Below are 70441 nucleotides of genomic sequence, written 5' to 3' on the forward strand. Positions count from 1 at the left end.
GACACTGCTACAAGTGGTGCCTGCTGGGCTGCAGCACCCAAATCCACACTCACCTCTCAGGAGTGAGGTCCAGAGCTGTGTAAGAGGAGCTGGCTGTTCCTTTGAAATAAAACAGGAGCCCAGAGAGACTTGAACAAACCCTGCCCTGTCTTGTCCCCGTGGCATCTGTGTGGACTTTGCAGGGTGAGTCACTGTCCCTTATCTGCCTTGTACCAGGGGACACCCTGCTCTCTGGAAAGTCTTGCTCCCTGACTGTGCTTTGTTTTGCTCTGGGAGTTCCCTGGAAAAGACAAGAAATCCCATCAGAATTGGGAAGCTTGCCTCTATTTCAGACTGGGTTTTTTTCAGGGAGCTGAATCCCTGAATGATTTTCTTGGGTATGACCAAATGAGCTGCTCTGGAGCAGAAGGCAATGGGACATGTCCTCCAGGGCTCCTTCCCAAACTCTGGGAGAGGTAACTGAGGGTCACAGAACAATTTAGGATGCTAAAACCCTTTTAAGGTCTAAAAGAGTCCAGCTGTTCACCCAGCACTGCCAAGTCCCCACTGCACCATGGTCCCCAAATGTCCACACATCATTTAAATCCCTTCAGGGACTGTGACTCAACTTGGTGGGGTTTCTTCTCCTTCCTGCCCTGCTTTTCCACTCTGCAGTGTCCAGTAGTAGCTGTGTAGGAGGGTGAGGACTCAGAGTTTGCCTGAGCTGTCTTGCAGTGCCACTGAGTCTGTCTCACTGTGATAAGAGTTAAGATTTTTATCTTATCTGTCTTGTTAAGGAGTTGGGAAGCTGTGCTTGGTTAAGTCCAGGACAAGAAACCAGAGTCCACATCAGTGCAGAGCCAGCCAAGGATGAAGCTAAACTTGGCACATCCCAGCTGGGTGTGGGGATAGGAGTGAGCCCCAGCTCCCAGGATTTCTTGGACAGGGTGACCAAGGGTCCAGCCTGCAACAGAACTCCAGGGACTGCACTTGAGCCATCAAACAATGAGCAAAGAAATTACTTTTTGTGAGGAAAGAGCAGGTTTTTTTCATGTGGGGTTCCCTGTTTTTCCAGGGTGCCAGGTGCCACCTGTTTCCCCTGAGAGGAATGCAAGACTGGGAAGATTGGGACTCCTGGTTTGGGAATTATGGGATGGAGTCAGTTTTATGTTCACACTCCAGAGTGGGCAGAACTGAAATCTTGTGGCTTCTCCTGGAGAAAGGGAACCCCTGTGAACCAGCCCAGCTTTGCCTCTCCTAAATATTTAGTAATTACATTGATATCTGTTGTCTCAGTGTTTCTGGAACCCTGTGTGTTTTAACTCGAGGAATGAGCACAGCTGCTGACAAACATTGCTTGTTTTCTGAGGTAAAAAAGTCACTTCCCAATCAAATATTTCCTTTCTGTTTCGTTGGCTCTTTTTCAGCCACACAGGCAAATTTAATTATTCTGAGTAGTCTTTTGTTCTGCAGACACACAGGACGTTATTACCTAACTTTGAACCCGGCTTATCCCATCGGATATCTTTTTTTGAAAGCAAGGAAGAGGGGAGTACTAAATCACACTGTGGAGAGGGGTCCATCTGCTTGTTTTGGCAAGAAAGGAGCTTTTTTAGGATGCATCTCCAGCTAGAAATCAGCTCCCTTTGGGTTTTTCATGTCTTGGCTGTTGCTCTCCTGCAGGAAGGCATTTCAAGGATTTAACTGTAGGCACCCTGTGTCTGTCTGTGCATCTCTCATCCCAAAAGTGCCCTGGGACAGGAGGCACTGTTTGCTCTCCCCAGGCAGGAGTTACAGCACTTTTTGGGACTTTGAGGGGCTTCCCAGGTGTGTGTGGGATGTGTGTGGCTCTGCCCTGCCCTGGCCTCTCCAAACCCGAGCTATTTGCATGTTCTGGAGTCGTGCTCGGCGCTTCCTCCCGCTCAGACGCCGCGATCCCAATCAGCTCCCCGGGACAGGATGTCAGAGGCAGAGTTCATTAATCCTCTCAGGGTGCAATTACTTGTTGGCTCTTGGGAGTGAGAGGTTTTTGTGTGTCCCAAGAACTCATATCCTGAAGAGAGGATAATCAAGGCAGCTCCCTTTGGCAGTGTTTCCAAAATGGCTTCTAGCTCGGGTTACAGTTGATAGGGGTTTTAATTTATGGGATTATCTGATCTCTTGCTTTAGAAACAAGATGGTGGAGATAGATGCATTTATTGTCCATATTCCTTGGCATTTTCTTGTTTCATTTGATTGTGTGATGATACAATATAAGGACACGAGGAACTTTATTACATAAAGCCTTCTCATCTCCCTCCTAAATACTTCCTTTCTCATAGCCACTCTTACTCCCATTTCACCTGGAATACCTCGTTTCCAGTGGTAGCTCTCTGCTTAAAACCTCTAAAGTGGCTTCCTTCACTCCCAGTTTAAGGGATGTTCACTGTCATTTTCACATTAAGGGAGACAATTAGGATTTGCTGCAGCCTAAGTGTGATTTAATTGGCTTTGAGGAAAGCAGTGGCTGCCTCACTGCAAAAACTAAACAAAGAAAGTTTTCTTAGAACAGGTTGATATTCACCTGAAAAATTCTAAAGCCTCAAATAGATTCAAATAATGTTATATTTTGTCTTAAAGGCTTTGTAATTTCCTTGAATATTCTCAATGCCCATTTTAACAGAGCAAACATAAATCATGGACGTTCTGGCTCTTGTTTTTCCTGGTGGGCTTCTTGCCTGACCTTTCAGTGCACAGAGAGTACATCCTGTATGTTAACTTCCTCGAGATATTTTTTGCTGTGTTTTGAGAGATAACCAGCATGACCAGGCCCTGTTTAATCCATCACTCATAGGTGAGGCCTCTCTGTGGCTGCTTTCCTGCAGTGCCTCTGTGCTGTGATGCTGTTTTCCCCCCAGGTTACCTGATCATGACCGACGACTGGTTCTCCGAGTACGTCTACGAGGTGGTGGTGGACAAGAAGCACGTGCCCGAGGAGATCCTGGCCGTGATGCAGCAGGAGCCCGTCGTGCTGCCAGCCTGGGACCCCATGGGGGCTTTGGCCAAGTGAAGCACGGAGCATTTGCCTCCCCGTGGCCATCAGAAGTAGCTGCAATAGAGAATTCCAGCAGTTGGAAGCCATAGCCAAACGAGACCGAGCCCTCGGCCTGGTCCCTATTCCTGAAATGTAAGTTAAGGATCCTTGGGAAATAGCGCTTCACTGGTGCCAGCTCTCAGACAGGCTGCTCCAAAACTCAAAAGGGAAAAGGAAAAAAACCTCAAAATGAAAGCAGATGATAAGTGCTGTCAATGGCAGTTTGATTTTACCTTAAATTTTTAATGCGAATCAGCGTAGTAATGTAGTAAAATTATCTTGACTGATGTTTTCCCTAGAAAAAATGGGCATTGAAGGCCCTTTAGAATTAACAGTTAGGTGATTGTTAGAGCAAACATACTGAGATAATTAACCAATTATGGTCTGGCTTGTTCTATAAAAGAACTTCCCCCAAAAAAATTTATATATTTACAGTTTTGGTTTTGCTCAAGTTTTGGAGGGGATGTATGAATTGAAACTGCTAAAAATGACCTTTAGAAAATTTTCTCTTCCAGCAGAATTGGGGAAGGGGAATGGTTTCCTTGAGGTATCCAGTTCCACTTGGTTTTATTCTTCCATTATTGAGCTGGGGCTGGATAGCCCCCCCAGGGGCCAGTGCTATGTCTGTGTGCACAGGAGCGCTATTTTTCAGTTATTTTAGCAAGAACAACCATAAATATGTTCACAGGTGGAGTTAGTGTCATGCTCAACAGAAAAACCAACGTTTTAATTGCTGCATTTTATTTGGTTGTTTTAAAAAACAAGATGGTGCTATGAAGCTTTTGAATAAACACTTTGTAAAGTGACTGGGACAGTTCTGGTTTCTTTTTTTAAAGAGGTGCTTGGAGCTGATGGAATGGGAAGATGCTGGTGAGCTGCAGTGAGGGTGTGGTGCCTCCATCACAGACCTGGTGCAGAAATGGGTACAGAAATGTCAGAAATGGCACTGGTGGAGCTGATCCTCCTTTGGGCAGGGGGATGGAGCAGATGATCCTCCAGGGACCCGTTTGGGATCTCATGCAGTCTCCACTTTGTGCTGTCACTTGAGTGAAGGCAAGCAAAGAGTTCTTGTACTCCCTGGTGGCTCTGACACAGAGCCAGATCTCTTGCAAAGCTGTGCTATGCACAATATTTTCATTATGACTAATGCATGGGTTGTTTTGGGGGCTTTTTCCTCCCCCAAAAGGTCAGCAATTTTAGTCCTTCGAGTTCTTTCTACTTATGACTTTAACACCAGTTCTTCTGTTTCCTCTCTGCCATCTATGAGTATGATATCAACCAAGGAGAATTAACTTTTTCTCCAGAGTTTAACTGACATTTTTGTTGCTGGTGGTAGCACTGATGAGGATTGAGGCTGGTAAACTCAAAACTGATTCCAAGCCAGTTTTTGTTGGTTTCAGTATTTTAAAGTATTGTCCAGCCTGTGCTTATCTCCCCAGTTCTTGCCCAGATATTTCCCTGTACACTTTATACAATAGTACTGTGGGTTTTTTTCCTTTCCTTCAAACAAGCACAGAAAATCCACATGGCTGAAACACGTTATGGGGAACGAAGCCAATCTGGCAGCAGCACTGCTGCCTTCATGCCCTGCAATTTTCTAAGTTCTTTCCATGGTGGAATTGGGAAGGGGAGGGGGAAATGCAGATGCCAAGGTGAGAGCTGTGGTTTTTCCTCTGGGGGCAGTTGCACAAGGTATTTTGAGGTTTGTGCTTGTGCCAACAAGTCAAGGATATTCCTTTGCCTGGGAGGACAGCCATGGAAACATTGGTAAGGATTGGTGCCTGCAGGCTGCTTTTATCCATAGACACCTCACAGGTGGCTGCTTTTAACCTGTGGTTTGAAATGTGGGTAAAATCTGTGGGTGAAATGATTCCCCATGAACTGATTCCCTGCTGATGAGACTCACAGGGTCACTGCCCTTTTGCCCTGGCTCTCTGGTGAGATCAGCAGCCCTGAGATAAGCTGGAGACAGCTGAGTGATGATGGAGCTGCCTGTGCTCCCTCCTGAGCCTGAGGAATTCCCAGGGTCCTGCACAGCACGAGGCACAGCTGGATCCAAGCACAGCCTCACTCTCCCAGGTGTGTGGGAGAGACTTCACAGCCAGGGATTTTTCCCGAGGAATTGTTCATTCTCCTGAGGGTGTGCTGGAGGAACAAGCCACTTAACCCCTGTCAGTTCACAGCAGATGGTTCAGAGATGATAAAAAATTAAACTTTCCAAGGGATGGAATGGAGGTAATGTGGGAATAAGCCTGGCTTGCTGCTTTGTTGTCACCCAGCAAAGAAAGCTCTGTGAACTGTAAATCCAGACTTTGAAAAAGTTAACATACAACTGCTAAAAAGATGCTTTGGTCAGAATAAAAACAATTGGTTAGGAAAAGAACAATTAGTGCCCACTGTATTTCAATGCTGATTTCTCCCTTAGTTTATACATATATATATCCTTTGCAAAGCTTGATCCTTGGATTGCTGACAAACCAGCTGACTTGATACTTTTCTTTTCCAGTTTGTCAACAAAACCATGCAGTTTTCGTGTGAGAATTCAAGGACAGTTCCCCTGACAGGTGGCAAATATTGACAGATGATATTATGAAAGTCAACTCTCAGATTTAATCGAGTGGCAGAAAATAACAGCAATTCCTGATGAAGGAACTGAGGAGAGGTTATGTGTGGTGGTGGTTTGTGGGTTCTAGGAATCAGATTTCCCCATTGGAATGTGCTCTTAAAACAGCTGTAGTGGAAATAACAAAACCTCTCCAAAACTCATCCAACTGCCAGATGTGCATCCCAGCAGTGTGGAAAATAGCAGGGAAGGGCAATCAGAATTCCTTTTATCCCAAAGCCAATTGTAATATCTTCTAAATGCAGTCTGATTGCTAACTAAGGAAAGATGGGAACAAACAAATATTTCAGGATTTGCTTGGTTTGTGTTATTTGGAAAATTGTCCAACCTTTTATTGGCAGTGAGTCAGAGCCATTGCTGATCTCACAGTACAGTTGGTACTACTTTTATGAGGTCATTTGGGTGATGATTCCCATCCTTGTGCTGGAATCTGCAGCTGCTTTATCTGTGTCTTGTGTAAAGTCCATTTTCTTTGCAGGATTTGTTTGGTTTGTGTTATTTGGAAAATTGTTGCAACCTTTTATTGGCAGTGAATCAGAGCCATTGCTGATCTCACAGTACAGTTGGTACTACTTTTATGAGGTCATTTGGGTGATGATTCCCATCCTTGTGCTGGAATCTGCAGCTGCTTTATCTGTGTCTTGTGTAAAGTCCATTTTCTTTCTCTTTTTTTCATACTTTCCCTAAATCATCAGAATTTCACCCAGCAATGCCCAGATTTCATGAGATTCTGGAGCTGGCTCAGTTACAGCCCCTGAAAGTTTTTCACTTATGAGATAAATAAGGTGTTGCAAGGTTAAGGGATTTTGCCTGAAATCTCCAGTCTGTTATTTCCATTATGTCCCAAAGGCTCCAGACTGTTTGGCAAGAAATTCAAAATGAAAAAACCCAGCACAACAAAACCAAACCAAATAACTGCTGCAGAAGATGATGAAAAAAACACCTGAACCAAAAGGCCTGGATAAGGCATAAAAGAACCTACTCAAAGCAGAGACTGAGATGGACAAAAACCTCAGACAAAGGTCACGATCCCTCTAAAATTTTTTAAAACCCAAGGTATAATTATGTAATGAGCAGAAGGGCTTTCAGTAGAGAGAATTTATTTCTTGTAAGAAGATAGAAAAAGTGAGTTTGGAAAACCCCTTCCAGTCTCCCAGCAGTAAGTAAAGGTGCAGGTTCCTTGTGCCACCCATCCTCCCAAGAAACAAAAATGCTGCTCTGCAGAGCCTGGGGTCTGGCCCACCGCTGGATATTTGGACATTAAACACTGCTGTGGCCTCCAGGAGGGTTTGGTGGGTGAGGCATGGCAGGATCTGCCTGGACTAGGACAAAGCAGAGGGAAGGTCGTGGAGGAATATCACAGGCAAGGACACGAACTGGGGGGGAATCCTGCCTGCAGCCAAGGGAGGTGAGCACCAATCCTGATTCTTTTGGAAAGCAGGGCACAGCAGGGAAATCCAGCCCAGCAGAGGAGGTGAGGATTGCTGTCTGCACGAACAGATCAATGAATTTCTACAGCAAGTGAAGGGAAAAAGCTCAATTTGACGAAACGGCCCCAAGATAATGGGAAACAAAGCCGATTTCAGTGCGTCCCTCGTGTGTGGAGCTGCAGTGCCCGAGCTCTCCTTGAGATGGTGCAGGAGCCTCGCCCGGGGACCAGGGACAGCACAGGAAAGTGCAAATTGCAGCTCTTCAGTTTCCACTTTATTTTCTTTACAATTGTTTGGAAGAAGTCTCTGAAAACTCTTACAGCACAGCTGCTGCTGCTCCAGCAATCAGCTACTCTTACTTGCCCCTATTCTGCTTTTCCACCTTTTTTTTTTGTTCCTAAATTTGCCCCCTAAACTATGGCATTGACCTGTGATTTATGATCTTTCATAAACAAGCTGTGGAGTGCAGGGATGAAGAAATCCTGGATGAAAAACACTGGAGAAAAGAAAAAAACGTGTTAGAAGTGGAGAAAGGTATTTGGAGCAGTGGTAGGAAGAAAGGAAATTACTTGTTGAGTTTATTGAGGCAGCAAAACACTTGTAAAGAATTTGTGCTTCCAGCTTTAAAACCAAACTAAACCTTATTTCTTTATTAAAATAATGCAACTATTCAGAATTATTGAAAAGAAATTATTATTTTCAAGCCCTTTTATTGTGCTAATATCCCCTTCCTATGCTCCTGTAATCTACAGAAATTTCTAATTCACTGCCTCCCTCAAAACTTGGTGTCCATCCTCACCCCCATCCTGTTATTTATATTTATAACAACACCCAGCAAAGCTGTCCCTTCCCAGGAAAGCTCCCCTTCCTTCTGCCTCTGCCTTCATTGGATCCTGCTGAACAGATCAGAGCAGGCAAATGTAGCCACCCACCTCTAGGAGGAAAACTGAGCCGCAGCCCTGGTGAAACATAAAGTTTATTCGACTAAAGTGACGCAAAAAATTCTTAAAGAGCTCTTTGGCAGCAGATTATCTGGAAATCAGACCATGTGAGGGGGACTGGGGTACAAAAAGCTCCCCAGGATGCTGAGCTGGCCACAGGCTGAGGTAAATGTGGCTGAAGGGGACTCGAGCAAGGGCAGCGCTCCGGACCGACCCCGCACACAGGTACTTCATCATTTTGTCTTTGCTCAGCCGTGGCTGAAGCACTTTTATGAAATTGAGGCAGGCACAGAGACAGCTGCTCCTCAGAGCTGCCCCCCTGCAGCAGCAGAGCTGCACTTTCATTAACTTTCCCTCCTCGTTGCGTTTCAGTTATAAAATCTGAAACACGAGCGACAGGCTGAAATCTCTGCTCTAGGTTTTGTTTGTTTTAAAATCTGCTTTAAGGTCTTTGACAATTTCTAAAACATTTTTTCATCTAACAAAGCTTCGGGGGCAAAAAAAAAAAAAAAAGATACATTGATTTTAGTTTTAGTTTTCCTTGAGTTTTTAAAACTTTTAGTGCCTTTTATTTCTTTCCTGCTGTTCCATGCTCTGCTCTGTCATTTTCAGGCACTTGTCCAGCAGTTATGAATGTTGGGAGTCAAATGCCTGTAGGAGAACAAGTTCTGACAATCTAAACTTAAGAGTTTTGGCAGTCCACATAACTGCATTACAGATGTAAAGTTATTTAAGGCTTATAAAAAAAGCATTAAACTGTAAGGAAAAATGAAGGAAAGCAGCAGAATCTGAAGGAAAAAGAAGAAAATATAGGCAATTTAAGCTGTTATTTATTTTGAAAGGGTGAAGTGAGCTTTATTAACTGTATTAAGTTATATTTTAAAAGGTAAATGGTTCCAGCACAGTAAATTATTGAACTCAATGGGACAGATTTATTGCAAGTAATAAATCTGAAGAGCATGTCCTATACATTTATAGTCAATCATGTTTACTGAAACCAACTGGCTTGCTGGGTTAGTTCAGTAAGAAATATGGAGTTTAATTAAGGAATGCAATGCAACTGAATATATAAATAGGCAAGGAAAACATGTTTTGATATGTTAAGAAAGCCTGGGGGAAAAGGGATCAGGCATTTAATGGATTTGGATTCTTGAAAATGTTGTGGCATTTTTTTTAATGTGGGTTGTCAGACATTTACCAGGGAAGGGCTCAAACACTTGGGCTGCATCTTCTGGTGATTTTGATGGTGAATTAACCATAATTTCCTTGGAGAATACTTTGCAAACTTCTCATATAGCAAGTGACTGTTGTGACCATTTTCTAATTGGACAGGGTATGATGAATTTCAGAAAAACTACCCCAAAACTAGAATTTAATAACAACACAAAATTATTCCCACACATGGAAACGTGCAGTGCATTTAAGTTCTTTCCTGCTTTCCTCCATGGAAATATAATTTGCTGAGTTTTTATTAGTAACAGCCTAAAGAAATATTAATTCTGTGTCTTGTTCTCCTTCCTGATGCTCGTGTTTGAACTCTTTTCCCAGCCTGTGTGTTTGCAGCTCTGTGTCTGGCAGAACTGACAGAACACAGTGAGCCCTGCCTGTGGGATAAATGTTTCATACAGAACTCGAGTGGAACTTGGAGCCTGAATTCAGGGCTGTAATTTGGAGATAGCCATTAACAAATCCCCTTCAGAGGAACATCATCTGTTACCAAGGGATGGTGCTCCATTTATTCAGGGATGTGTTAGGACCCTTCCTTCAAGTGTGTATAAATAATTGAAGGAAGAATACAAAAGCAATATCATCCCCCCAAGCTTATCTGTTTCCTTGCACTCCACACAGACACTCTCAAGCCAAAAAAATGCATTTCCCCTCCTTTAAATGACTGACACCAGTCTGGCAGCATTCCCACTACAGCGCAGTGCCTTTCTTTACAGAATTTTAAAGGTAAGAATCTCTCTTTCCTGATGACTTTTTAATTTCAGACTGGGACAGGGACACGATTGTGATGTGGAACTCCCAGTGCAGGTTTCTATTTCCAAGTGCTGCTTTCAGAGGAGCCCTTTTCCCACTCCCCCTGTGCAGCCCTCCCTGGGAGCACAGGAGTTCACCTCTCCTGGTGCCACTCCTTGGGAAGCAGCCTTTGAGGGCTTTGAGGGCCATTGTCTCACCAGCAGGACTTGCTGAGCTCACTCTGCTTTAGCAGGAACGTGAGGGAGCCCTTGGAACGCTCAAATATCCATACAAAGGATATTTTGTCCATTTTGCCACCTGCATGCTCAAAGATTCCACTCAAAATACTCCACAGTGCTGTGCCAAAGCACCCAACTTTTGTAACATTTAAAATCATTGGCACTGGGATCAAACCTGTTACAATTCACTGGACCATTAATTTCAGTGGGGTTTGATCACTCTTTATTTTGATTCTCTTCAACTAGAAAAGAATTTCTAAAAAAAAATCCCCTGAACAAATCAATTTTCAGTTGTGGAGGGATGGTCTAGATATCAGCTTAGATCTGCTTTACACCTAATGCCCCAGTTCTGTGGCTCCCAAGTAGTTTTGATTATCAGGTTTTGAAATCTGAAATAGAGACTGTCACACTTGCTAATGAGCTAACAGGAAAGGACATTCTGGGTACTCATTTTTTAAAGAAATCAGTAAAAGCGAACACATTCAACATCAAAAGGCACCAATTCTTTTTAGCATTATGAACCTAAATATGACTTGTGTATGACACACAGCAGGCAAAATTCACCATAATTGAGAGCAATGCAATTTAATTGGCTGAAATTTTAAATTTTTTAACAAGCCCTCACAGTATGGGGAAATATATTCCACGATACTTTGATTTAAGGGTTGCTCCTGACCTCTGCAAACTCAGAGGAAAATCATGAAACCTCTCTGGCTCATTTGTGGCTGAGAGGTGAGAACAGGTCCAGGCAAACAGCACAGCCCTCTCCTGCCTGGGGTGAGTGATTCTATCTTCTCACACAAACTTCTTGCTTGATATTTGAGATGAAAGTAACGTCCTTGGACTGTTTCCATTTCTGCACAACTGCCTGGGTGAGCTGCAAGGTGTCGTGTGAGTCAGGAGCTGGAACTTCAACCAGCTCCAATTCTCTGCGATAAATGTGAGATTTAGGTCAAGTTAACAGGAACCATCCCGGCCTTTGATTCTGTTTGCCAACACCCTGGGCTGGCTCTTCTCGAGTTCCAAAGGGATTCAGCTCCCTGCTTGGGAAGGGCTGGAGGCAGGAGGATGGAGAGCAGAGGAGGGAAGCTGGGGCTGAGTTTTGTGCAGCCCAGCGAGCGCTGCTTCCCCACGTCCATGGAACCAGCAGGTGAAAAGGGAACATCGTTTGTGTGAAGCGATATTCATACAAACCTACACATTTTGCAGCCGTGAGGGCTGGAATGGGGGGCACAGGGGGTGGGTGAGGGCTGGGGAGGCTCTGCAGCCCCAGCTCAAACCCGGCAGCTCCCGGGACCCCGGATTCGCCTCCCTGGCAGCATCTGCTCCTTGCTGCACCTCAGCCCCATCGCTTCGCTCCCCCTGACACACGAAAAGCCAAATCCTCCTCTAAAAAGCGCCGAGAGCAGGAAAATCCCGTTGTTGTGGTGCTGGGAAGAGTTGTTTACTCTGAAAGGCGAGGGATTCCCGCACTGCCAGGAGAGGTCACTGCGAGCCTCCAGAATAAACGGGAGATGCTCCAGCGCCTGAGCAGCAGGAACCGGGCTCCAGGCCAGGGATGCTCCTGGAGGATTGCTCTGGTACAGGCACAGGAGCCGGATGTGTGCATCAAGGAATATGCAGGGATTTTACTTCTGCAGTGTCGGTTCAAGTTCGTCTCCGTGTGGGAGATAAATAAATATAATTTAATTAATGTTTGACTGATGTGAAGTGCGTTGGTGGCTGCAGCACCACGTGTGCAAACACAAGCCTTCAGTTATCCACCCAAATGTTTTCAACAAAGCTGGGAGAGCCGTGGAGGACTCCGGGGTCACTCCTCCTTAGTCACTCTTTGCCAAGGGAGGGGGACATTCCCAGGGCTGGCTCCTGGAGGGAGCTGCCCTGCAGAACAACCCCAGCTCGGGGCACCAGGCTTCCCAGAGGAACAAAGTCACGTCTGCCAAGCACAGATCAAAGGGGAAGGAAAGCACACAGCTCTGTCTTCTTCCCCTTTTTATCTCCTTTTTCTCCTGCTGCTAATTAGGGCTGATAAGGAGCCACGGTGCAGTTATGTAACAGCAACCTTTGGGACAGCTCAGATTGAAAACAGGTAATAAATGATATTTCTGAGATCACTGCTGTCATCGTTCACCAGACTGGGGATCTGTGCAGAGCAGAAGTGGAGGCTGAGGTGGGCAAAATCCTTCACTTTTGGGCTCATTTTCTCCTGGGTATCTTCCCTGGTGTCCGAGCACATTTCCCACCCCAAGAGCTCTCTCTGAAGCTCTTTACACTCTTTGTAGTGCTCACAGTGCCTTCATTTTTTTTTTCTTGATTTGTAGCAAAGCAAACAAAAATATCCATTCTCCCACAATTTTTTATGTTGTAATGAAATAATCTGAAACTGTTCTGCTTCATGTGCCAACTATGCCCCTGTGAACTCCACTGTGTAGCCACGGACTTCATCACTCCAGAGATTTCCTAGTTGACAAACTGTAATTCCTTTTTCAGAAAGAAATAGTTCTGATCTCAGCTGGAGCCCCTGAAAATTCACATCTAATTTTGCATATTTGAGGCTCAAACTACTGAAAATTCAACCAAAGTATTTCAAATAATAATTTTTTTTTTTCCTGTGGTGTGCAGAAGAACAGGAGAAGGAGTTTAGGTCTGGACAGAAAACAATCCTGGGTGTCACAAATCCTGAATATCAACAATACACTCCTTGACCTCCCCTTAGTAAAGAAAGCACTAAAAATGTGCAGAAATAAAGAGTTTTACAAACACACTGAGAGTTTAAGCCTCAGGTATGGAAAAATCAGCCCCATGAGATAATGCAGTTGAATCAACATCCTTTACTGTGCTCCCATTTATGGGTGAGAGGTGTAAAGTCCAGAAGGGCTCAGGTTACTTTTCCATATTCCCACCTGGTATTTGCCATGCTCTGTACAAGGGGAGGATTGGCTGTGGCCTTCCCCTGGATTTCTGTGTGGCCACCAGGGCTGTTTCCATCTCCAGAACCTCTTTTGGGACATTTAGAAGGTTATGGACTCCAAAGACATTCAGGTTTTATAGTCCTGCAGGTAAAAGAGAATGTCCTGTCCTTTGCCCTGGTGTTTTTCTCTGAATCTGAAGATGTTTCAGTCTTTGTGGATGGTTTTAATTAATGGCAGCAAAGCACTTGCTCTTGTAAGAATTCACATTAATGATGCACTGCTTGCTGTATGACAAAAAAGAGACTGTTTGGGTAGAGACAGAATGTAAGCCTGAAGAACTAAAAATTTCTGAAAGCTGTAAGAAATATTTTCAAGTGAATTTTACCTCAAAACCATCCTCCTGTTTGCTCTGCAGCTCAATGACTTTCCTTCTCTTTCTGCTTGCACTGAGAAATGTTTATAAAAGGTTCAACAAGCTGTCTTTGCAAAAGGTGGAAAGCTGGGAAAAACTTGAGTTTTAATAGCTCTGATAATCAGCAAATTCTAGAAATAAGCAAATCATATCCCTTCTCTGTTTTAGTTTTTTCCTGCAGTTATAAGTGAAATAATGCTTATTTTTTCTGCTAGGATGTGACAATGACATTTACTACCACGATAAAATGTTTTGAAAGGGAAAAATTAGATGTAATTGTAATAATTTAATCTTGGCATGGTGTAGATTGTGTGACTCTTTGCTGGCAATAAAGCAGGGTTACTGCCCTGGGGAATTTACAGCACAGGGGATCAGCTCCTGTTCCAAGGTTTTCTTGGGTAAAGGCAGCTGGGTGTTTACCTGAACAAATCAGCAGAAAACAAAACTTGACCTGCTCACAGCATCACAACTCCTCTGTTATCTTTGTTCTGCAGGAAAAGTTGATTGTGTGACTTTATTTCAGGATGGTTTATTTCCCTTGGATTCTGTTTTTAGCACATCAGAAGAGGGCAGAGAAGCCAGGGATCCTCCCAATGCCTGGTTTTTTTTTTGCTGGCAGTGGCCAGGAGCAGTGCCCACCACCCTTCCCAGGGCTGGCACCACCGTGTCAGCAGACCCAAACTGAAGGAAAGATGCTTTATTTGCCCAGGGAGTCAGATAAAACCAGGGACAAGTTTTGTCCTTTAGACTCATGTTAGTTCTTAATGAGAAGAATCAAATTGAAGTTTCTGACCTCTTCTTGTTATTGGTGTTCACTGAGCCTCAAAAGTTAGTTGATGCAAAACCACTGATATTTAAATATTTTCTAAAGTTTCATTTAAGCCTTCCACATCTGCTGCTAAACAGAGCAGACACTGTGGGATTTCTGAAGAAAGGTGGTCATGAAATGTAATTTTTATATCGTGGTTATCTCATATTTGTTTCATGAACTCTTTTCCCTTCATACCGGGTGAATCTAGAAATTGCCACAAGATGAGTGGATGAGTTGCAGGATGAACTTGTGAAAATGAAAATAAAAGTCCCACTAAGCTCTGCCCTCAGTTTGCAAACTGGGAGCCCAGCAGTGTTCAGAGGAGAAGGTGATACCAGAAGACAGCAGGACTGTGACTGGGTGTGAGGTGTCCAGCAATGCACAAAGTCCAGCAGATCCTCCTGAGAGGGTGTGATCCAGGTACACCAGGTTCTGCTGTCAAAGAGATGATTTCTTCTTGCCTTTCTCTGGACAAAATCCCAGATTATCTGCTCTGTGATTCACACTGCATGCTGTGATGGTTAATTACCTCTGTATTTTAATCACAGAATCTGCTGGCTGTACCTTGAAAATTACCAGCACCAGTAAAGCTTGTCATGGATTTTCAACTTTTTTTCATTTCTTAGATGGTGCTTGTGCCTTCAATCTGATGGATTTAAGTATGGAAGAGGAATTCTAAAAGTGCTGGGAATAAAGGTGTGGGAAGACAAACCCCGAAGGGACCCTGTGGTGCTGCCTGTCTGCAAGTGACCAGAACCAATCTCAGCAAAAATGGAAAAAAAGGCCACGAGCAATGAGACAGAGCCCCTGACTTCCAAGAAAGATGCCTCAGACTGCAGCAAAGGAGAAGACTGCAAAGAGAACGGACTTCTGGTCAGGAACCCTAAACCTGCCCTGCGGCTGGTGGAGGACGGCAACAAAGTCCAGCCGAGCCAGGGGGACAAAGGGGAGGCAGCTCAGATCTCCAATGGTTTTTCGGGGGTTCAAAGCTCAGCTCCCTGCCATGCAGAGGGGGAGGATGCCCAGGGCACGGCCCCAGCAGCCACCACCACCACCACGTCCACCACCTGCGGGGCCGAGGCTCAGCAGCAGCTGATGGAGCTGGAGGACAGGGAGACCTGGAGCAAAAAAATTGACTTTCTCCTCTCTGTCATTGGATACGCAGTGGATCTGGGAAATGTGTGGAGGTTTCCTTACATCTGCTATCAGAATGGAGGAGGTCAGTGCCCACTCATGCTCATTGCTCCTTAGTGCTGAATTTCTTGGTTGATAAATGGATGGTTTAGTGGCTTTTAAAATATCATGTGTAACAAATGATCAAGGAGAAATTATTCACTGAAGAACCTAAATATTGAGATAGGATAATCACAGAACAGCTGTTTAGCACAGCACAACTAGAAGCTGAGAACCACATAGGTGCAGACCCACACTCCAACACCTCAATCCCTTTCCCAAGGAGCATTTTAAAATCTGATAAACCAACATGCTTAAACCAACCCATGAGGAAGGCTGGGTTTCTGACTCACTGACATAAGAGACAAAATACAAATCTAAAATCTAATCAAGGAGATCTTAGAAAGGACTTTCGTCTCTCTGATGTAACAAAGGCATTTTATTGGAGAAATTAATAATTTTATCTGTAGCCCATCTCACAGCTGTGAGAGTCAGTGGAGTCTTGGTGAATCCTGTGTTGCAGAAATGTGAGAAGTTTGCTTCTTGTTCACACTGCTGAGTGTGAACTCTTATGAGGAATCCCACAGTAATTCAGAGGTGTGCTGGCTAGGGAGGGGATATGCATTTTCCTGTGGGATAAAAGGAACTCCTGTTTATGGAGTGCTGGTAGTGTTGGAAGAGAAGTCTGTGAAGAGTTACAATCATCTGCTTTCTCTCTTGCAGGGGCATTCCTCATTCCTTACACAATCATGGCTCTCTTTGGAGGGATTCCTCTCTTCTATATGGAATTAGCACTAGGACAGTACCACAGGAATGGCTGTATTTCCATTTGGAGGAAAATATGTCCTATATTCAAAGGTAACAAAGGGAAACAGAACTTTCTGAATAACTGGAAAATCTTCCTATAAAGGTGGCATTTCAGGGGGCAAAAAGAAAATCTCATAAAGCCAAGTAAGACTTGTCCTACACAAGATTTTGGCTTTACAAAGAAAGCTTTCCTAAAACTCCTGGTACACCTGTACATGTGTGTGTACTCTTGCATACTTGTACAGTATGCAACTCAAATTGATTAGAGTGAGGCTGACCAAGCCTAAAATTCTAAAGAATAAAAGGAACTGTTCAAAATCCTCTTTTACTCTTGTTCCCAGTGCTGTAGCTCTGATCTTTTTCTATTTACTGAGACTGCAAGATGCCTATTTCTAAATTGCAGAAATTTAGGAACACATAGAAAATATCTCTTTATAAAAATGTTCTGTCTTGATTAAGGATGCTTTGCTGGAATCAGAGTGTTTCTGAAGTCACAAGAAATGCCAGTGTTGTAAAAACTTGGGAGGATGTGTGTTCCTCCTGCAGAGCTGCCTTAGACAAATGGTTGTTGATGTGAAAACCAATTTTTTTTTTTTTTGCCTAAAACTTACACTGACTGAGTGCAATTATCTCCTGCCCCTCCAGGAATTGGCTTTGCCATCTGTATCATAGATCTTTACGTAGCCTCCTACTACAACACCATCATGGCTTGGGCTTTTTACTACCTCATCTCCTCCTTCACGGCGGAGCTGCCCTGGACCAGCTGCACAAACCCCTGGAACACAGGAAACTGCACCAACTACTTCAGCAAGGACAATGTCAGCTGGTCCCTGCACTCCATCTCTCCTGCAGAAGAATTTTATACGTAAGTGCATGTAAGTGAGGATGGTGGTGGTAGCCAGACTGCTGGAACACCAGCGAGGTTTTCCTCAGAGGGCAGCAGGGCTGACTGTTGATGGCATCCCCTTCAAATCCCTAGATTTTTGTAGGGGGGTGTAACCTTAGGGTGCATGGGGGATGCTCTGTGTTTTAGGATTTTCCCAGTTGCTGTCTGCTGTCACTTATCATCACTGGTGTGCTGTTAATATCAAACTTTTAAGTAAAATAAAATGAATCCCAAATGTCGTGACTTTGAAGGCTGCTTATCAAGATCTCAGGATCCCTTATAATGCTCAGACCACAGAGTGGGACTGTTAAATGCACATTTAATGTAAGCATTTGTTTAAAAAGTATCTCTGCTGTGTTTTTCTTTCCTCTTGCAGCCGCCAGGTGCTGCAGGTGCACAGGTCCAATGGGCTGGATGACCTGGGGGGCATTAGCTGGCAGCTGACCCTCTGCTTGCTGCTGATCTTCACCATTGTGTACTTCAGCATCTGGAAAGGGGTCAAAACATCTGGCAAGGTGAATGCAAAAGCAAGACACATCAGCTTGTCTTGAGGCAGTTCTACCTGAGCCAATTGACTGCCAGGGGATCAGCTCAGGTTGTTTTCACGACAGGGATTATGGGCTGGTGTATTTGGGGAGCACTCGCTGTACGGTGACTGCTAATCTTATCCAAGCAATAGAGAACAAAAATAAATGACACCACTGTTCTCTGGGCAGAACCAAGCTTGCCAGGGAAAGGGCTCAGATGTGCAAACTGCCTGTTCACAGACCTGCAGAGAGGCTCATGTGAAGATGCTATAAATGCTAAGACATATAACATGATTAATTAATTATTATCCCTGCTAACTTTCCCCCCATGGCAAACGCTCTCACCATGTTCCCTCACAGGTGGTTTGGGTGACTGCCACGTTCCCTTACATCATCCTCTTCATCCTGCTCGTGAGAGGTGCAACTTTGCCTGGGGCTTGGAGGGGTGTCCTCTACTATTTGAAACCTGACTGGCAGAAACTCCTGGCCACTGAGGTAAAGAACTTTATAAAAGGGAGATTTGCTTTCAGTCTGTCCATATGTGTATCACCATAGATGCATAGAGCATGACTGAACAAATGTCTTAGCACGGACTTAAAAGTCTGAGTCCATGTTACTTTCATAATTATAAATAATTTTAGAGTCCACCCTCAATTTAGCTTGAACTACAGGCAGAGCTCCCATACAGTGGTTGAACAGAATGAGTGATCTGATTAGAAGAAAACAAGTGACCAAATCCTTTTTCACTGGGACAGTGGTGACCAGGCTGACACTGAGTGAGAAGCTGTGAGTGCTCCTACACAGCAACAAAATCCTTCCCCTGTGAGAGTCACACCGAGAAAAGTGAATTTATTAAACCCTAACAAGTGGTGGACTTGCAGATTTTTGGTTTAAGGGGACGAGTACAGCCCTACAGTGTCCACAGCTGCCCCTGTGTAAATAGTGCAGGTTACTGGAGCAGAAACTCCTGTCTCCAGCCTGTAACAAGCTTTGGCAGATGAGCCCACAGACATCAACTAAACCCTGGCCCAGTAACTCATGTAAGTGCCTGTGGAGGAGGAATAAATCAGTCAGGCCTGCATACACCACCAAAATTTGAGAGGGAAGCAGGGATGAGGACAAACTGAGCTAACCAACAAACCCCAGGCTCTCCAGTGTCTGATCCAGCCTTGAACTCTCTGGATGACAAGCAATCCATCAGGCTCAAGGCTGTGCTCACTCCACTGCCTGTGAAAGTGTCTGGTGAGGAGGGTGATGGAAAAACCCCAAAGCAATAAATACTACAAACATGAAGATTAAAAATTTCCAATGTTTGCAAGTCTGCTGCTGCCCAGCTGATATGGAGAGTTTTGAATGAAGAGGAAATGAAAAGACACCAGTCTCTGATAAAGCAGCATCTCCAATAAGGAACCACATCTTCTGAAAAAGCAATAAAGGGCATTGATATTGTATTGGATGTATCTGGAGTGAGGAGAGCAGATTGCAATCTGTGAGCTGGGTGATGACAGAGCTCTGTCTGGGTGATACAGGATGGCCTCACACGATGGGAGAGAATATTAGAAATGAGTTGTAATGAACTCCATGTTTCAATCAAAAGAGAATAAATGAATGAGGACTTTCACCTTCAGAAAGAGAGCTGATATTGTACTTTAGAACATTACTCATTAGGGCTGTGGCCACTTTTCAAGTACAACAAGCTTTTCATAACAAGATCATCACACTTGCATCTGTCACAGCTACAACAAAGCTGAATTGAGCCCCAAGAACCAGAACTGCATCCACACAGTCAAATGGATTTCCATAAATCTAGGAAAAGTCTACACAGCCTGGAGGATACATTGCCAAGCACAGGGCTATTCCACAGCACACAGAGTTTGGTGGAAGATTTGGAAGACTTCAAAATCATGGGTATAAAGTTCTCTATACACTGCAAAACTTGTATTAAATTGATTACAGGTAATTCACTGAATTAATCTAAGATGATGGCAAAAGTGCAACAGCCACAACAGTTCTACAACAAACATTCATATTTTAACATCTCTCTCAACAGAATATATGTTAGACCAGGATTAGGACACAGGCAGACCAGTGAAACACCCTTTTGCAGACCTAAGTGATATTCTGAATATGCCAAACTCATTCAATCTGTTTCATGGCATTTTTTTTCTCGGCCTTCAATATTTTTCAGGTTTGGGTGGATGCAGCAGCTCAGATTTTTTTCTCCCTGGGACCAGGTTTTGGGGTCCTGTTGGCTTATTCCAGCTACAATAAATTCCACAACAACTGCTACCAGTGAGTTCTACCTTATTCTACAAGTAAAATCTAGTATAAAAAATATATATAAAAATAAATATAATATATAAAAATATAACGTGGGTATTTATGAAAAAGAAACAGGGTGTTGGTGAAAGGCACTAAATTGTCAGACCTGTGTACATAGAAATCAGAAGTAAGTGTAACAGAGAACCTGCAATCTCAAGCATTTCTCCTCTGTTGCCTACCTTGAAGTAAGATAATTTTTACTAATTTTACAGCAATAGGTCTAAAATGTAGAAACCTGCAACAACAAAATGGACTAAACCCTGTCAAGCCATTACATTGTAGTTATTTAATCTCAGTAGTCAGTTAAAAAATTACTTCATAGTCTTGAGCAGAAAGGCAATTTATGTTTTTTCCTTGTTACCTGAAAAAAAAATCTATTTCTAACTTCTAAAACAAAATCCTCAATTCTTTAATATTCACGTAGTAATTCCTGGTCTTTTAAAACAGCAGGATACAGCCAACATTCAATCCAGTGGCAGACTGATGCCACAGCACCTGTATGGATTTGAGAAGAAAAAGCAATAATGGGTTGGGTTTTCCCCTCTTTCTTTCAAATCTGCTGCTTGTTTTTAACTTGTATTCCCTTAGTTTTTCCAGGAGTCTGTCCAGATTGTAAACCAAGAGTTGTAAACCCTTTCTAGCAGGTGCAGATGAGAGTTAGGTCCCTGATGAGAGTTAGGTCTTCTGTTGCAGAGATGCTCTGGTCACCAGCACCGTGAACTGCTTGACCAGCTTTGTGTCTGGGTTTGTCATCTTCACCGTGCTGGGGTACATGGCTGAGATGAGGAATGAAGATGTCTCAGAGGTTGCCAAAGACACTGGTAAGTTCATGTTTCATACACATCTCAAACTGCTTCTTAGATAGAATGTATTTGTATATGTACTTCTAGATTGAGAGCAGCCCAAGTGATGAGAAATATTTAGTATATTATTCAGGATGCTGACTTTATTGGGCACTGTTACACAGTACAGCTAAAAAAATCAGCCTATAAATACCACATATAAAAGCCAGACTGCAGTTTCACAGACGTGGTGGTAACTGCACATGGCAAAGCAGCCCGGGGGGAGAAGTTTTCCCCTGGGAGACACCGTGCACAGCCTGTCCTAACAGTGATCCCAACTCTGCTCCAGGACCCAGCCTGCTCTTCATCACCTATGCAGAGGCCATTGCAAACATGCCAGCTTCCACCTTCTTTGCCATCATCTTCTTCCTGATGCTGCTCACGCTGGGCTTGGACAGCACGGTGAGTCGCCAGCAGGGGACACAGCCTGGCCCCGTCAGGCACGCTGACTTTATTGGGCACTGTTACACAGTACAGCTAAAAAAATCAGCCTATAAATACCACATATAAAAGCCAGACTGCAGTTTCACAGACGTGGTGGTAACTGCACATGGCAAAGCAGCCTGGGGGGAGAAGTTTTCCCCTGGGAGACACCGTGCACAGCATGCACTAACAGTGATCCCAACTCTGCTCCAGGACCCAGCCTGCTCTTCATCACCTATGCAGAGGCCATTGCAAACATGCCAGCTTCCACCTTCTTTGCCATCATCTTCTTCCTGATGCTGCTCACGCTGGGCTTGGACAGCACGGTGAGTCGCCAGCAGGGGACACAGCCTGGCCCCGTCAGGCACCACAGAAACAGAATTGCAAACACTGCCCTGGCACTGAGGGGTTTGCAGCAGGACTGGCAGTGCCAGCTGCCTTCTGTAAGACAGCAACTGGTACTCCAGTTTTCATCTGAACAGGTTTGAATACAATCAATTATTTGTCACTGTCATGCTGTGACAATTAACAAGACACTGAAATACAAGCAAATTGATTCATACACTCCTAGCTGATTGCAGCCTTCCAGGCTCCTTTCTTGCTTGTAAGCTTACAAGCAATTATGAAAACCTGGATTTTTTTTCACACAATTTGGATTTAAAAGGTGAGAGAACTGGAGATACACTAAAAAATTGTCATGTGAGTCTGGTTTTACAGGTAGAGAACCAGCTCCTTCCAGCAGGGCTGAACTCAGCTGATTTCACAGTCTTGGTCCTACTGAACCACCTCATTTCTCCACATCTGCTGCCTGTAGCACAGGACTGCTTTTGGATGAAAATGCATTCCCACAGACACCTGAACACTAAATCCCCACCGTGAACAGTTTTCAAAAGTTAGGAGGAAAAGCTTGTCTAAAAACCTCTCACCAACTCTACAGCAGAACAAAGCACCAGTGTTTCAATGCTCCTTTAAGCACCCAAACTTACTTTTAAGCAGGTAACACTGCCCTCTATTTTCCAGTGATTTTTCCATGCTGTTCAGTTTGCAGGACTAGAGGGAGTGATTACTGGAGTCCTGGATGAATTCCCACACGTCTGGGGCAAACGCAGGGAATTGTTTGTCCTTGGTCTGACCATCATTTGCTTTTTGGGGTCACTGGCAACCCTGACATTTGTGAGTACCTCACCCACCCTCAGCCTCCCTCACTGGCACTTTCCTGCCAACGACACCTTGGAGAGGGTAATTTTTTGAAGACAGTTTTAAGAAATCAGATTGAACCTCCAGGCTGTTTTCTCTATGCATTAGAAATCTATTACTTGGAATAAGTGTGAATGATATTTCACTAGGAAATATGTTGTAAAATGATCCTACTGCAACTCATGATGTGCTATGCATCATAAATGGTGCTGCTCATCAGTCAGCAGACAATCAGCCACATTTTTATGTGGTTTATTTCTTATTCCCAAAAGCTCTGTGTTTAAAAATAATATGAATAGTTATTATAATCTTCACAATGTGTAAAATGTATTTTGGATGTAAAAAAAAAAAAAAAATCTAGTAATGGATTTCCTGTATCTTCCTCACTGTTTCAAGGCAGAAATCATCATTAGTCACATCAAATTGTTCCCATGGGACTTGTGGATTTCATTCCCACAACAAGCAATTTTTGAATAATGAGTGTAAGAATCACAGGGGAAATAGAAAGAAATACTTGGCTTTCCTGTCATGTTTTGCTCCACTTGCTCATTTATGTGTAACTTCCTTCTTATGTGAAGTGTTTGCTGCACAAGGATGCTGAGTTCCTCTGCAAGAGGTCTCCTCCTTCGTGGTTCTAGATCCCAAATGGAAAGAAAGCAAAGTAACACTTTATTTATGTGCTGTTCAGTAGCTATGATTCTTGGTGGAGAAAGAAGAGGGCATGCAAAAAGCCATTCCCTTTGTTCACTAAAATCCAGCCAGCAGATTTTAGCTTCTCTGCATGGCAGCTCCTGGGGTGAGGGGCGTCCACAGAGGGTGAGCAGCTCCCCAGGGTCTCCCTGGCAGAAAGAGCCACAAAGTGACAGAACTGGGTGAATTCCCCACTTGTGAACGCTCTGCTCCAGCCAAAGCATCCCGGGCACACTGACAGCTTGATCTCTTTTTCCAGGGAGGAGCATACGTGGTGAAGCTGTTTGAGGAATATGCCACGGGCCGCAGCACCAACCAGCAGCAGGGCAGCATCGTGGGCACACTGACAGCCTGATCTCTTTTTCCAGGGAGGAGCATACGTGGTGAAGCTGTTTGAGGAATATGCCACGGGCCCAGCTGTCCTGACCGTCGTGTTCCTGGAGGCAGTGGCTGTGTCCTGGTTCTATGGTACCTCCAAACACCCCAACCCAAACTCCTGAGCTCCTGCAGCTCAGCATTGCCTCATTTTCTGCAGACAAGATCACCCATGTCTCCAGAAAAAAGTTTACAAAAGCTTTTTACAGACTCATTGATAACTAAAGCAGTGAGAATTAGTGTTAGTAGCTCTCTGACAGAAGTACACAGACAGCTAAAAGTAACAGGAGGTATAATTCAGAGTAATTAAGGGTTTAGTAAAATTAAGAGTTATAGGAACAAAATGGTCTTCTGGGATAGATTCTGAATTTACTTGCTGGGCATAAAAAAGTGTTGAGCATCTACTTAAGAAAATCTTAGACCTGCTGTCACCCCTCTCCTCCCCTTGTCTCCACAGGCATCACCCAGTTTTGCAACGATGTGAAAGAAATGCTGGGCTCTGCCCCAGGCTGGTACTGGCGAGTTTGCTGGGTTGCAATTAGTCCCCTTTTCCTTCTGGTGAGTTTTCTTTAGAGCTTTTTTTTTCCAGCACCAAGAAAATCACCACTGAGCAATGCAGCTCCTTCTAAAAGCTTAATTCCAGAATTCTCCCGAGAAGTTCTTTAGTAACAATTTTTGTTAAACAAAAAAGGCTCAATTAGTAAAAAACACGATACAATGCTACAAGGTCTTGTTACCAAATCAGTTCTAAGGATTTTTGTAGTTGAATTAGCTGAATAAGTCTGGATTCTGAATAACTACCCCTCTGCCCTCTGCTAAACAAATTTATTTTGTTTTGTTGCCTTATGTTTACCTCAGCAAAATGTAGAAATAAAAGCTGATGAAACATACTGTCAGAGGAGGAGAACCAAGATAAGTAAATACACTGTCTCAGCAACTGCTGATGGACAACTTTAGAATATTCCACTTTAAATTTCCAGCAGTTAATTACAACCATTATAAATCTATAATTCAGAATTGGAAATATTGTCCCAGTGTTTGGCTTGGCAGTGTTATTAATAACATCTGAGCATAAAGTGCTCATTTCCTGATTTAAAATTAGTCCATGCTATCTTTTATTCTTACTGGCTTTAGTGGGAGCAGAGCAGGTCAAGATAGAGTTTATGAAGCACAAAATGTAGATTTAAGACCTACAGAGTGAATTCAAAACACTTGTAATGATCAAGGCATAATTAACAGACTTTGATTTTATTACCCCTAGAAAGAGAAATCTATCAATTCAAATGTCACACCACAGTAATTTTTATACTTCTGTCCTCTTTGTACTCCTAAACCAGCAAAACAGAGAGGCACAGAGCTCTGGGGATGTGGTTACCAGGCAGAGCTGTTTGTATTCCCTGTGGAAACCCACCTAAAATAAGGAAAGCTCAGGATGTAGGATGTCATTTCTGTACGGAAGTTTTGCTGGTAAATCCTGAGCTTCTGATGATACTCTGGAAAAAAACCAGTCAGAGATCCTTCCTGGGACAGTCACAAATAATATTCCTGTAATATTCAACTGAAAGTATTTGTTGTTTCCTAAGGAATGTTTCAGTCATGAATGATATGCTCAGGAAAATGATCCAACAGCAGTAACTGAGCTGACTTTTTTTCCTATTCCTATTCTGACAGAGAGCAGTGTAGAGTGGAGAGCATCTGCTTTGGGAAGGATCCTCTTGGTCTTTGTTTCATGATTTGTTGATTTGTTTTAAATCTACACTCGTATAATTTAGGATTTTTTTTTTCAGTGTCAACATATTTTAATCTTGAGTCCTACTCATTTCCTATTTATTTCAGTGCTATGCTGGAACACAGAGTTTCCCAAAGTGTGTGCCATGAAAATCCACATATTCACACTTTGCCCTTTTTCTCTTTCAGTTCGTCACTTGCAGCTTTCTGTCCAGCCCTCCTGAGCTGAGGCTTTTTGATTATGATTATCCCTACTGGACCACAGTTGTGGGTTACTGCATAGGAACCTCCTCCATCATCTTCATTCCCATCTACATGGTCTATCGCTTGGTCATCACCCCAGGGACACTTAAGGAGGTATCCCTGATGCTCTCTTGCTTCTGTTTGACTGTTAGGAAGGAGGTGATTCCTAAAAATATCATTACTAGCTGTTCTGTTCCCAAATTCTCACAAATCTCCCCAGTTCTTACTGAGACTGCTGACAATTTTTTATGAAATGTTATATCAAGTAATTTTTTAAGCTCTGATGAACTGGAGAGTCTTCCTAAAATTCACTTCAGACACTCAAAATTCCCCAGTCAAGCAAATAAGGCAGTGAAAGGCTGGTTTTGTGGCGTGTATCTGTAAGAAAAGCTTGTTTTTCTCTCACACATTAAGATTTCTCTGCCATAAATCTGTAATGACAATACTGAGATTTCTTCTAAGTTTAAATAAATACCAGATCATAAAGAATATATTTAGTTGGCCCAGGGTATCCCAGTAAACTGCAAAGTCCTAAAGCATTAATATGACATCTGCAGAGCTTTGATTCCAATAAGGTTACAAATAATTTTAAAAATACTGCTGTGTACTTCTACAGCACTTTCCATCTTCATAGTGCTAACAGAGGCCTGAAACACTCTTAAGTAGCTCAAGAAGTGTAACTCAAAGTCATACTTTATTATTAATCTCTTTCTAAATGGCTGACATTGCCTCTAAAATCAATTTCTGATGTCTTTCCAACAGCGTATTCTGAAAAGCATTACTCCAGAAACAGCGACAGAAATTCCCTTTGGAGACATCCGCATGAACGCAGTATAAGCTGACCTGGTTCTGGGGAGGGAAGAGGAGCACAAAATGTCACTTTTCCCCCCTCTCCCCCCAAAGAACCTCCTTTCCAGCTGAGACAACAAACAGTTTTCCACGGAGGCTGCACACCACTGGCACCATTGGGAAAGGTGATGCCTCCAGCACGTTTATCCAAGCAATTCAATGACATCTACTGTGCACTTCCAAGCAGGCTGGACTGAGCACTCACTGTGGAACACCAGGGAACATCCCTGCTCCGGGAGTGGCACCGAGTGCCTGCAGCAGCCCCTCCAGGACGAGCAAGGCACGGCAGGATTAGGTGTAGACCCCCAGTGTGTGGCAGTGCTCCTGTGTCTCCTCCCTCCGTGTGATCGTTCGTACCGGGCAATGTCGTATTCGCTTCTAAGGTTCTCTACTTGCTTCAACTACATGGGAAAATGCACAAATATTTCTGATAGCCATACATTACTCGAGTAACGCAGGGGTTTATAAACTAGGAAAACAAAAATAGGACGTTCCCTAGGTTTGTGGTGGAGTAGACAGAGAGGAAAAAAGCTGAGCAGCACAGCTCTGCACACATCAGCACACACAGCTGGTAGCACCGGCCTCGTGTTCATTTCCTCTGGTTTGTAGGTGGTAACAATTTCTACTGTTTCTTGCATAAAAAAATCACAAAAATTATTTTTTGTGATGTTTGAGGCATCACTTTCCTTTAGACCCAATCAAGCCACAAAAACTTATCGTGAGTTACTTGACAAGCACTTAAGTTGCCAGCACTTACTGTACTGTTTCCATAACCAATCATTGTCCTGGCAGAGCTACACAAACTACAAACCAACAATGAATCTTTTTGAGTTCTCATGCCAAAAAGTGCAGTCTTAAAGATCTCTTTCTCTGCTTCACTTCCCTTTTTTTTTTTTTTACAGTTAATTTCACACTTAAAATTTGCTGGAGCCTGTGGGGTTTTTTCCCTCCTCTTTCCTAGTACAGAAGTAAAATTTAGAATAATCCTTTTGGCTGGCTGACAAAAGTACATTTACAACTACCCAAACCTACTTTGAAGGTTTAGTAGCTCATACTCTGATGTGACTGCATTAGGTTTTCAAGCTGAAGAAGAAAAAGAGAGGATTTTTTTTTTTTTTTCTTAGCAAGAAGCTGAGTAGAGTTCAGCAGGACTGATTCTCATCAGAACACTTTATATTAAATTTCAAGGTGTTGACACACAAATTAACACCCATGTCCACATTAAGCTCTTTACATGACATGCACACAGGTGCTCCCCAAATGCAGCTGCCCTGGCTCCTGGAGGACACGAGTTCTGCTGCAGTGGGAGTGCAGACAAACCCAGGAAGGCATCATTCCTGTACAAACTTGCATTGTATTTTTACTCTGGCACACAGATGATGATGAAAGTAAAATAAAATAGAGGATAAAAGGCTCTTTTGTATCCCTTTGCTAAAGTTGCCAAGGTTCCCTGTGCAGCCAGAGCAGGGGGCATTAAGGAACCTGTTGGAATGACTGGGTATGAAGCACTTGTCAGGTGAGAGGAAAGCAGGGATGCTGTGTTTGCCTTCTGAAAACATTGCCATCCCCTCTGCCAAAGTTTTCCCCCTTTGTGTACCTAGAGAAAGGCCTCTTCCACTTCCACTTTGGATAATGACTTTTGAGTTCATCTAAGTCTCAATCCCAACTTCCAATGAGGAAATAACTGAAGAGGGACAAGGACTGTTCTTTCAGAACTGAGATTCCTGAACTATTTTTGAAAAGGGAATATGTTCTTTAATTACCACTAGAAAAACACAATAAATCTATCTTACTGGACAGCTACTCATGTGAAAGTTTTGTAGCTTAAGCCTCAAGTGTATTTGAAACCTACTTCCAAAAGTTAAATTTTCTGAGTTCACTAACTGAAAAAATACACATGAAATGTCACTGTAAGATGAATGAGGTATTTGTACATATCCAACAACAAAGTGTGGGAAATAAAGGAGAAAACCCTACCCCGTTTCTTTCCTCTTCAGACAGCAGTTCAGCGAACAAAAAAAAAACTTGCAATTTTTAAGACACTGACACAGGATAGACATTGGCTCTCTGAGAGTTTCAGAGAGATTTCCCAAGAAATATCACATTTTCTAGTGAATTAAGTCAGTCAGGAAACCCTGATAGAAACACAAGCCCTGCAACAGCTGAAATGTGAGACCAATGTGCTCTGAGTCCTGAGATACTGAGAGAGGATGAAAACTCTTAGAATTATTTAATGATACAAAAAGCAATGTAGATTAAAAAGGCTTTTCTCTTCCTGAATAGTACGAAGATAAAATACATCCATGTTTTCATTCTATAAATGCTGAACTTGAAAGGCAGTTTAGTTCTCATTACTTTTTTGTTACAGGGTGTACTAATTCAAGTATCTTATTATGGTAAGTTCATTTTTTAGTAATTCTATTTAGCTGAGTGGTTGAAATATTGAGAAATTGATTTATTTATACAATTCTTTTTTTTTTTTAACACATCCCCATCTGAAAACATGTAAAGCAACCAATATTTATCAGGTAGCTCAGCAAGTAGCCATACCTTAAACACTGGTTTTGTACAGAAATTACTTCTATTGAAACCAAATGAACTGCACTGCAGTTACAAAGTGTTTTGAGGCATAAAAATTCCTTCAGCTCACCTTCCACTCATCTACCACAAGTATATCCTACCCTCTGTTCTGAACAGTGAAAAGGAAGTCATGAAACTGGTAAATTAGGACCATCTTTGCCTTTTAAAGAGAATTAAACTGGAGTTTTAGCTGTACAGAACTAAGTATTCCCTCCAACTTGTACATGATGCACCTGTATTAATTTATGCAGCTGTTTAGTTACAAGTGTTGCAAGCTGATTGTAAGTCATCAGTATGTGCCTTGTACTGTAAACTGTTACTGTAATAAATTTAATATTCATAAATCATCTGCAGACGTCTCTTGCGCCTCTCTCTTCTGGGAAGAGCAAAGATAAAAATCTCAATTCTAAGTAAGAGCAGAGTATCTTGACCAGTTTACAATGCCAGCAAGGCCTCTGACAAAAAGCAGAGGATTTCCCTGATTTTTTGAACCCTGGCCCACTGCTAAACACTTTCATTCCATTCCAACAGAAGAACCAAAGCTCATTACAGTTGTTTACACAGAACAGCAAAACCAAACTGCTCCACTCTGGAGTTTGTGCTTAACTACTTGATTAGCTGACATATAAAACTCACTCCAAGCCTTTATGAAGTGGCATCATTTACATTTAATTTTGCTCACGCTTTGTTTCATTGCTCAGTCTGCTGAAAAAATCATTAGGGAAACACCAATCTTAAAATCTTTTTTTTTTTTTTAAATATAGAAGTACACCTTACTCTAGCATAAAAGTGATAAACTTGCAACAAAAAAAAAGTGAAAGCAATTAAAAAAAAGGTGTTGAAAATGTATTCTAAAAGCAACGACCACTGTCAGACATCCTACTTACCTAGCTGGAAGATAATTTTATTATTGAAAATGAACCTTTGAACAGAAGGTCCACATGACAAATCTAAAATATCACTTAACAAGTTGATACAACTGTGATACATGAAAACAGGCTCATCTACCTTATTCCATGTAAAAAAGATGCAGTAAAATAACCTACACACAAAAAAAAGACCCACACATTTGAGCCAATATGTATCTTACACTTTATTGTTTCTGTACATCAGGTCCCCAGACCAAAACCCACACAATACAAAATTTATACCTCAATATGCATATATCTTACAAAACTCCACTCTAGAAACAGAAGCCTAGATCATTATTCAGGCTGGTTTTCTTGCTTTTTCACCCACTTTTACAAATTTGCTCCCCATTTCTGAGAGCAGTAGTGAGCAATGAGTCCTCCTAGGGGCTGAGAACACCTCTGCTTCAGCAGAGCTCACTGTTTTGGCTGCTGAAAGGAGCAGGGGGATGCATTCTCACCTTACACTGTTTAACACTCCCAGGTCTGTCCAAAATCTTCATGTACCAAGGACATGCTACTTAAGGGCAGGGTGGACAGTCAGCCACTTTAACATTTCAGCTGTACAGACAAAGGGTGTGTGTCAAGAGACCCAGTGATCCATTCCAAAAGTTGTTTTCTTAAGGGACACACAACTTCTCAAAGGAAAGCCAGGAATAATAGGTAGGATAACCTTTTCTGTACAAGGATCTGCACAGCAGTGGCCCCTGGCTGCCAGCCCAGGTGGTTGTGCCCAGGGCCATCAATCCTCCTCCTTCTCAATGTAGGGCTTGGTGCTGACCCGGGCCATCTGCCGGGCCAGGTACCGCTCCCGTGCTGACATCACTGTCTCCTCGTTGCTCCTTTTGGCAAATTTGCTCAGGGTCTCAGGTGCTTTCTGTGCTTGTTCTTTCTCATCTTTCTCCCCTTCTTCTCCAGCTTTACGTTTCTGCTCAGACATTCCAGAGCTGGAGCTTCCCTTCTCATCCACCTCTCTGTCTTTTCCCTTTCTCTCTTTTCCCAGATCACTCTCTCCATCTTCTTCCACAGATTTAGGAGTACCTTCTCTCCTCTCTCTGTATTTCTTTTCCTCACTACCATATTTCTCTCTCCTTTCCTTTGCATGATCTTCCCTTTCTCTGTATTTCTCTCCTCTCTCCTTCTCTCTGTCATTATATCTATCTTTATCATTTCTGGTTCTTTCTTTCTCTCGTTCCTTCTCTGAGCCCTTCTCCTCTCTCTCCTTTGCCCTCCTCCATTCTCTGCTATGCCCCTCCCTCTCTTTTCTTTCCTTCCCCCTTTGTTTATCATCTTGATCTTCCCTCCTCCTGTAGTGATCTCTACTAGTGTGATCCCCATGCCTGTGCCGCTCTTCCCTTTCCCTCTGGTGATCCTTTTCATGGGTTCTAGTTCTCTCATAATCCTTTTCCCTGTACTGTTCATCACTCCCCCTTCTGCTTGGCCTGCTCTCTCCCCTCTGGTGACTTGTTTGGGCTTTGGTGCGTGGCTCCTCCTCCCCACTGGATGAGCTTGGTGACCTGGAATGCCTCTGGCTTTTGTGATGTTTAACCTCCTCTTCACTGCTCACAGAGTTCTCCCTTCTTTTCTTCTTTATCAAATTTACTTTACTATGCTTGTGTCTCTTGTCATCATCACTGCTGTCAGTTCCTAGGTCGGAATCAGCATCTGGATTATTTTCTTTCTTAGAGGGCTTCACTCTCTGACTTTCCAACGGGCATTTGTTCCTTTCGCTGGGTTCATCCTGACTGTCAGGTTTTTCTTCCTTTATCCTACATTTTTGACATTAGAAAAGAATAACAACATTAAAAAGCCTGAAATCTTGGACTTTTCTACAAACTGACTTCTGGTCAGGACTTAGGCAAAAGATGCTGCCGAAAAGTCTAAGAAAGCAAATCTGTCTGTGGCTCAGGTTCCAGGATTCAGGCACAAAGTATCCATACCTGGCTCACTGGTGAATGTGAGCTGAGGAATTTATCTAAAAGAGTCTGACTATGGTGAAGTATGTGCAGCCTCCATCTAAGGAAAAAAAACCACTGATTTGTGTTCCTGTGTAAGCCTGCTGGCAAGTTCAAGGTTTTCCTATGTGTTTCATCCTTGTTCCCAGCAAATAATTATCCAGAGAAGAAGCAGGTTGTGTGTTTTGTGGACAGAGAGAGGAACGTGGTTTTTTATCCAGTATTTCTGAAGATCTCACTTGTGGCTAGACAGAAATTAGTAACTTTTTACAGCTCAAATATTCTTACATGCAAAAGGCTGACCCATGGAGGGGGTTATGCTTTGTCATTCTCTTCTGGCTGATGAGGAAATCCATGCTCACTCACACAAGCCACGTCTCTTCCATTTAATCACACAGCTCCAGGAATAGCCTGTGGGGCTCCCTCATGAGTCAGCACAGCACCAGTGAGACTCTGTGTCTGCTGAATGCTTGAAGGCATGGACAGCCTATGAACAACAACTAAAAACTACACTGAAAAGTTTGGTAATTTACCTAGTAATCCAACTCAAAGGTGGGACTCACTTTAGGGACACTTCTGAGATCTAAAAATTGAGCTGTTTTCTCTCTGTATCCTGCTGTATCACCAGGAGTAAGAACAAAATTAAAATATACACCTGAGTTTATCTGAAAGCCTTGCTGGAAACACCATCCACAAGACCATTTGTTTCCCCTGAATTAATTGTATGTGCCCATAAAGGAAGTTTCCTTAATTTGTAAGATTTAAAAACATAATTTGAAATGCTCTCTATACAGTACAAAATCACATCATCCTGAAGACTTCATGGAGAACTCCTTTCCTTCAGGCAGCTGAGAAACTTCAGTGATCACTTTCTCCACTTGGGCTAAGAATTTACTTTCTAACAATACAATCTCAGATCTAGATGTCTTGATGAAAGCTGCATTTTATTTGTGATAACAAACACTTAACTAGTGACATCCATGTTTTAAACCTCTATCAAACGAGGTTTAACCTGAGTTAATTGCCTCAAATTATCAATTGCTACACACAAAAAATATCCCTTTCATCACATTTATCCACAGGGCAGAATGTTACCATTTTAAACACCTAAATAATTCAGTCTCATGTCATTACTTTGCTTTGGAATGTTCCCATATGCAAAATACTCCCACTGGATTTCCTATATATTTGATTCATATCCTTTTACCACAGTATCAACACTCATTTTAGTTTTATGCAACTAAATGTGGAGTGAGTACAAAGTGAAGAGACACATTCTTTACAGGAAATTCACAGCATATTCATTTCCTATGACTTACTGCTATATTCACTATTTTATCTCTTGTCTTCCTCATGATTCAAATGTGTAACTTATACAGATTGCTAAATATTGTGTAAACCAAAGAAAATGTAGGTTAGAATAATACCAAGCAGGATTACAATCATAACTGTCCTCTTGATACCTTTCAGACAGTGTCCCTATCCTGCTTGTTTCATTTCTGTGTCACTGATGATGATTAGTTATTTACCAAATGATTCAGTTAATCAGCTGTATGCAATTACCAGTTTACCTTACCACTAGAGTTTTAGTGCTCTGTCTAATCTTCCAGTGAATACAGAATCACCAACAGCCAGGTGCTGGTTTTCACACCTGAAACCCTGTTGGAATCACATCCTACCTGGCTTCACGGAAGCTGCATTTAGGCATCTCTTCTTCCCCCACACGCTGGTTTAAAAGATGTCTGTAGAATCCACTGAGATCCCTCTGTTTGGTCACATCCAGGTACGCTGAGAGAAAGAAAGGGAGGTTGGGTTTACTGTGCCACAAATACTCATCACACACAACTCACAACTGGTACACACCACCACAACTGCAATTTCCATCCTGGAGGTTTCAAATCCGAAGTGGAAAAAGCACAGAATGACCTGATCTGGCCCCACAGCAGGCCATGCTTGGAGCAGGAGCTGGAACAGGTGACCTTCAGAGGTCCCTTCCAGCCCAATCTAGCTAATGATCCTACATCCTGTGCTTTACATCTATTCCTGATCCTGACCAGAATGTCTGAGGTAAGGACTGGAAACATCACTGTACCCCAGGCTTGCGAGTCTTCCTTCAACAACTGACCCTCCCTCAAAAATTAAAGCACCAACCCAAACAGTACTGACACACAAACAGAGGAGCTTCCTCTGCTCCATGTGTAACACGTGCAAAGGAAGGTAACAGACCAAGGCTGATCTGATTCAGGATCTGCTAATCTGGTCCTCTTTAATTTTAATTATTTCAAGAACCACACAGAGACCACCAGATGAATATGTTGTACATCATGAACAAGGCCCTACTTCTTTTTCAGCACAATTATTTCACTATCAATCTCACCCTCGAGAGCTGACTCTCTTCTTTCTCTCTCCTCCTCCTCAGCTCTTTCTTGCAGCTTCTTCTTATAGGCTGAAGTCACAAAAGCCTCTTTGTGTGCAAACTCTCCTCCTTCCATTTCACGTTCCTTCTGAATTTTTCTTTCCATTCGCCTTTCTTGTTCCTTCTTCCTAATCTCAGCTGCTTTGAGGATATTGTGGATGTATCTGGGCTGAGGTAGAAGGGAAAAAAGTTACCATGCTGAGAGGTAATTGTGGTGGCTGTCAAAACACAAATTGGGATTGATGGAGATGAATTAAGTTGGTAATGGAAGAAAACTGTCAGGAGCTACTCTAATGTGTTCTCCCTCTGACTGACAGCTATCCAAAACAAACTGCCATTCCTCTCAGACCCCTAACACAGCACATTTCACAGCACCAAGAGAGGCTGCTGTATTCATTCAAAACAGTCATCCCATCTTTGACTAGGAGGATTTTTACTCTAAATGAAAATAAATGTTGTCTTCATTTTTCATCCCTCTGTCCTCCTAGCTGTAACAGCCTTGCCCTTCTTTTAAGGAGTGGGAGGCTCCCTTTGATCCCCAGACCCTGACAAGGGCCTTCAAATGCACTAGAATAAGTAACCATCAAAGTATCACTGGCCAGGATAATCCAGCAATGCTTTGAAGTCTACAAGTTAACCAGTCATGGTTACCCCAAGCAGACAGAGTTGAACAGACAGGATACATTCTCAGGTATTGACCTTTTTGTCATCATTTCCAGCTAACATTTTGGCACTGCTTTCTTTCTTCTTCTGCTGCATTTCATCATAAATACTGTCATATTCATATACTGTAGCATCTTCTTCTAAAGCCTTCTGAATCTCCAATTTAGTCTAAAACAAAAACAGGGAGGAGGAGAAGAAAAGACATGAAAATAATAATGAAATCTTTACTATTTTCAGATATTTGATTCCTATATTATAATTTAAACAGATCTATAATATAAACTTACCCATCAGGACATTGAGAATAAATTTTAAATAGTCTCTTACCTGTTTCATTGCTTGCTTTTTCAGTGCCTCTTTTTGAAGACTTTCCCCAACAGTTGGCTGTAGGAAAGACACATTGCAGCAACAAAATTAATTACATTGACACAGGTTCTTTTTCTGCCATTCTAATAAACAACTACATAACAGTCCAATTACAGACAGGTGTGATTCAGAAAATACTGAATTCCTCTTGCATGTCCATCAGAGATGTAGCAGTCACAAGCAGAGATACTGACAATCACATGAAAAAAAGAAAAACTGTATTCATAGTTAAATACAAAATTCTGCAAGGATTTGGTATTTATTTCAAGTCTCTTGTTTCATTAGTTGTGTATTTTCAGAAATAAGAACACAGCTAAACAGCATGTACTTCAAATGTTACTGTTTCTCAAGATAAGCATGCTACAAAATAGCAATATGCACCTTTCCTAAGAAGAAACAGATCCCGTTGAAAATATGTTTTATAATAACACCATCTTTTACAAAAAAGCTTTGAATTTTATTTACTTTTTTCTTTTAATTAGTTTTGACCTATACTACATATCTATCTTTTCTCAACCAACAGATAATAGTGTTTATTAAACAGATCCACTATAACGGCAGGACTTAAATCCTTGTTTATGTAATTAAATATCTCTTAATCTTAAAAAGCAGAAATAGGAAGGAAAAATCATTTTGCATTTTGGCAGCTTCCCAAGTTTTGCAACTTTGACTAATACATGCTCTGTGTCACATTTAAAAAAGGCAAAGAGACTCTGTCATTTGTTGTTACTGATTATTTGGACTAGAATTGGATACAGTCCCTTATTTATTTATTTATGTAGCTGGTTGGTTGGTTGACTGGGCGAAGTAGATAGTGGATTATTTAGTTTAAAACCTACAAGTGTCCTGGCTTCATTCATCTCATGTTTACCTCTGCTTTCAATACTGAAGAACTCAAGTTCTGAAGAACTAATGTTCAGGAATAGCTTACAATGCTGTACTTAATTTTACAACATACACCTTCTTTTGAAAAGGCTATAAACGAGTCAGTATAAACCATAAACAGCCATTTTAAATTAGCATAGAACACACATCAGCATTACACAGAAAACCTCAATTTCCTCCTGGTTCTTGAGAAAGAAGATGGTCCTTAGTTTAACACACTGAGGGTCACCCTGAAGGTTTCCCCTGTGGGAAACTCTTACACTGGTTTAACAAAAAGGTACCTCAACAGTGAAGAATCTCCCCTGCACTATTCCAGAAAGCAGGGGCTCAGTGAAAAACAAAACAGATTCTGCAGTTACATTTACAGAATAAGCTCTATTCCACCAAAATATTTGAAACCCTGCTTAGAATGTTTTCTTTGTCTGCCTACATGGAATAAATGCACTGATCTACAAAGATTAGGTAAACACTAACATAATACATAATCCTCATTATGGGACATGTGATGGTAAAGAAGTCCATCTGCCATTTCTCCAGACTGGCAGAAAGTTTACAGAAAACAAACATCTTCCCCAGTGGTTTATGGTGGACAATTTCCTGTTGTGCTGTGAGCTCTGATAGATGAGAACTTCCCGTCCTTTTGTATTGTTTTACTTATCAACTGCCCATTTATTAAAGGCCCTATAAGCTCAGCAATCTGTCTCAGACTTTTTCCCTCCCTCTAGTCAAGCTATTCTTCTGAAGCACAAAGCTTACAGTTCAATATTTTCTGAAAGGAGAAAATGTTTTAACCCTATCCTGTGAAAGGACATAGAATCCATGCAAATCAAGGAACTCTGAGAAATGAGGCTACCAGACCAGCTTGTACACAACTGAAAGGTTATTAAAAAAACCCCAAAGAATTAATTACCCCATCTGCTAACATTTCTCATGGTTCTTTCCATTTCTTAGCTCCTTCTCACTCTAAAATGAGCTACTTACACCCTCATGTACATGGATTTAGAAGTGAATCCTTATGGCCCACCCTCACAGAGAACTGTACAATGCAAGTACAACCTGCACATGAGACTCCAGCCTTCATGGAGTTAAAAAACAAAAAAATCACATCAGGCAAGAGATTCCTCTCAATTCACACACAGTATGAGTCATGGCTACTAGCAGAAGATCAAGAGAATGAACACAAAAAACAAGTCATGTATACAGAATTAAGCTTTTCTCAGCACTCCATCCTAGTTTCCAGAAACCAGATCAAGGACTTCCTGAACTGAAGGATGCACCTGAACCATTGTTTGACACCAAGAGCCTCCCTTAATTTCACTAATCCATTTCTGAATCCATTTCTATTTCTGGCCATGCCACATTATCCTGTGGCAAGGAGTTCCACACCTTAACTACACAACTTCCTTTTGTTTGTTTATACTAAACCAGTTACTTGTTCCACAACACAACCTACTGCTCATATTATGCGAAATGGCAACATCACCTTACTTCTCTGAATTATTCTTCATTTTACACACATCACCTTGATTCTTTTCCACTTTCTCCTTCTCAGAAAATTTTTCTAGGAGCCCCTTTAACTCCACCCAGTCTTACTTTGCATGCAAGCTGTTGCAAAAACTCTGGTCAGCACCAGCATCAATTACTCAGCAAATCCTTTTAATCAGACTTTTCCTTTGAAAAGTAGCAAAGGAATGGAAGCATCCGTAAGCAAAATCAAAAATCTGAGGCTACAAGAAGATAGAGTTTTCTGCTTCTTTTCAGCTTCTGCCTGCTTAAACACTCCATTTATCTTTTGGGTGGTCACTAAAAAACCCACCAAATCCAGCTGATATATTCACAGAACTGTTCACACTGGCTTCACAATTTCCCTCTCGAATTTAGCACCTACTGAGGTCTATTTACAGTTATTTTTTATCATCCTGTATTAACAAATCAGTTTTGAAAGACCAGTACAGTACAGGAACATACACTGGGTAATACTGGTGCAATAACAAACCAGAAATTTTATCTGCTGTACCACAGAGATAACTTCAACTAAACTCCAAAGGCAAAAAGGAACAATGAACATCACACAAGCCACCTGACAAGCCACTTTTTCCCAGTCAACACTGTATTTCCAGAAAATTTCCTTCCCAGATGCTCTGTTTCTTATGAACTAACACAAAGAGCACCTTCAACAACCAACAGCCATGAATGTACTTAACCACAAGGAAAAAAAAATCCAAATTCCTTCAGCAAGAGTAGAGGCAAAATCTGAGAGAAAAACACATAGTAACGTTAAAAAAAAAAAAAGGAGAAGAAGTTTGGTATCTAATATATAATCACAGACAAGTCAGGTCTGCAGATTTCCCAGCACAAACTTTATTAGAGTTCAGTTAAAAATACATAATCTCCAGACATTTGAGATGTAGTTCTGACTGATAAGGTAGCAGACAGGAAATGAAACCCCTCCCAAATGCTGCTCCTTATCTTGAAAAGCTCTGAAATCATTACTGAACTAATAAAGTAATTCTGATTTTTTTAAAAAAAAAAACAACAATCTTCTTTGATAAAGGCAGTTATGAGATTATTACTTTTTGCTGGGTATGTACCATACTGATGAGCACAACAACTTTTAAGAGCTTTTGTAACAGACTCTGACAGTGAATCTGTCAGCTTTTCTGAAAGGGAGGATACTTGAGATGTTAAGCTAAAAGCTGGCAGACAGCATCATATATTATATAATATTTTTACTTGAATTACTAACATTAATTCTTTTGTGTCAATGTTTAGATATTAAGAGAAAATGAAGAAGCAAAAAAAAAACAAGACATCTCCTAAGGGAGGTTCCCAAACCTACCACGCAACATTTAATGACAACAGATTAAATGAAGTTTATTCCTGGGATGTGGAAAATGTGGGGTCAGATCCTCAATGCAGAGAATGACACCAAATCAAATCTAAGAGGGGAAGTGCTCCATTACCACCTCCAGCAGCTGTAGCTAAAGGAAAGCCTCTCTTTATAGCCACAGTGGAGGGAGGCACCTCTGAGGATGACAGCTAAGCGAGGGAAGAGATGGGATTTAAAACACATTTGTTTCCTGTAAGCTGCACTGAGGCAGTTTCATGTTGAGGGTTGAGTGGGCATCATTAGAAAGGTCCTCAGCCCTTTCCTGCCCTGTAAAACAGGAGCTCAGACACCTTCAACAGCAAGATTCCAGATTTTCTAATGAAACACGGGCTGGGAATTGCTAAATTCAGGCGTTCTGTGACATAAAATTAACAACTGCTAGTTCATTAAAATAAAAACAGATTTTAAAATTAAATATTTTGGTGAGTCAGAAAGCGACCAAAATTATTTGATGCTTTATTAGCATTGTTTTTCTCCACCACACAAAAGAACAAGCATGGAGTGAAGCTCTAGGGAGGAAAGAATGTGTTTGTAGCACGGGTTGTGAAAGGGCCCCAGCCCAGCCCATATCCCAGCCTGTTCCTGGGCACTTCCCCTGCTTCCAGCAGCACATCCAGGTGGGATTTACACAGCACACAGTGCCCTCTGCTGGGGCAGATACACAGAGAGTACGTTGAACCTAATACTTTAAAAAAAAAAAAATTAAGGATTATAGAAAAGAACACTCTCACACAATTATCATACATCTTCTCTTGCTGTAGAACTTTTGGGTTGTACAGCTTTGCTTTTGGTCCCAGTATGAACAGCACAAAATCAATTACATCAAATTTGGGTGGAATGAGCTAAAGGATAAAACACACAAAACTACCACACAGTATTTGAGTGAGACCTGTTGATTATTACTGGTCTTTCTATTTGCAGGCATTCAGCAGTGACAGCCAACAAATCTCTTTAAAAGTTACAGTTAACTCTGGCAAACAAATTGTCACATGTGCTGAATTTCTGGAAGAGTTGACAGAAAGTAACAAAAAATCATCACTTCCATGTAATGTGTACTAAAGAAAACACAGATCACATTTCACACTCAAATCCAAAATCATGACACACATACTAGTGACACTGCAGGTAGCAGACAGGAAATGAAACCCCTCCCAAATGCTGCTCCTTATCTTGAAAAGCTCTGAAATCATTACTGAACTAATAAAGTAATTCTGATTTTTTTTTTAAAAAACAACAATCTTCTTTGATAAAGGCAGTTATGAGATTATTACTTTTTGCTGGGTATGTACCATACTGATGAGCACAACAACTTTTAAGAGCTTTTGTAACAGACTCTGACAGTGAATCTGTCAGCTTTTCTGAAAGGGAGGATACTTGAGATGTTAAGCTAAAAGCTGGCAGACAGCATCATATATTATATAATATTTTTACTTGAATTACTAACATTAATTCTTTTGTGTCAATGTTTAGATATTAAGAGAAAATGAAGAAGCAAAAAAAAAACAAGACATCTCCTAAGGGAGGTTCCCAAACCTACCACGCAACATTTAATGACAACAGATTAAATGAAGTTTATTCCTGGGATGTGGAAAATGTGGGGTCAGATCCTCAATGCAGAGAATGACACCAAATCAAATCTAAGAGGGGAAGTGCTCCATTACCACCTCCAGCAGCTGTAGCTAAAGGAAAGCCTCTCTTTATAGCCACAGTGGAGGGAGGCACCTCTGAGGATCACAGCTAAGCGAGGGAAGAGATGGGATTTAAAACACATTTGTTTCCTGTAAGCTGCACTGAGGCAGTTTCATGTTGAGGGTTGAGTGGGCATCATTAGAAAGGTCCTCAGCCCTTTCCTGCCCTGTAAAACAGGAGCTCAGACACCTTCAACAGCAAGATTCCAGATTTTCTAATGAAACACGGGCTGGGAATTGCTAAATTCAGGCGTTCTGTGACATAAAATTAACAACTGCTAGTTCATTAAAATAAAAACAGATTTTAAAATTAAATATTTTGGTGAGTCAGAAAGCGACCAAAATTATTTGATGCTTTATTAGCATTGTTTTTCTCCACCACACAAAAGAACAAGCATGGAGTGAAGCTCTAGGGAGGAAAGAATGTGTTTGTAGCACGGGTTGTGAAAGGGCCCCAGCCCAGCCCATATCCCAGCCTGTTCCTGGGCACTTCCCCTGCTTCCAGCAGCACATCCAGGTGGGATTTACACAGCACACAGTGCCCTCTGCTGGGGCAGATACACAGAGAGTACGTTGAACCTAATACTTTAAAAAAAAAAAAATTAAGGATTATAGAAAAGAACACTCTCACACAATTATCATACATCTTCTCTTGCTGTAGAACTTTTGGGTTGTACAGCTTTGCTTTTGGTCCCAGTATGAACAGCACAAAATCAATTACATCAAATTTGGGTGGAATGAGCTAAAGGATAAAACACACAAAACTACCACACAGTATTTGAGTGAGACCTGTTGATTATTACTGGTCTTTCTATTTGCAGGCATTCAGCAGTGACAGCCAACAAATCTCTTTAAAAGTTACAGTTAACTCTGGCAAACAAATTGTCACATGTGCTGAATTTCTGGAAGAGTTGACAGAAAGTAACAAAAAATCATCACTTCCATGTAATGTGTACTAAAGAAAACACAGATCACATTTCACACTCAAATCCAAAATCATGACACACATACTAGTGACACTGCCAAAACCTGATGCAGCCATTAAGGGCTGGACACAAACTTGCAGAATACAAGGCAAATTTCAGAAGAAAATTGTTGAACTGACCTCTTCATCTGACTCATCTGCAAACACTGAGAGCTTCTTTGAAACAAGATTTTTCTGTGGCAACTTTTTGGGCATAATAAGCCCATATCTAGAGAAGAAAAAAAAAGTTACCTTTAGCATCACTTACAACATAGCACATACCAAATAAAAATTCTGCCATTTACCATTTGAGAAGTAACAGATCAGCATCAACATAATGTATGGAAGTTATATGTGAGCAGCCTTTGCAGCAGAGCACACCAGCCAGCTTCCCAGGAAAAGTTTCTGGATGCAATGATTGTCCTAAATTAGGACACAAATCCCTCTTGTCCAGAGTTATCCAAGTAATTTTCTTTTCTGTCTCAGAGAAGTAAGAATTTTTTTTTGAAATGCCAGCTGTTTAATCTGAAGTGATTTAGTCTTAGTCTATACCAAGCACTATTCCATGCCTATGTTTGCAGTGCTGTAATTTCACGGTTTGCTGGCAATGTCACCACAGGTGCTATGGCAAAGGACAAGATTTACAGTCAGATTATGTCGTGCTGAGATTAATTAACCACACACAAACAACTTTTCTGCTGACAAAGTCCACCTCTGTGCTAAACCCCCTTCTTTCGGTGCTGAGCAACCTGTAAATGGGGGGTTCCTCGCCCAGCTGCCTTTCCCTGAGTGCATCACTGAGTCAATAGCTCGCCACAGGGTGTATGGCTGAACCGAGTGAGACACCCCGATTCTGGGGGTACCACACCATCCCTGCGACCGCCGTTTGCCCCCGTGAGGGGCCCGGAGCCCGCCCTCAGCTCCGCCTGACCCGGCCGCGGAGGCCCAGCAGAGCCGCGGGGGCCGGGGCCGGTGCCCGAGGGCGGGAGGTGTGAGGGAACACTGAGGAGATTCTCCTCCGCAAGAGTGAAAAACAGCCCCGCACCCTCACGCGCCTACCCGCTGAGTTCTGCTTGTTTTTAACAAACACAGTTTTAAAGTCAGGCCAACACAGCAAGGCCGCGCGGCGGACACCTGGGACAAGCGAGTCCCCGGGCAAGAAGTTTTCCAGCGCTCGCCCCTGCCCTCAGCGCCGGCCCCAAATCCCCGCCGAGCGCTACCCCCGGCCCGGCGAGGCCCACCCGCCCCGGCCCTGCCGGCACTCACTGCTTGCCCAGCGCCGCCATCTTGTCGGGCCGCCTCCCCCGCGCAGCCGCTGCCGTTCCGCGGCCGCAGATTCCTCGCGGCCGAGTCCTCCCCACGCACTTTCCCCGCCCGCCCCGGAGACCCTCACGGCACCGTGCCGCGGTCCCGCTTCGGGAGGGAAGCGGAGAGCGGGTGGAGGGCGCTGGAGGCGGCGGGGGATTTTTTTTAACAGCTGGTTGTCGAGGGGCGAAAGTGCTGATCGGGGAAGGGAGATGGCGGGCGCTCCCTGAGGGGAGCAGCGCGGGGAGCCGGGGGCGCCTCGGGGCAGCGGCGGGAAAGGTCCCTGAGGAGGGAGAAGCCCTGAGGGGGAAAAGCCCCCGAGACGCTCCCGGGGCCGAGGCTGAGGAGCTGCGCTGATACCTCCCCCCATCACCGACCTGTCGCTTGTTTCCCGCTAAAGACTGGAAGAGGAGTTTAATTTCCCAAAGTGTTATTAAAAAAGTGATTCTGCCAAAAGGGACGTTATTGGAAAGATTAAATCTCACTGTAGACAGTGCAGTTGCTGTAATCTCAAGCTTTATCCCAGTATGAAAGCTTTTTGTGTTTTATTAATAGCGTTGGGCTTTTCTGCAACGTGTTCAGAAGAACGTTACAAAATGCTGATTAACAACCTTTATTTAAAATTATTCCTAAAAGGTCCTTTAAGGAGACTGAACCTTGAAAATTAATGCTGTATCATTTAGGAGCCTCGAAACTTGGGAGCCATAAAGATGTCCCTGCCTCTTGTTTTCCCATCAAAATTAATTTTAAAATCCCGTAAAACTTTTATTAAGCCTTTAAAATTCGGTAGCTATACTGGCAAAATTCTTCCCTTTAATTTTTCTATTGTTTTTTCTTGGTAATGCTTAACAGACTACCTTATCATCTTAACTAATAATCCCTAACAGATTTAAGCCATTTTAACAGCAAATACTAGTGCCTATGTATAAAAAATAGAAAATCAACAGTTAATTTAATAAAATGTGTGAAACACCAGAATCACAAGGGTTAGGTGAGAAATTAAGAGATTTAATTGGAGGCACAGTAGAACTGGATGCCAAAAGGGGCTAAGGATGGTTTTTTTCAGTGTGTTGGCTCTTTGTGATCTCCACGAGCGCCTTGCAGGTGTGAAGCCACTGGCACAGGTATTGGGCTGGAGCAGAGTCCTGCTGCCACACTGCTGCTTGAGGGACACCTGGAACAAAAAAAAAAAAAAAAAAAACAGCTGGAATGGCAACAGGGAAAGTCAAAGCATGAGCAGTGTTGCCACAAGAGCAGAAGGTCATCCCCCCAGCAGAGTTTATTCTGAATCCAGTAATTCCAGGAATGATGATGCTTTGAAAAGCACACCTTGTGACAGTGACCTGTCAAGTGCTGACTTTCCACTATAATTTATCTTATTTTGTGGTGGGTGGACTGTTGTACAAAGTGCTCTGCTATATTTTAATGCTAAACCAGCACTTATATATGGAACTTATGGACATTACCTGATGTTCATTTTAAAGGAATTCCCATAACTGTGAGTTATACCTGCATTCACACCCCTGATCTGATACTGCTCTCTCAGAATAGGTTCCATCCTGGAAAACCAACCTCTCCTAGCACATCTGCAGTTTCCAAAGCTACATTCTTTAATCTAATTACATCAGCATCCCTAAGTGTCAGAAAACTGGATGCTCTAGGCCTGTTTTGTTCTTTCCAGTGAATTAGTTTAATATATATGAGTAGAACACATGAAAAGGAACTATCACTGCCTCAAGTGTTTACTCTATATCAGCAGGCAGGGTACTGTTGATAAATATCCCCAGCTAAAGCAATAACTCTTGTCCACGTTTGGCTTTTAACAGGCCTCTCAGACTGGTATTAGATCATGAAGAGAGAGATCTCAGCGAGAACAAGTAATTTCTCTTACAGAGATATTGCAAATAATAATAATAACAGCCTCTTGACTGCTCTGGCACCAAAAAAAGCTCACATTCATTAAAGGAGAAAAAGACAGACTGACAAAGAGCTCCAGTCTATGGCCCGTGAGTACACTGAGCACTGGCAGATGGTGTTTATGAAAAGGAGGGATCACACTGTGTGTTCCTGTTTGGAGGTGGGTCAGTCCCTAGGGCAGGGCACAGAGGTCTGAAGCAGACTTGCTTGCCAAAAGAATCATCATTCTTCACATGTCTTTACATACTACTTGCCAAAAGAACCCTCATTCTTCATGTTTATTGGGAGGTTTACAATGAGATTGCTTGTTCTGGAAGGTTTCAAAGCTGATCTGCTCCCCTTTCCTGAAGGCAGTGAATTTTGAGTCTAAATTTACCAGGTTCATTTCTATTGACCAAGAAAGATTGCCGAAATTGAGGACCTATTGTTTAATCTATTGTGAAATCAATTTCTGAAGTAAGGCCCTTAAAAGCACTCAGCTGAATGTTGGCATTGACACAGTTTCATTGTTGAACTGTGCCTGGTAACTTCCTAATGAGTTTATGATATTTACCAGTGATGAGGTCCAGCAGCAGCTCTGCTTGAACTTGCACAGATGAAGCAGTTGGATCAAAGCAATAAATCTCCTGAATCAAATTGTCATCGAGTTTCTGCAATGCAGAGAACAAAAAGATTAGGGTGTTTGTGAAAAGCTTACAGAATAAAAGATAGATGAAAAATATAGGAAATCTATAGGCAATTATTTCACTGCCATTTCCCCCTTGGCAAATTCCACTGCATCTTCTTGGAGGAGGAATAATAGAAAGCAAACTCTAAAGAATTTGAATTCTCACCAGTTTACACTGACTCCAGCTCTCAATCTCCTCTGAGCCCTTCCAGTCTGGATGCAAAAGCAGCAGCACAGCCTTAACTACATCGTGTACCAGAGCTGGGGGTTCTGCACAGCTCTTTATGCCAGCAAAGCTCTCAGCACTGAGTTTCTGGACACACTCACGCAGCTCCTGCAGCATGAACCGGTGGAACAGAATCCCTGCGTGCCTCAGAGTTGCCACACGTTCTGCCTCTGCAGTCAAAAACAAACCTCTCAAGAAGCTGCTCAGAAACGTCTGCTACTCAGGACTTACGTGACTGACTGACAGTCTATGTGCTAGATCCCTGAGGGCAACAAGGTGTCTGCTTCACACCTTCGGTTTTAGCACCAAGTACCCTGTGAGCCAGAGTTAAAATCTGCCCATTCTGTTTAACTCCACTCTGCTAAGCTCTGAGGCTTGCTAGGGAGTACTTTATATATACCAAGGATTTGTATTTGTCTTTCCATACTTGTATGAGGGATACTTTTAATATAGTTTTACTGAGATTCCTAATTTCACCCCAAAAAACTATCTCACAGCTGTATGACAATACCCAGCACTTGTGTTGGTTGTCTTTCCTCTAGAAACCTCTGCAGGATCTCTGAGCAGGCAGCTTGGGCCATCTTTAGCATTTTCTGCAGGTCTTTCTGTTCCTGAGGTGGTAATTTCTTGTGCTGTCCGATGCTGATATCAAATATGCCAAGAGTTTGTCTTGATAGGTCATGGAGAGGTACTGTGATATGGTGTTCTCCATAGATAGAAGTAAGAGTGACCTCTGAACTGTCTATGCACTTGAAGAGGTAATCTCTGAAATGAAATGTGCTAGGATTTACAATCCTGGTTTGTTTTGGTGATTTACTTGGCGTATTTAAGATGCCATTTATCTCTTGTTGTTAAAATAAAGGTATTACATTACTAAATTGTAGTTTGTTTCCTTGAACTGAAATTTGCACAGCTCTAAGTATCATTCAAGGCATGTACACAAAGGAAAAAATAGCACTGGGAACACAATATTGCTTAATCAAGGTGATTGCTGAAAATCATGAGAATTTAACAAATCTTGCTTTAAAAGCAGTTTGCTGTTTCTAACTGCATTGACTTTTTTCTAGACAGTTTTATAAAAAGTAAGAACAGCTGCTGGAACAGCAAATGGCTGTTCAAGCAACTTTGACAACAGGGATGATATGCTTAAAAGACAGTGGAAGGAAACAGAGAATTGAAGGAAATGAGACTAATATGGCCAGGAAAAAATACAGATTATTCTAAAGAGCAAATGGTTCAGTGTAGGCTGCAATCCTGCAAACCTTGGCAGCTCAGCTGGTAAGTATTAAGTCAGAAGTTTTTGCAGCCTAAAATCAAAGAGAAAATACTCCTCAGCCTTCACAGTTCAGTGCCCTGTGCATACACACCAGAAGCCTTGATAGCGAGAGAGCTGCAGCCAGACACTCTCAGGGCTGCTGTGCCAGGGGCTTCATGTAATGTGGGTCAGCCTGGTGCAGGTTAAATCAAAGAGAGAGGGGACCAGTCCCTTTGCAGATGCTGGAGCCTACCTGAGGAGGTTTTCCTCTCTGAGGAGAACAACAGGAGACCTGTGGATTTCCTTTTGTCCTGTGTTATCTGTAGTGATCACCTTGCACAGAGCATAGTTCTGCCAGAGAGAAAAGAAAGGTTTAGCTACATCCAAGAAAGGAATAGATATTCTGAAGCTTGGAGAGGCAGGAAATGGTGTCTTATAGGAAACTCCCATGTACATTCAAGAGCAATGGGATTGTTCAAAGACATCTCCCAACACTGCTTAGCTTTATTCCCAGAGATAAGTGAAGAATGTGCCCTGCACCTCCCTCAGCCAGACTATTTAATCCACCCCAGACTCCACACTGAGGAACACCCACAGGCCTAGAGGTTTCCAGTCTTTTTCCCATCATCTTGCAGTCCTTTCTCATGTCATGTTTGTGTCACTGTGTCTTGACACATGAAAAGCACAGAGGGGAGCGAGTGGCCTGGCTATCAGGCAGCTAACAAGGGAACAGTGCTGAGCCTGGAATGACAACAGAACACTGCCAACATAAACCATGCTTATCAGAGGAAGCAGCTGAATTATGACTGCAGCAGATGTCATACAGACTTTGGGATGACACGGGATCAGTCCTAAATATTGCATATACTTTTTGTCTTCTTAACTCACTGGTACATGAAGTGACAAGCTTCCCAGGGCCCGAGTGCCTGCTGAACAACTGGAATATGACCTGCATGGAGTGGGGCTGCTTTTACAAGCTGGCTAATTGGGAACTAGTCACTTCCTGAGCTGTATTTACATGTTGGCTGCTGACATAATTTCAGAACAAAGAGCTAAAATATAAGCTGGAACATTCTCTTGTCCCTATAAAATACCATAATTTTGACATGCAGAGGATCTCCAGAGAGAAGCATTTCCCTTAGTGGAAGTCCCAGACAGCAAAGCTATGGATGGATGGATGGAGGGATGGACGGGTGTAGAGCTCTGCTCTGTTGGTTGATATGCAGCAGCGAGCACTGAAGAAGGAGAATACACCCTTTCCATATGGAGAAAGGGCTATACTAGCAGTGCTCTTGAATTCTTTTACCTGGGAGGATGAAAAGAATGAAGAGGGATCTCCTTTACAGAGGGAATCTTCCATCTTTACCTTTGTAGCCCTTTTGTTGCATGAGCAGGCACAAGAATCTTGTGCAGGCTTCAGCTTTAATGATAAAACCACTGGAAAAACACAGGCAGCTGGAGATGGCACTTCCTCTCTAAAGCAGCCTTTGAGCCCCTGATGCTTACAGACCTTTTCTCTGCAGTACCTTGTCTGTGCCAGGTTCCACCAGATAGGTTGTGACAGCGTGGATGCTGGGTGTCCTGGGATACAACCAGTCCAGAGCAGTGACAGCCACTTGTAGGATATTTTCCCGCATGCAGATGTGGTGGTAGGCTTTGCTGAATGCATGACAAACTCCCTGTGAAAGCAGAATCCTCCAAGTGAGCCAGACAATTTCACACAATTTTGGAGAAAAAAAGCTGGGGAAACGTTCATGTTGTAACAAATTGCTTTAATCAGAATTTGTAAAGCGGAAAAGTGACTGTGAAATGTCCCTTATCAAATAATGCCCTGAGGTACTCAGTACCCGGCCACGGCAAGTCCTTAAGCAGACAGAGCTGATTTTTAGTGGAAATAGCCAAACGGACCGGTAAGGTTGGCTTGCTGCGCTCCCTGCTGCCCACATGAGGCATCCACAGTGAGGCTGATCCCAAAGAGCATCCCAAAGAAATCCGGAGAACTGTCACTTTTAATTATTCCACCACGTAAAAAGTAAGGTTTCGTGTCATTTTATAGGAATGAACACAAATATATGATTGAGAGCTTCAGGAAATAAAAGCTGCTACCTTTGGACTTTGTACAAAAGGTCAATTAACATCCTAGTCAGAAGATTAAATAAATTATTGATGAAGTGATACCTCATAATAAATTTCAGATAAGATGCTAATCAACAGGATATTGATACGGTGCTCTCCTTACACCACTTTCACCATATACTGCAGAAGGGGACCCATAGATATTTTTTTGATTGTACATCTTACATTTACTCAGAACAAACATGTAAAATTCACAAGTTTTTTTGCAAGTTGGAGTAACAAACTGCTTTCTTATGGTGCTCACCTCATAGAAAGTGATCTCATGGGTCAGAAAGATGGATTTATGACTCTGGTCCTGAAGAGTGTCAAGTCCTAGAACGCCAAAAACTCTCCAGTGAGCATCATACAGGGGCAGCACCAGGAGTGAACCTTTCCTCTTCTTCTCAGGGCGGTCAGAGTTCCAGAAATGAATGTTTCCATGATGCTGAACTCTTGGAACATAGATTGGCTTTCCCTGATCAATGGCTGCAAAGCTGAAATATAAATTTATGATGAAGTTTGTCATAAATTTATATTTCAGGAGCAGAGGAGCAGAAAACCTTTAGTGAAACAGTAAATACTGCAGCTTTGATCTCTCCCTGTTTTCTGGCATCAGAGAAGGAAGGTGTGAGCTCCATACCCTGACTACACTCAGCAATACCACATTTACCACTTGCATCCCAAAGGCAGTGGTAATAGAGAGGCACTTTTCATCCTTAGGATATTTTAAAAACATAAGCTAATGAATGGAATGAAAAGGAATACAGAAGCAAGCAGCAGTTACATTTAATAGGTTAGAGGCAGCAATGTTTAAAGAGACAAATATGTCTGGCTTTTGGAAATGACAAGTGAAGAAGCATGAAAGCTGTTTATAGCATAAACACTAGGGAAGAAAAGGCATTGTTCTCAAAAATATCCTGTGGATATAAACTGGCATAAGGGAATTAATTTTTAAAGAAGAAAATGTAGGCCCAATGCCACAGACATTTGCTAAAGGGTGAGATTTATTAGACTGTGAGCTAATCTCCCCAAGGAAAGGAGTGAAATCCCAAACAGAGCAGTTTTAAGCAGACCATGCAGAGTGTAGGGACATGTATAGGATATTGGATCATTCCACAACAGTCTCTTGGGAGATTTCCTCTCTGGACTACTCCATCAGTGTCAGTTTCCAGAGCATGCCAAACACTGCCCCATACATTCCAAACAGTTTAGAGGAAAAGGAACTGGTATTTGCAGCTTTTCTTACCTGACTCCTTTCATGTCTCTGTGCAGTGCTTGGTTTAGGATGTAGGGAGCATCGTCTGCAGTGCAGGCCACGTAGCGCAGGAGAACCTGTCCCTGCTCTGGGGCGAGCTGGTTCTCTTCCAAAAGGGCAATGTATGCACTGATCTTCTTGTTATCCCCATGGGCTTCCATGTCCTAGCAACCAAATGTTTCCCATTACAGTCTGAACATTAGCCACTGGCACTTAATTAATGCACTTAGCACTTGTTTAATTTTTGCTGAGATGCTGCTCTGGATCACCGAGTTTGTGTGTCACCAGCCCCATGATGTGGCTGTGTCTGCCCAGTGCACTCTGTGACAAACACAAACACTTGGTATTTTGATTGGCAAGGGAAACTGATTTCCTTTTTCCTGTTGCTGATGGGGAGGAGAAATAGAAAAATAATCTCTAAATATAATCTGTGTCTAAGGAAAAGTCCTATGGATTTCTTCTCCAAGAGGAGATTCCTTTAAGAAAAAACCAAACAAGTACCAGAGTTGCCACACTGACAAATCTAGACAATACTGAAAGAACACTTCAGCTACACTGACAGAAGTTTGGCTTTGAGGAGGGCTTTAAAGGTGAGAAAAACAGCTAAAGTTGCAGCTGTAAATTAAAAATGAAACTATTTCCACTACAAATTAACCATCTTTGTCCCAAACCGACTCTGGTGTGTTTCATTTCAGAAGCTCCAAAGCTACAGCTATGGATTTCCAGATCTGCCCTGAGTCAGCTCTGCCATAAGTGATACAAAACCATCCCTGGGATTCCTTCAGTACTGGCAGAGCAAGGATGCCTACCCGGGACAGGGCCTTCATCACTGCTTTGTACACTGGTTCCATGCTCGTTCCGCTGGTCTCAGCTGCTTTCTGGATCTCCTGCAGCCATTTCCTCCTGGCTGAGCTTTGCAAGCTCGTGGTGTGACTTTGTTCCACACTTGTGGTCAGGAATCTCACCAAGTTATCCATAGTTTCATCCTCATTGTCAGTGAACTTGGAAGCAATTAACTCAAGGAAAATCTGGAATGCCTTTGGGGATAGCTTGCCCACTTTACTGAGCTGTGGGTATCGGGAGCAAAGCTCTTCCTTTGCTAGTAAAAAATAAAATAGAAAATAAGACAGGGAAATTTTAGTTGATTAATCAGTTTTGCAAAATTCAAAACAAGACCTAAACAGGCTCCAGCCCATCCTTCTAGGTTTCTTTTTAGCTGTCTCCTACAAGGAAATCGGCACACTAGCAGGTAATCTCCAGTTTGCAGACTGGACGCATCCCTTTCTCTAGATGCCTGCTCCCCTCCTGTGAGACGGAATCCCGCACAGCCCCGGTTTCTGTCCTGCTGCTGCTGAACTCCGCAGCCGGTCTGTCAGGGCTCTGCCCAGCCCCGGCTCTGGGCTCACGGGGGTGCTCTTGCACAGCCTGAGCAACGTGCAGGCACTGCCTGGCTCCGGGAGCCCGGGGTTCACGCCGTCACTGTGACTGATGCTTCCATCATTCATTCTGCATCCTGTTTTCAAATCACCCTGCTCACGGCAGGTTGTTGGACTAGATGATCTTTACAGGTGCCTTCCAATCCAAACCATTTTTTTATTCACCATTATCACAGACTTTCTGCATCCTGTTTTCAAATCAGGGAAGATGTCCCTGCTCACGGCAGGGTGTTGGACTACATGATCTTTACAGGTGCCTTCCAATCCAAACCATTTTTTTATTCACCATTATCACAGACTGTAGCTGAAGAAGTAGCAAGTACTAACTTGGCCTCAGTCATGGTGGGGCCATGATGCTTAATGCTGTCTTATCCAGCCCATCATCTAAGGAACATTCAGTATTCTAATTTAATTTCTGATTTTCTGACAGAACTAGGATGGAGAAACTTTTGATCATATAAAATATTTTGATTTTTACCTCCACTTGCTCCTCACTTTGAAGAAAGGGATGCAGAAAAAAATAGACATGAAATTGAATGTGCTATGATCACTTCCTTCACTACTGAGCCACAGCATAATGAATTATTTTCCCCTTTATATCTAATGTTGCACTTTTCCCTTGCAAGGACAATCAAATAATTCTACTCACTTTTTACGCTGTGTTTCCATCCAGGAGAAGTGCAATGTCTGTGAACCCTTCCCCCAAACCTGCTTGTCCCACACCCTTGAGAGATTAGGTTGAGGCTGCTAGAAATAATTCATCCTGCTGGTAAGTGGTATTGATTTTGCTATTCTCCCTTTCTATTTATTTGTCCTTTAGTTTATGAGCCCTTCATGGAAGGGACTGTGTCCTTCCATATTTCCATGGTATGTTCTGGCATGCTTTGAATGCAAGAGAGCAGTGAACTGCCAGTTTCTCCTGGCTGGACAGCCTGGAGATGATTAACAGCAACATACTGGTGTGCTCCCCATCCCACCAGCTGCCTTCAGTGAGCTAAAGGATAAAGGGATTTTGGTGGTTGCCAAAGTGAGCCATTTTTAGTGATTTGCAGCAGAACAAGCAACATGAAGACGAGCATGGAGATGAAAAAACCAGACCTTTCCACCCAAGCACACATGCAGACATGTTCTTAATTGATAATACAGTGTTTCAGAGCACCTTATGCCCACATGTTAATATGCACAAGGCTGCCAGACAGGTTCAGGTGAACCTGCAGCACTTCTGCTGGACTAAAGTCTTTCCTATAAAGGACCAAATTTTCTAAGATCATGCAGTGAAATAACCAACAGAGAAGTGATACTCAAAGCTGCTTTGTAATTCATAAGAGCTGTGCAACAGTGTGGATAACTACAGGCTATTTGAGATCTATAAGGAAAGCTGTTCTCTCCCGTGAGGTACCTTCCTGCTGGAAGCACAGCAAAATGTATCTATTAAAAATAGCTGGACAACACAGATGGACTGGACTAAAACTGCAAACATGTCCTCAGGCTTTATGTATGCTTTTTCACTGCCATATCACATGTATACATTGCATGTTACTGCTGAAATAATTTTTCAACTCATCCCAATGTAATTAAAACATTGGGCTGCTTCTCTGCCTGGGAGTCTTGCACAGGAGGAGGGGATGGAGCAATGCATTAACAAATAAGTCTGGGTAACTGTTCCCTTCCATTTTATACCTCATACTGTGTATGCTTATGACTGCTTGCAAAACCAAACTGGTGCTTGCAACAACCTCATTAGCCCTGTCACTGCATGGTTGAAGGCCTCCTGTGTTGTTCTCACAGAGCAGAGATTTCTCCTTACCCTTCATCAAGGCCTCTTTTCCCATGTGTCCCTTGAATGTGCTCAGAACATCAATCACCTCTTCCAGTTCCAGAGACCCACATGCTTTGCTGTCCCACTTTTCAAACAGTGCCTCCAAAAGCTGCTTCCTTTGGGCCAGGTGAGACGCAAGGTGAACCTGCAACAGAGGAACAGCTGGTGTTTGGTAACTCCTGGACACTGATGCTGGACACTGCACAAATGGGGACACTACACAAGTGTGGACACACTCTGCAGTGATTGTGCCAATCACATCATTCCTATGGGCCAGGCTGAATCTGTACATACACAGCTCAGACCTAGAGATGAATCATTAAACCTAGGAGATAACTTAGAAACACTAAACACAGTGTTTCTGTGTTTAGTGTTTTTGTAAGCAGGGGACAGTTCAGTTTACCAGGCAGGACCAGCACTGCAGAGAGTTTTTTCACAGTGAACAAATGAAGCCTGTGCTGGATTTAAGGTGATGTCAGCTCAGGTAAGTGCAAGTTTCCCAGAACACAAATGTCTCCCCAGCAAGAGCTAACCACAGCCTTGTCAGTGACATCCAGAGACATGACAGTTCATATTTCTGTACACTGTTATTTGGCTGGTGCTGCCCTGAAGTGTGTGGGCTACAAGCAAATACATGTTACCATTTGTCCTCTAAACCCAACACAGAAGGATAACTGGCTGGAGTGGAATTCTCTCAAAGGCCAAAATACTGGCAGTGTGTGCTGTGTTCAGTGAGGACTGTGGAGCCGTCAGATCCAATATCTCATTCAAATTAGGTCAGCAGCACAGAGGGAAACCAGAAGGAGATCTGAGGAAAACACAGCTAGAGAAATGCACCACAAAACAGACCTGAAGTGATATGAGGCACACTGATGCTGGGCATGAGGAAGGAGAATTTATTTTTTCAACACATGGCAAGAGCACCTTGTAACTTAAAACCAAATAAGCCTGTGAACATTCACATCCAGCCATGCACATAGCAAACCCAAACACACTTGTTTTAAAATCCTCCCCAAACATCCACAACCTCCTATGTACATGCCAGTGCAGTAGGTCAGAGATCAGGTTCTTGGCTATTATAAAGGTGAATAAGCAGTATGGAATGTTTTGGGCTCTTTCACAATTAGCTATCCACTGTTGTCTCACTGAGTTCAGCTCTAGGACAGACAGACAACCTCTAACAGGATGAGTCTGTCATCACTTCCAGAGCTGAGGGCTAGGGAGGGAGCATCTGTATGACAACAAAGGGGTAAAAGGTCTCCTGAAGGAACTGGGGATGCAAGGCTGCAAGTGGAGAGCTCTGCCAGCATCAGATTAACAGCTGACTTTGCAAAGTGTTTGTGGGCATTTGCTTGGTTTTTGTTTGGACATGGGATCAGCAAAACTTATCAATATTTACTTTTTCTCGTTGTTCCATTTTTTCCTCTTCTGTCTGCTCATATTCTCCTTTGATAAATGCAGTAAGCCTCTTCACAGTAGGCAGAGAAATGTCTTCACCAACAAAATTGTCCATGAGCTGTACAAACTGTGGCAGGGTGAGGCACCTTGCAGCAAAGCTCTTAGTACAAGAATCCTGACTGTTCTGAATCTCTGCCACACTGGTACTTGAGTCTGAAAGGCAGAAAGCACAGTGTGTCACAGGAAGCCAAATGCTGCCCAAAAACCAACCACGTGGCAGCTATCAACACAGCCCTCAATCCTGCACTTCCTATCCAGGGAAATTACAGCTGAATACAGACTGACTCCATGCTGAGTAAAGGCCTTAATCTGCTTATGCTGTTCTAATAGTAGCTCTGCAGATCCAGTCTGGCATGGATGCCATCCTACAGCCAGCCAGGTCAAACCCTGACTACAGGTGAGCTGGAATTGCTGTTACTCAGCAGGGGGCTGTCTGAGACAAAGACCTCATTGAGGGACTGCTGTCCAGACAAACAGGATGCACATCCAAGGACTGACTGAAGGACAGGGTAGTGCTGTGCACTGGAAGTTACCACAGAAAGCTGTAGGCACCAGGGGGCTGTACCATCAGCTTTACATAATGAACCTGTCACTGGATCGTTCAGACAATGCAGACCCAGTCCTTGCAGTGTTCTAAACCCTGAGACACAAGAGTATTCACAGAGTGCTGACAAGGAGGTTGGTGCTTCTAGGATGTTTAAGAAAATACCTCTTTGAAACACAGTTGTCTGATCTAGCCTTCCTAGAACAAAGGCCTTTGTAGACAATGAAGGAGGATCATCCTTTGGAAACACAGTGAGAGATTAAAATAAAAGGTTCCTGCTAGATGATCTCATAGCACATCTCCCTGTAGGCAGTCACAGTCTAAAAGTTATTTAAGTAATTTCTAGATTTAATGTGCTCAGGTTCCTGTCTTTCTGTGGTAATATTACAGAGTGAAACAGAACATAAAGTTTCTCCTTATTATAAAAATGCTCCTGCTTCACAAAGTCCCTACTTGAATTAAAGTGTCTGCTCAGGGCCTTGAATACAGATCGCCAGCAAAGTGACTCACCTGCCATCCTGTGAGAGGAATAAGCTCTGAAACCTTGGCAGAAAACACCATGCTGAGAAGATAGCAAAGCTTATGGTCTTCTCTACTCAGAAATCACTCACATGGTTTTGAAATGGATTTAAAACACCCTGTAGTTAAACCAATCTAATCATATACACAGAAAATAATTAAGGTCTGTCAGAAAAAAGAAAACACTTTACCTTTACCCTGGTCATGCAGAAGGTTCTCATCCTGCAGTCTTCTCTCTGAGCTTGTCTGTTGGTCAGACTGGCTCTCGTTGCTTGCAGAGGTTTCTTTCACAGCCTCTGCAGCTGGAGTGTCCTGTTGGGAATCAGTGACATCCATGTCTGTCACAGCTCCATCTCCTGAGGCTGTGCTTGTACCTTCAGGTGTTGTCTCTGTAACTTCATTGTCCTCTTCACTAACTTGCCCTTCTGATCCAAGCTCTCTGGCTGAAGTACAATCTTCTGCTGGTTTTGTTTCTGTCTCAGGCTCACTACCCAGGATGGATTCCTCTTGTTCTCCAGATCCAGGTTCTCCATCCAAATCATTATCTTCAAGGCCAGTGCTTGTACCTTCAGGTGTCGTCTCTGTAACTTCATTGTCCTCTTCACTAGCTTGCTCTTCTGATCCAAACTCTCTGGCTGAAGTACAATCTTCTTCTGGTTTTGTTTCTGTCTCAGGCTCACTACCCAGGATGGATTCCTCTTGTTCTCCAGATCCAGGTTCTCCATCCAAATCGGTAGCTTCAAGGCCAGTGCTTTCCACTGCTGACATGGTATCCTCACCTTCCTTGCCCACTTCAGAAGCACTTGGCTCTGCTGCTTCATTTTCCTCCTTGGAAATTCCTCCAGTCTCAGTTTCACTCATGCCCATTTCTTCAACAACTTCTTCTGTAATGCTGGTGCTCATTCTGTCAGTCTCTTGCCTATCATCATCTACAGGTTCACTTCCTAAAATCTCTCCCTCAGAAATTTCCATTTTAGACAAGACCAAATTTTCACTGAGTTCTTCACAAACTTCCTGGTCACCAAGGCTTCCCCAGAAATCCATAAGATTAATATCTTGCAGCTCAATTATTGGCCCTAAAACCAAAAAAAAAAAAAAAAAATGTGTAAGCTGATAGTGTCCACTGGTTTTATGTTCTCCAGTATTGCAAAAGAAAATTTAAAAAAGAAAGGTAATGCCAAGTAAATACAAACTGCCAGAAAGTATCCTCTGCAAAGACACATCTCAGGAGCACAAAACTTCAGAATAATGTCTTTGCCTGCAGAGATCTGCTCTTCTGGCTATGTATTACACCACTTTTTCTTTGAAATAAATATTTCATCATTCTCTACACTAAGAAGGAGAGATGTAATTTGCCTTGCATTTGATCTCAGCAATTAATTAATGTCCAATATATTTAAAATATTTTACTTTCATACAGATGATTCCCTCCATTTTTTCTCTTTCTTTCTGGAGGTATTTTAGTGCAAACACAAAATTAACTTGTAATATCGCCCAGTAAGAAAGAACAATTGTTTCAAAAAGAGTCTTTCTTTAATTCTATTTCCCAAAAAGTACTTCAGAATTTTGTAGCCAGGAAAACTTTTGGATGCTGAAGCATTTCTGAACATTGCATCACAGTTTGCCAAATGTGCTTGCAAATCCAGGTGTATAGGTCACAGCAATCATTTGGGTGCCTTTTTTGGTAATACTTATAAAACATATCTCAACCATCCAGCCTAAAACATTCCCAGTGTTTTAACCACAACTGAAACACCCCATGTGCTCACATTCTCTGGGGTTCCATAGTTCCCATCCATCAGTCATGGGCCTTCTGTCATAGAAGTTTCTCAAAAGGGCCAGTATTTTTTGTCTATCCAAGACACCAACCTAGACAAAAAGATTACAATTATTGTGTTTTTCCTGTGGTTCTTGTGACTTACATCAACATCTGCAGCACTACAAAGGCACCATCAGCCAATAATTACCTGTGGCTGATAATTATCCATTACCAGAACATCACTACAAATTCCAAAGAAGTTAATTTATTTCATAGAGGCAAAAATTTCTTCTGGGCTGAACTGGAACTCTCCACACATATTACTTTGCAGGCTCTTCCTTTTCCATATCCTTGACAAATTACAGTGAGATAATTGTAACTGTTCTGCCAAAGGAGTTCTTCGTGTAAAGATCAAAGCTTCAACCCTTCATACTCTCAGGACAGATATTGATTTCCTGACAGTACCATGGAAGGATTTTCATCTATTATGGGCTGTGCTGTGTTACCTTAGCGACTGCACATTGTAGTTTGGTTTTGTGCCCCATCATCTCCTTTGAAGTGTGATGTATTGGCCTGGAAACATAATTAGTCCAAAAATCTGAGCTATTATGACAACCTCCCTAATTTCCTTTAAAAATTCATAGACATTTGACCACAGAGGTGAGAGAGGTATCAGCAGTTCCAGGGCAGAGGAAGGTGCAGAGTTTATTAAATCCTTGTTGCTCAGGGTGAGTGTACACAGACGATAAACCCAGGAAAAGGCAATGAAATGGGTCATTTCCAATCAGGAAATTGTGGGGTTTAAAAAGTAAAGCAAACCTAAACGATTGCAAGTTTTCCATTTTATGATGTATTCCTGTTGTCATTATTTAAGTCCCGCCACCTTTGTAATCTCCCTCCCATTATTGAAATAAAGTAGTTAATTAGGAAACAGATTTACTTAAGTTCATTATTTGTAGTGAGTAGCTTTCCATCTGAATTATTGATTTCCTTTTCACATTTTGTTCCTAGATTAAAAACTGCAAAATGTAAATTTCACCAGGCTTTTAATTCCTTATGAACTTTGCCTGCCCTTAGACTAAAGAAATAAAGGAAGAACTTTGCTGTTCTTTTCTGGAAATTAGCTCAAGATGACTGCATTGTTTATAACCTGAAACTGTAATAATTGGCAGCAATAGTTAAAAACAGAGGATATGGAAACAACCCAGAGATACACATCTCACCTACTGGTGAAGTTAACGCTGGAACTAAGAGAACACATCACATTTGCTGGTACTGCAGCACCTTCCTCTACAGGGAAGGGATTTTGCCAGTTCTGCAGAAAGGACCAGAACTGAAATGTAAGAAGCCATCTGGTACAATTTTAGTGCTTCAGTATCTGGTAATTTAATTCCTGCTGGTAAAAAAAAAATGCTGGAAGCCAGGGTTGAATTTCAGCTATGGGTGGGTTTGGAACAACAAATGTCATCACAGAATTCTGTCCCTAAACTTACAAGATGTAGGCCCTGATTCCCAGGATCTTGACATTAACATACAGATACCTTGCACAACCCTCTGCAAACATTTCTTCTGGTTATTTCTCTTTCAGTTGAATATATCAGACTGTGCTCTGATCCTTTTAGGAGATGCACAAACACACAACGTTTTAAAGGCATTCCCAGGTCACTGTGGAATATTTGGATCCTCCATTCAGTAATTTCATTACACACACTTAATTTTCCATTCAGATTTCCTCAGCTGTTACTTGTCATAATCATCTGTTGGTTGCCCTCAACTTTGCAGTACTACTGCATAATTTTACTTCATTAAAATGGGAATAGATTAATGAAGTATTACTAAAAAGAAAATAAGGATGTTGTTTTGGGATTTGGTTACCATTTTGTCATATTAAAATAATATAAATGGATTTAGGAAACTCAAATTCTTGAAGAGTTTTTTGTTCTTTGGATCCAGTAATTTTATTTTATATAAATATAGATAAATATAAAAATATATATAAAATAGCTGAAATTGTCAAATATTAATAGGGATTTATTTACTTATTTAAACATTTCCAATTTACATAGATTTTCCATTTTAGCAGGGGTTCCTGTTATTTCAGGACACTTTTCCTTACAGCTTACCCTGGGAGAAACGTGTCACAGTACAGCCAACTATAGAAGAGAGGAGCACTACAACAAGAAACCATTTCCAACTCCTCTCCCCAGCTGTGCTTTTTTTCCCAGTTCCTAAATTTAGTAGAAAAGGTGACTTTTCTTTGCACTTGGTGTGTGACTAAGGAGGCTGATGACAGATTCCTGCCCACCTGCCCTTCGTGAGCAGGACAGGTACAGCCTCTCCTCTCCACAACAGAAGACCATCTGTGTTTGTACAGCTGCCCAAAACTCAGGGCAGCTTTAGGGCCCAGGGAATTGAAACACGTTGACCTAATTTTTTTGTCACCTAGATATTGGCAGGTGATGATTCTCAGCTGTTTTCAGCAATGTTCTGTGACCTGTGAGTAATTCCTTTGGCAACACAGACTAAACCAGACTTGCCATTTAATCAGGGATAGGTCAGTGTTTAACCACTTGATTGTTTTACTGGAAATGTGATGTGTGTATCCTGAACCCTACAACGAGATTGTTAGTGAGCAAGAGGGTAGAACAGACACTTAGAAAAGGTCATGAGAAAGCAGACTTTGTTGTTGCAAGAAAGATAATCAGGAGTGTCTCAAACTACATTGGCTTGAAAACTAATCTCTGACTAAATTAAATTTCATTTTAAAATCCCTTGTTTAAAACATCCCTGGAAATTAATGAAGAGTTATAAAATAAACTGATACAAGTGACCACATGGACAATAAGCTAAAAATTCACAGAACCATTGCCTTTTGGGGTATTATAGCAGTGATCCAACTGTGTTCTGGGATTGTCTTGGGAAGTTTCTGCTGCAGTGGGTAGTCCAGGCTGTCCTTCTGAGCTGCCATCCTTCTGGATGCACGCATTTGAAATCATAATAATGATCATGTGGATACCTTCTAATTTGACTGTAATTTAAACACTGCTTTCTCAGCTCCCTGGCCCTAATTGCAGCTCATTGAGGCAGCCAGCCACACTCACCATGCAGACTGGAATAACTGCCTGCTCCCAAACAAATGGAAATTAGGAACTGAAACAACTGCTTTGCTGTGCTTTGCAGAATGGGCTCTACAGGTAATGGATCACATTCAAGTAGTAGAAGTCCTTGGGTTACTTTGCATTTTATCTCCCCCGTGGGTACAGTAGAACTTTACAAAAGAAACCAGGCCAAGTTTAAAAGAGCTGCGTGGCCCACACGACACTTTAGTGAACTCAGTTTGCAGGGCAGGGCTACCTCGGAGCCTGGAAACCACAACTCTGTGCTCTGATCAGTTTTTTTTTCGGCAGCAGTGGCGTCACTGCTGATAGCTTCTCACTCCTGTTGTGTTAGTATTTTTGGCTCTTTGCCTCTGAGATTCCACTGGGAGTAGCAGCATGGAGATGGTGCCACAGAAATAATAGGAAGAAAGTCACCTTAAAACATGAAAGGAAAGAAGGGATCCTTTGGAAATCCGTGGCAAAGACAGGACTCAGGTTTCTATGTCCTTGTAGCCAGGAGGATCCATCACAGCCCTTCTGTGGAAAGTCAAATGTCTCCTAGCTGGGAAGCAGACACATTTCTTCCCTCATCCCTGAAACAGCAGCTTGCCTGCTATTCTCTAGAACACACTATTGGTGTTGAAATGAGCCCTGTAATTCCTTTCTCTTGGCGGTAATGACATTATTAGCATGACATTGTAGAGCACAGTTCACTCTGGGTAGGCTCTGCAAGCATAGCTGGAGGAGTGGTGGGTGGAATAGAAAATTTATGTAGGGGGAAAACTAGGGTTAGGGCAACTGCTTGCTCTGTAGTAACCAGCAACTGCCAAACTGAGGGTACTCATAACAAGTACCACACGTTTTGGATGAAGCCCAAGTTTTTAGCAATAGCTTATGCCATTGATTCTTCAGTTTCTACTATTTTCTGGTTTTCTAATGAGTCTAGCACTTTTTATGTTTGCTTTTAAATGGAGGTGCAGGTGTACTGAGAGGATGATAGATAGAGTTTAAAGCTGCTGAAAACCAAATTATGGCTTTTGAGTTTCATTTCCAGCTCTGTAACTGGCTTACTGTATTTTAATTTCCTGTCCATAAACTGTGGCTGAAGTTCACAGTACTGTTCTCAGAGAGGCTGTAAAAGTGGATTATTTTGCATTTTAAATTTTAACTATGAGATTTATTGATAGAAGCCCTTCAGATCTATAAAGTAATGCAACATAATTAATGCAATATATGTAATTATTTAAATAATGTGCACATTTGTTAAAGTCAATCTACATCAGATTAGCTTTGCTGAAATGTGGCTGAATAGATAAATTAGCACTCAAATATTCTGAACATGCTGTGGAAGCAGGTAATTTTTAGAATTAAAGACCATGGTTAATTTCTTCTCAAGAATCACCAAACTTCAGTCCCAAGTCATCAGTTTAGGTAATTCAGTTTCTAATTAGCCATCAGGTAATAGGCTATTGGATGTTTCTGTGTCTAAGAACTATGAATTGAACAACAGTGCAGCAGCTATTGTTCTGTAAAACACTGCTGAGTAAGCACAAAGAGAGGATCTAGAGTTGAGGAAAAGAAAAAGCAAGCAGTGACCCAGAGAAATACCAACCTGGGAGCATGCCCACATTGAAATTAGGCTGAGAGCTGCTTTGCCTACCTTTCCATAATCACAAGCTTGGAAGAGGTCAATAAAAATTTGCCTCCGTGTGTCATGTTTTGTTGCTTCTTGGAAGTCCTCAGCACACTTAAGGAGATATTCCATGATTTCTTGGAACTTGTCACTTGATACATGTTCAGTGTAGGAAAAGATAAGCTATAGAGAGAAAGCAGCAGTGGACATGGTTATCTTCCTTCAAGCATTTTCACCTTTAGTTGAACTCCTAAAAATCTATTATGTGCAATCAAATATTTAGGAATTTGTAATTTAATCTGCCAACACAACACAGACTTGGTGCCTTCTTCATTCTCCCCTTCAGAAGAAACAATATTCTCCAAACAAGCCTGGCACACTGCAGAAATGTGTCCTGAACAGTTCCTTTCCTGCTCCAGAGGTCACTTATCAAGCTCAAGCAGAGATGCTGGATCAGAACCCTCCTATGAAAAGTTGTGGCTTAAGCTCGATTTTCTTGTGGAGGATTTAAGTTCTCCATGGTTTTCTGCAGCATTTAGTATTCTTGACTTCATCCCCAAGGAGGCATTTTGAGCCATTACATTCTGCAGGAGTGACAGTCACTCAGCTCTCAAACACCACAAAAGGAGCATTGCCTACAATTTCAGTGTTTAGAGGAGCAGTTGGATTTTTTTATGGATCTACAATAAAAAAATGGAAGATCCTTTTGAAAATGAGCCTGCTGTCACCCGAGTCCTCTGACACTGGGAATACTACTGACTTGAGATTGATTTTACATTCCAGCCTTGGAGACACCTTAACACTTTGGATTTATAGCCATGTGGCTTTTATGAGCAAAAGCAATATGGTTCTAAAAATGTGGTGTGCATGACATAAATAATAACGGCCATCAGAACAAACCACAGTCCCAGAGCCTGGGCTGAATTATTACAGTAGGTTTCTTGAGCCAGCCACACTAAAAGGGAGCTCATACAGTTAAAAGGAGGAATTTCCAAAGCACAGAATGTTTCCCATTATCCCATTTTGAGAGTATGGATACCTGACATAAGTGCTAAAATATCCTGGGCTTGTTGAAATGCTACACAGGCAATAACCAGCTGAAATATTAATATATGTTATTATCATTCATGTATATATTGTGTTATTTCCAAATATATGGGACAAGTGGAAAAGAGATGAAGAGCAGAAAAAAAGCAATGGCCTGAGGGGTGGCTGGTAGGAAAGAAGAGTTCCTAATGCAATGTAGGTTTTTTCTTCATTTCAGCATAAAAAAAAAGTATGTAGGTTGGAGAGGTGGCATCTGGGGCTATGGGTATCCACCAGCTTCTTGGGGTTATTGGAACCCAGAGCCCTGTGACAGAGGAACCTTAAAGGTGAGGCTGTTGGGATCAGGCAGGTTGGACAAGCAGTTTGTTATTCTGGATGTCACCTTGATGACACATCCAAAGGCTCCTGCACTAATACTGTGTCTAACAGCTTCACAGGACACTGTTTACAAGCACCATGTGGGCAGGAGGCACCATCACAGGCTTAAGCTGATGTGTAAATTACTGTACACATAATTAGCATACATTAATTTGTTATTAACTGAGACATTTTGACACCTCTCTAAAGAAAGCTGCCACGCCTCCTTCTTGCTACCCAGAGTCCTTGGTATAGTTTGTGACCACATTATCATCAAAAACAATGGATCTGTTCTTGTCCCTGCTGATCTCACTAGAAATGGAGAAAGCCTCATACAATCCTGGGAAATAATCTCACCTTTAAAGCCTGATTCTGACCCTGCAAAGACGATGTGAGCATTTCCCTTTGTGCCAGACTGCTGGGCGTTCTGTGTGTTAGAGCACAAAGCTTGTGAAATAAACCATTAAGGGCTGGTCCCTGGGATTTAAATGCTTTTCATATAAAAGACCTCACGAGGCTGTCACAAAGGATGTATGAATACAACAGCCACTGTTCTGCATTTTTGAAAAAAAAAAACCCCAAACCTGAAAAACAATGATGTGTGAGGTCTCTCTACTGAGTTTCTAACAGCCTTTAAGTAACCCAAACCCACACTAAATTCAAGGAAGAAAAAAAAAAAAAAGCCTTTTAATTTTAAGGTCCATTAAAAGCAATGCTTTCCACATGGGAAAGGGCCGTGACCAGCATGGAGGAAGATCATCTCTTTCTGAGTTTGGTGGATGATGGAAAGGGGTGAACAAAGGTAAATTGTAGCTGAGGATTAGAAGCAGCCCTGTCCTGATGATGGAACAGTTCCCAAGGGAAGTGATGAAAGCCTCATCAATTGATTCAATTAAAACCAGACTGGAAAAAGAATCAGAGAATATGTTCTGAGAGAACATTCCTGGCAAATCAGACAGCCTGACAATCCATGTCTTTCATACTTCTGATCTCTGTTGTCATATCTTTCATTGAGTTAAAATAAAGAGTACACAAAGTATATTTTAAACAGTTTTCTAATGCTAATGGAGCATGAATTCATTCAGTGATTATATATATGTACCATAGGGGTTATGGACTGATGCTTCATTGCAGTGACAAAAGCAATTCTCTGGGCTCTCATTATCCACAATAGTCTTCTTAATTAGATGCAATAATTCTGAGGTTAAATTCAAAAATATCTCATTTCATGCTTAAAAAAACCTTCAACAAGTTACCATAAAAATGCATCCCTGTGCAAAATACCAAACACGTGAGTCTCCTGAGAGGGAAGAAGGCACAAAAAATTACACATGGTTGCTTGAAATTAGTCTCTGCACAGCTGCTTTATACTCTGGTTTTAATTATTACAACGGCACGCACTAGCACTGCTGCAATGAGGGTCTGCCATTATTCCTATTCCAAACACCCCCTTTTACAGGTTTAATTACCCAGCCATAAAATACAGCTCTGTCGCAGGTAAAGATGGCTGGCAAAGCTTTGGCCTGGAGAGCTTTCAATAAATACAGTTTGAAACAATTTGGTTGTTTTCAGCTTGAGGAACAGCAGAGTAATGGGGTGAAACTTCCAACTACATTTATGATTTTGATGAGTTGAAACCACATTTTTGATGTATCTCAATGAAAGTTTTGAGTTTAAAACTACTTGGTTATGCTTCATGAATATTTATGAGACTTCTTGCAGTTTGTTTATGGTTCAGACCAGTGACAGTTCAGGACAAATGCTTCTCATCCCAGGTCTTCATGGCTTGGTTCATCCTGGTTAATGGAACTTAGTCAAAAATAACAATACTGTGAGGATGTTACTAATTACCCCAGGCTAATGGTTGCAGTGGGACACCAAACCTCCTGTGAGCAGCCAGTCAAAGTCTGAATTCACAAGTGATTCAGGGCTTTGACATTTTAGAAAGGGATGGGGAGGGGTGTCCTAAAAGCCACTGCTCCAGGAGTAACTTCCCAAAGAGCAGCAAGGCTGCAGCTCTGAGGAAAGCAAAACAGTTCCCTCCAGCTGGCCAGAATGGAAGCGTGAGAGCAGAGGATGGAGATGGAATGTGAAACGTCCAGATACAGCCAGTTACCTGGAATGCTGGAGAAGGGAAGCCCTTCACTTACTCCTCTGGGCTGTTCCCAGGGAAATGCTGACACTTCGTGATAAATGCCACATTCTGAACCAAATGCTCTTATTTAATTTCTCACCTTTGTGAACTCATCTAGGTATACTATTTCTTCCAATGTGTTTAAGATTTTCAGCTTCCTGTCATGGGTTGCTGGTAAAAAAAATGAAGGGATATTGGTTTAGAAAGCAACAGATGTGATTTTGCATATTGTACACATATTTTTGCACAATGTGCTGTTACATTAACTTTCTTCTCATGTTGGATGACATTTATTTGAGGTTATCCCACAGTAGCTGAAGCATCTGACTGTACACAGACCATCTAAATCTGCTTGTCTTTCTCTTCCTGAGAATCTCCATTTAGCTATTCAGAACTGTAGAGTCGTATTTATTCTTGACATAAGTTGGTGCAAATTGGAATGATTTTAACAGTACTTACAACTAATTATGTGAGGGAGGAAATGATTTTTGATTTAACAAACAGATAAAACTGTCTTAGAACTCTGGAGATATGGATTCTGCTTTGCAAGAGAAGAATCTGAAAATCATAGTAATTTTCTCAAGAATATGGGAATATTTTTACTGATGATGATATTCAAAAGTATGTTTTGGTCAGCTTCTGGGCTGCTATAATGGAACTGAGAAGAGACATCAAATATCTATATAGCTTTCTGAATGAGTTCTTTGAGAACAGACATGCTATTTCTGTTGGCATTATTTTTCCGTTCTTTCTTCTAAATATATCAGGAATAATGAGAAAATTCATCATAGAAATGCATTTATCTCTTGTTGGTTAATGTTCCTAAACTGTACATTATCTTTATTGAACTATAAAACAGAGTGTAATGTTCTGTTAATGTACACTGAATGCTATTAAGTGAAATAAATTAAGAAATTGAGCCTATTAGAGAAGTAGTACAGAGAGCACCCCCAGCATCTGGAGAGGAAATATCTGGGCAGGAAATTCCTGCACAATCTCATGTCCCAGGGTCTGCTTGCACTGGGGAACCACAGCTCCACAGCAGGAGCACAGGGGCTGTGTTTGGCAGTCACACAACATCCCACCAATACTGGATGATTACTCAGAGGAACAATTCTGCAATACAGACAGGGCTGACCAAGGGTGAGCTCCAAGCAGAGGTGACTCCAGCAGCAACGGAAACACTCTGGAGTGTCCTTTTTACCATCCCAAATCAGCAAAGACACATTTGTTATCATTCATGATCATTACAGGCTCTCAATATAAAGGGCTGGCAGCAGGCTGGCATTGCCACTTCAGTGTTCCTGGTTCTATTCAATTACCATCATCTGGGGAGGTCAAGTGTGAGCTATATGAAGTGGACAGGAATTATGGAAATCCCTCTGAGCTGAGTGCTCTGGTACAGAGGCCCTGGGCTGTGTGTCACTGGATGCCAGGGATTGGCCAAGGGAATGTCTTGATGAGATGAGCTATTGGGTGGAGCATTAGGCAAACCTCAGTAATTCCCCTGAAACCACAACAGGTAACAACACTGTCAGACTTTAATCTTGTTGATCCCACCTTTGTTCCATATCTCCCAGTATGCCAGTATTTCCAAGACCTCCCATGAGACAAATTCAAAAAGGAGGAGGTTGGTACAGTGATTCTTGAAAATAGCAGTAAGCACATGGCAATGTGTGGCTAATAAGGGATGTAAGTGGAAAAGGTCTCCATGAGGTCTTTCTATCTCCCTGAAAGATTTTTTAAACATTTTTCCATACTTTTAAAGATCATATGAATGAATTACATGGCGGTTCAGTCTCTTTCCAATCTATCTGAAGATTTGTGGTTGATATCCTGATGTAACTACCCTTAGAGATTCTCTCTCTGTTATCAAATCCATTGGCTGTTTGCTCACAGTTCACATCAGAATTCAGATCACAGCAATAAAACTAAGGAAGACACATTGAAAACTTGCCTTTTCTCATATCTTCAGGAATAGAATCAGTGACATCTGGAAAAAACCTCAAGGCACTCTGAACCTAAAAATCAAGGTAATAGCCTGTGTCATGCAGACAACAGTAGACAATTACTAAAATAAATCTCCCTGAATAATCAGACATATGGGCCAGTCATGGGTCTTACACAAAGGTAAGATTTGTGAACAGTACCCTGTCCCCTGATCCTCTGGTGGCAGAGCCATCACCCATGCTTGTGCCCCATGCTGCCATGCCAGGGTACATGGCACTAACACAAATGTCCTTTTCATCCTGTCTGCAACAACCACAGCAGGATCTCCCCTTGTTACCAGTGCTGCTGGGATTTTTTCATGGCCATCCACCGTCCACTCCTTGAACAGAGCTGCCAGCACCTCCTTTCTCCTCTCTGTCTCCTCAGCCTTCTGTCTTTCTATCTCCTCCCTTTCCTCATGTTTTTTCTTTGCCTCAGCCTTCATCTGGACCAGCCTGTAGGACATGGGAACATGGATTAGAAAGAGACCATCATAGGCATACTTAAGATTGATTAAGCCTACCCTAAAGAACAAAACAAAAGGAAGCAACTCTGCTGAAATTCCTGTCTATGTGGAAGACATTTAATGGAAAATCATCTGTGCAGCTCTCCTAGTTCTGTGTCATTTCAACAGCGATACATTTTACCTTCACATTTATAATGACATTCATCATTTATTGTGTAGATGTCCTTCAATTTCCTTTCAATTCTAGCAGGGAGACAGGTGCATAATTTTGCTACAGTTGATTTACCAACAAAATTGCATCAGTCTTCATTGTCTCCAAACCCAAGTACCTTTTCACACAAGCACTTCACTGGCAAAGAACAATGTTCAATAAAATTTCTGAAGCAGCCTCACACAATAGAGCCCTCATTGCCTTAGGACAGGGATAATACCTCAGCCTCTCCATCATTTTCAACACATGGAGTTTGCAGGTTTGGACTGCCAGTCAGCTTCCTTTCTTCCCGCTTTTGTTTTCTTTGCTTCTCTAAACACCCAGCCATGTTTTTCCCAATCCTCCATTTCACACAACAAAAGAAGTGAATAAAATTGATCCTGAACTCATCTGCTTTGATTTTGACTTTGTTAATTTATGAAATGGGGAAAAAACCCTTTAGGAAGGTCAAAATGCTTAAAGCCAAATGATCACTTCATATGGAGAGAGCAGTTCCTGTTCATGGAGGCTGCTGGAATCTCTATGCACTGAGGCAGCTGCTCATCTTCGAGGCCTTCACACCCTCTGTAGCTATTCAGGGAAAGGTGAATTTCTCCTCTTTTGTACCTAACAACTCCAAAAACTATATTTTAGCTAACAATTCCTGCTCCCTTCTTCTCCCTGTGTTTCACACGCTGTGAAATGGGCTGATCCTGTCCCTGCCCTCTTCCCTTCCTCTGGGGTCATCCTACAAATTACAACCCATCAATATTTTCTTTAATGAACAGAAAGACCTGTTTTACATGTCACAGCAATACACTTTGATCACAGTCAGTTTTATCACAAGGTCCTTGTTCTTCATGGCCATTTATCACAGAGGTTTCTTAATGAATCATTTGGTTCCTTAATCGATGGTGGGCATTGCACAAGTGCTGCTGAGGCAGCTCAGCCTCGGGCACTTTGATAGCAGGGGGAGGGTAAAATATTTTCCCAACTTCTGACTCCTTCCCAGAGCTGGAGAAGAGAAGGAATGCAGCAGGTACCAACCTAAGGGAACAGATTTTTCTCCAATGCATGCTGCAGCAGAAAGAGAAAACCAGAGCATGTGTAGAGGTAGCTCCTCCTCTGGGGCTGTCTGCAAACTGGAAGCAGAGCCTGGGCTGTGCTCAGAGCTGCCAAGATGCTCCTGGTGATTAATTTGGGCAGTGTCCAGCACAAGTTACATTCTGTGCTGCACCTGCACTGGGCTGCAGTTTTGAGTTCATTTCTAGGGTCCTAAACTTGGGCAGCTGCATCCTCTGCCTGGTGTCCCTCAGACAATAATGGCAAATCAGGGGTAACAGTACCAGGCACCACCCATTGCAAAGTGAGCTTGTTTTGGAGCAGACATTTCCAGAAAAGATGAGATGGCAGCGAGGTGACTTCTCCCTGCAGAACCAAACATGTTTCCTCAGGAAGAGAGCTGCCTGCCTCCCACACAGGGATGGGTGACTCAG

At 42.2% G+C, this 70441-nt stretch overlaps 4 protein-coding genes across 4 annotated transcripts in view; 2 read left to right on the top strand and 2 right to left on the bottom strand.

The window, feature by feature from the left end:
• The window catches only part of BLMH (bleomycin hydrolase), a 16289-nt gene extending 12431 nt beyond the window's left edge, over positions 1-3858 (top strand). The window contains exon 12 of the mRNA XM_041423076.1: positions 2877-3858. Coding sequence (XP_041279010.1) covers positions 2877-3028 — 152 coding nt within the window. The 3' untranslated portion in view covers positions 3029-3858. The remainder of the gene's footprint in view (positions 1-2876) is intronic.
• Positions 3859-7999: 4141 nt separating this feature from the next.
• SLC6A4 (solute carrier family 6 member 4) lies at positions 8000-29368 on the top strand. Its single transcript, XM_041422943.1, has 14 exons — positions 8000-8271; positions 15006-15598; positions 16276-16410; positions 17005-17224; positions 17622-17760; positions 18133-18267; positions 19961-20064; positions 20788-20915; positions 21226-21338; positions 22401-22532; positions 23615-23714; positions 24079-24179; positions 25539-25706; positions 26355-29368. The coding sequence occupies exons 2-14, from the start codon at positions 15151-15153 to the stop codon at positions 26427-26429; spliced, it is 1998 nt and encodes a 665-aa protein (XP_041278877.1). The 5' UTR covers positions 8000-8271; positions 15006-15150; the 3' UTR covers positions 26430-29368.
• A 727-nt stretch (positions 29369-30095) lies between these two features.
• NSRP1 (nuclear speckle splicing regulatory protein 1) lies at positions 30096-43076 on the bottom strand. The gene is made up of 7 exons (XM_041423115.1): positions 43023-43076; positions 41898-41985; positions 35291-35347; positions 35000-35131; positions 34262-34469; positions 33564-33672; positions 30096-31698 (listed from the first exon to the last, which is right to left on the bottom strand). The coding sequence occupies exons 1-7, from the start codon at positions 43040-43042 to the stop codon at positions 30672-30674; spliced, it is 1641 nt and encodes a 546-aa protein (XP_041279049.1). The 5' UTR covers positions 43043-43076; the 3' UTR covers positions 30096-30671.
• Positions 43077-44053: 977 nt separating this feature from the next.
• EFCAB5 (EF-hand calcium binding domain 5) overlaps positions 44054-70441 on the bottom strand; it is a 28964-nt gene continuing 2576 nt past the window's right edge. Inside the window, exons 2-18 of the mRNA XM_041423052.1 lie at positions 68588-68744; positions 68258-68321; positions 66401-66471; positions 62790-62945; positions 58042-58141; positions 56464-57348; positions 55151-55362; positions 53740-53896; positions 51306-51595; positions 50488-50660; positions 49507-49735; positions 48653-48805; positions 47380-47477; positions 46383-46636; positions 45812-46041; positions 45532-45628; positions 44054-44235 (exon numbers count right to left, since the gene is read on the bottom strand). Of these exons, the coding sequence (XP_041278986.1) occupies positions 44108-44235; positions 45532-45628; positions 45812-46041; positions 46383-46636; positions 47380-47477; positions 48653-48805; positions 49507-49735; positions 50488-50660; positions 51306-51595; positions 53740-53896; positions 55151-55362; positions 56464-57348; positions 58042-58141; positions 62790-62945; positions 66401-66471; positions 68258-68321; positions 68588-68744 (3454 nt within the window). The 3' untranslated portion in view covers positions 44054-44107. The remainder of the gene's footprint in view (positions 44236-45531; positions 45629-45811; positions 46042-46382; positions 46637-47379; positions 47478-48652; positions 48806-49506; positions 49736-50487; positions 50661-51305; positions 51596-53739; positions 53897-55150; positions 55363-56463; positions 57349-58041; positions 58142-62789; positions 62946-66400; positions 66472-68257; positions 68322-68587; positions 68745-70441) is intronic.

This window comes from Onychostruthus taczanowskii, unplaced genomic scaffold (assembly GCF_017590055.1).
Source record: "Onychostruthus taczanowskii isolate IOZ18803 unplaced genomic scaffold, ASM1759005v1 scaffold75, whole genome shotgun sequence".
NCBI classification, from domain to species: Eukaryota; Metazoa; Chordata; class Aves; order Passeriformes; family Passeridae; genus Onychostruthus; species Onychostruthus taczanowskii.

Excerpts from the sequence above, each read along its gene's own strand:
- SLC6A4 (XM_041422943.1), top strand. The coding sequence starts at position 15,151 with ATGGAAAAAAAGGCCACGAGCAATGAGACAGAGCCCCTGACTTCCAAG. Across the intron at positions 18,268-19,960 it reads AGAAACTCCTGGCCACTGAG|GTTTGGGTGGATGCAGCAGC; the intron begins GTAAAGAACTTT and ends AATATTTTTCAG. Across the intron at positions 20,065-20,787 it reads TTCCACAACAACTGCTACCA|AGATGCTCTGGTCACCAGCA; the intron begins GTGAGTTCTACC and ends CTTCTGTTGCAG.
- NSRP1 (XM_041423115.1), bottom strand. The coding sequence starts at position 43,042 with ATGGCGGCGCTGGGCAAGCA. Across the intron at positions 41,986-43,022 it reads ATGGCGGCGCTGGGCAAGCA|ATATGGGCTTATTATGCCCA; the intron begins GTGAGTGCCGGC and ends TTTCTTCTCTAG. Across the intron at positions 35,348-41,897 it reads CAGATGAGTCAGATGAAGAG|CCAACTGTTGGGGAAAGTCT; the intron begins GTCAGTTCAACA and ends TCTTTCCTACAG.